The sequence below is a fragment of the Rhea pennata genome, chromosome 1 (assembly GCF_028389875.1).
Source record: "Rhea pennata isolate bPtePen1 chromosome 1, bPtePen1.pri, whole genome shotgun sequence".
In the NCBI taxonomy this organism is placed as follows: Eukaryota; Metazoa; Chordata; class Aves; order Rheiformes; family Rheidae; genus Rhea; species Rhea pennata.
In genome coordinates, this window is record NC_084663.1 from 139,759,545 (window position 1) to 139,831,633 (window position 72,089).

A 72,089-nucleotide genomic window follows, 5' to 3' on the forward strand; every position below is an offset into this window, starting at 1 on the left:
GCCATATCCTAACTATAAGTTCCTTTTTCACCTATCATCATACATATGTGATCTATGTTTCACATTAATGAAGAATATTAAGTAGGTCATTGACTGAGAAGTCTATCAGAAAGCTGGATAATGAAATTGCAATAAAACTACTTCTCTGGATTCATTACTTTGGATGAGATATTTTTATAATATGAATAGCTGTAAGGTTCAAAAATAAGGATTTTTTTCCCTCATTTCCACTTCAAGTAATACAATTAATTCCTATTTTTATGTTTTCATGCTCAAGAAATCCAGTCTGAGTTGGGACTGCCAAAATGTCTGCCTCCAGTCATCAGTAAGCTTTGACTCTTCTCTGAGGACTTCTGTCTTACTGAAAATTAGATTTGAAATATGACACCATTCATGTAAATGTATGACTGCTGAGCATCCTGTTTTTCTGAATATCCTTTGTTTAATCCATAACCGCAAACTAACTGCATTCTTCTGTAGCTGTCCCTCACCATCTGAGGAAATAGTTGCAGTTTTACTATGTAATGTCAAGTCATAGACAGGCAAACATACTTATAGTCACAACACGCCGGCCATAAGCCAGCTCCTTCCTTGTGAAAAATTAAGTTTTACCAGTTGATAGTAGCTGTCTCAATGTACAAAAAAATCTTTGAATACAAGACAAATATTATACATATTATACATATGTATATACAAATATTATACATTATGCCATTTAGTCAATTTTAAGAATGTGTTTTGGAAATGTGACCATGACTTAATTAAACCAATAAGGAACTATATATTCCAGGAAAGAGTAAAACATAATTTTTTTTTCTATGAGGTAGCTACTGATATTTTTAAGAGGAAGGACTGTATATTTCTCATAATAAAGTCTGAAATCTCCTTGCAATATATGTAACTTTCTCGCCACAAGTCAAATTTTCCTTTGCATGGGGCTGAAAGCAGGACTCATTACTATCCTGAAAAGTGATAGTGTTTTCCAAACAGCCTTTAAGATTGCCCATAAGTGCTTTGTTTACACCTGATTCTCATTCAGCCTTTTGGCCTCAAGACTTTCAAGCCTCAAGGGAATTATGGAGTCAAGTGATTGGTCCAGCACCTGACTAGTATACTTCTGAAGCATTTCAGCAGCTCTGTACCATGGAAGAAGGCCATTTCAGCAGGGAATACTCCTTCTTGGAGGAAAGAATCTTGCAGTGGAGAAGACTTACGTAGACCAAGGAATGAGTTAAAAGTGAACTGAAAAGGAGAGCAGAGAAAGGAATGAAGAGGCTTTTATGGAAAAGGTTGGAATAATCTACTTATTCTTCTTTGACAGAAGGGAAATTGTCAGAGTGCAGGGCTTGGCTGCCTAGAGACATGAGTAATCAAAGCTCTGGAATCTGGCATTATTTTCTGTTGTGGTCTAAGATATCAGGGGTTGGCTTGCCATCAACATCTATACTTCCTTCTGTCATTGGCACCTAACTACAACACAGGGCCCTTCTCCAAGAGACTTGTAGCAACTATGTGTGCGAGTCTCTTGCATGATTCACTTCCTTGATTCCACACCTGGCTTGAAGACTATGACAAAGAAAGAACTTTATTTCTCATAAAATGACATGCCTTTCAAGCCTTAGGTAATTCTCACCTTTCCTCTTGCCAGATCCTCTGGATTCATCACACACTAGTGAAACATGCTGAAGACCTCTTCTATTGCCAGCTTACAAGAGTAATGTGAAATCTTTCAGCAGAAGTACTCTCACTGTTCTAAGTTTGCTCTATTTTTAATTTATTTTCTTACCCTCTAGCCAAGACACTAGGCTACTTTGTAATACAAAATGGTGCTAGATACTAATCTTATGGCTTCTGCCACTATCTAATGCAGTATAGTTTAAGAAGGAAGTAAAAGGATCAGTTCTTTGTGTGCTGACTAGCTGAAGGCAAACAAGTTCCTGATGAGAAGGAAATCTGCCTTGAATTCTCCCCAAAATGAAGAAAAAAAAAGAAAAGTTATTAAATCCCTATCCCAAGAAGGTTATCTTTAATATGTCAAAGACTGGTAGATCTAAGGATCCAATAGGATTATGGGATTACAATTGACGTAGAGTGGTTATTTCAAAGTGCTTTGGATAACAAACTGTATAGAAAATCAGTGTTCTCCACTCTGGCTAATTGTTGGATCCTTGGCAGTAGCAATAATAAGGAAAAGCAAACATCGATGACAGTGAGAGTCACATCTCAACCTCATATGAGACAGAATAAAGGACAGGTTCTGGATTCAAGAAATTTTTCTGTGGCCTGCCACTAAAGACCCCTACTGCAAAGTACTGACAGTACTAACAGTTTTTTGGTTATTGACCAGCTAACTTAAGAAATCAAAAAATTAAGTTTAAGAGTTTAAAAGTTTAAGAGTTCAAAAATTTAACCAATTTTGTCTTCTGATATTACTATTCTAGGTACAGATTGTACTATATCAAGGAGTGACAAACTACTACTTATTGGAGAATTCCATGTACAATTGTCTTTGTGCTAAAAATACATTAGCCAAATGCAATTACCACCCAGGACTAGTGTGAAAAATGCACATTTGGCTCTGCATCAGATGACTAAGTATTTTATAGCTAACCAAGGACATTATGATTTTATAATATTAGCTTTCAGATTCCTTAAGCATTCTGTAATAAAGAAATTACTAAATTATTTATACCTTTCTGATTTGCAGCCTATCTTTTAAATAGATGTCATTCTAGCCTAAAGGATTTGAGTTTTGAAGAATCTTGTCTGTAACTTACAACTATAAGTAAACACCTTATTTTCAACAAGATGTGTATTTTCTATTTTCACTTTATTGTACTAGATTTGCCTTGGCATGCCTTTCTCTAATGGAAGGCAAAGAAGTGAGCTGAAGGCCTCCAAAGTGATACAAAATGGAAATACTCCATGACAATAAATAGACTTGTATTTGTAATATTCTATTCCATCACTCTTGTCCATAAAGGTATAAGTTTGGGGTCTCTTAACGTTCCCATGAACAAAGAAATAATTATCCTATTCACACACCACTTCTAAAGGGCTTCACATTGCAGTAAACACAGAAAATGTATTTTAAGCCAAAACTTCAAGTATGAATTCTTGGGATTCAACCTGAATGCCAGAAGCCTGACCTTTAACATCTCCTAGACCAAAAGGGAAACTATAACAAATATGTGTCAAGAGGTGATGACTCTTCCCTCTGTCATCTAAAGAAACTTAGCGGTATCTGTGCCCTCCAAGCATAAGCATTATTGCATCAATAACAAGTGAGGTCCAGATGAAGGAAGCAAATCTTTAACTAATTAGAAATCAAGCTGTTTCATATTGTTCACTATTTGGCTAGCTTTCATTCAGTGAATGCTATCAAAATCTCCCTCCTTCCTCTATTTTCACATTTTGGAAATGGTACATAGCTCAAAAATAGTCATAGAAACCTACTTTTATCATCATAATGTTTGCAGCTGAGAGACTTACCAGTTGCTCTGTTAAGCATAAACATACATACATACATATACATATTTTATATATATACATACACACACATCTGCTTTCAGTCCAGAAGGCTGTTAATGGAATACTGATGACTAAGTGGAGAGGCACTTACACATTGTGTAATGGTACAAGGTACAGCCTTGTCTGAAGAAACTGGTGAGGAAATGTGTAAAAGAACTCCACAACTAGCTTTAAAAATGTGGAAGTTAAGCCCATTAAGAAATTTGTGTACCTTAACTGCACATCTGAAATAGATAACATCACTGTATTTGAGCAGATAACATATTTTCCTTTATGTGAGTTATCTGAAGCTAGGCCATGCCTAACAGTAACACATCTCTAATACTGTTTTTTTTTTCCTTACAATAGTGTCAAAGAAAGAAGAAATTGGGTAAAAGCAAATCAATGTTTTCCTATTTACAGTGCTATAAAAAAATACTACCAAAAGCATGAAACACTAATGAAGGAAAAATATCATAAGCAAACTCTTTCAGTTTTGACAAAGCTAGAGATGTGGATTGGATGCAAGAAGAACATAAAGGTTATTGCAATATATCAAGGTATAATCACAAAATGATGAACAGTAGAGATATGGTGTCAAACCTTTGCTTTAAGATTGCAAAGAGGCAGCCAGTAAATCAATATAGTTTATAATGAATTTACAGATAAAATTAAATCCTGGAAGTAAAAATGATCTCTCTTCAGTTAAGACTCTAGTCTGTGATTATTCTCCCATCAAAATAGGTCTTTCATTTTTCCTGAGTATAATTGGATACAAACAAATTTGCAAGGAAGATTGACTCCATTTTGAAAGAATAACATCCTACTACAATAAATTACATTACAACTAGCATTTTTATGTCATTATTATTTGACTGCTAATTTGAGAAGGGAGGAGAGACAGCAGTTGGCATTTTAGGAGTGAAAGGGAGTAAAGAAAGCTGACACTGCATAGAACTACAGTCAATCATGTAGTTAGCACTATAGCTACATTACTACACCGATGGAGTATGTATAGCCTCCTCATTTTGGGTAGTTAGTGAGTCCATCTAATGATCTTTTTCCTCCCAGTGACAGCTCTCTAGTCTAGCTTTCCCTTTGTGTTGACGGTTGCAAATTTCTTGTCAGCTTCTAAGGAGTAAGATTTCCTATACGTAAGAAGATTTCCTATACTGTGAACAGAATGGTTCACATAGTGTTAATGAAACTATGAGCTCTCCAACAGGCCACTTGATCACCGTATTCAGCTTGTATACGTAATCATATGTACACATTTTAGCTATTTTAGGAGCTTCATTCTATAATCCCAATGTTTACATCTGTAATAATCCATCCCTTATCATTGAAAAGTTACATCAACTGGGTTTCACACATTATAGGTTATAATATCTCTAAAATCCTACTATAAACAATATGTAATGAAAGCTGTATTTATTGAACTCTAGAAACAGTGACAAGTTTTCCAACAGCACTCTCATGTATGTGCATAAGAATAATGCCTTACCTAACATTTTTATCTAGAACTGCTTGCCAGCTGAGATGCCATTTCTCATTTCCTCTCTCTCTCTCTAGATAACTATATATATAGTTATAGCTATAAAAGATATAGTAATAGAGACTCAATATCTACAGAATAATTAGAATAATCAAAATAGAGATGTTTGAAATGTTATTAGTAAGTCACTTACAAACTCTTTTTCTATGAAATACTACAGAAATTGTTTAATTTGTTTCTTACATCACATTTTAACAGCATCATCCCAATCACCCTCATCTATATCAGTAAGTGCAAAAGTACTGAATTTAAATCCTCTTCCTAATGGGCCTTCAAAAACAATAGAGAAAAAGTTCATTAATGTCTTCGATATAAATCTAGTGCCTTTTTGGGTGGGGAAAAAAAAAAGAGTCCAAACCTGATAGGCAAATACAATTTTTCTTCAGACAAATTGGTTGAAAAGTCTTGCCAGCTTTCATTGTTCCCTTTCTTGTACTGCAATGCCCCCTGCAGGTATAAAAGAAACTCTATTTCTCCATAATTTTTTTTTTATTATTATTATTTCTTGGAGTGGGGCATTTTATCAGAGTAATACAGCATTTCTAAAAAATCTGTTAACTGCAAAACATTGTTTGAATCACATAACAGACATATAAAATAAAAAACAGAAGATAGAGGAAAAAGAGAGTTATATAAGCTCTATCTTAGATCAAGAATATGCATAAGACAGAACAAAGGACCTCATAGGGACTAGTGAAAATTTGTGTCCCAGTCCATATTCTCAGAAGATTTAAACTGGAGGGGAATGAGATGGTACTCTAGTTAAGTTTGAAACCAACACTTCTGTCCTCAGTCTCAAATTAACTACATCTGTTTTTATTTTTCTTTAATTGATAGAAGAGAAAAAGTATATAAGGTATCTCAGCATGCTAGGTTTTGTGAACTACCTACCCCACTCAGGAGGATATCACCAATGTATGTTAAACATGAATCTAGATCACTCTCTCTCTCTAAGTGATTAGCATTATATTTCAGGACTTACTTTGTCAAATAAGGAAGGATGCTCATATCCCTCTGTTAGATTCAGATAGAGAATGGGTGATCCAAAAAATGGAGGAGACGATGTGAACCTCTGAAACTGAGGTGGAGGCTTGATGTCATCCAACATGGCATCATTACAGTGATTATATGGTCTGAGCTCACTTATCTATCCTAATCGCATTGGTAAAACTAGGTAAACAGAGATTTGTTCACAGATTATCAGCTTTATGAAGGAAGCATGTCAAAAATGAGAGAAAGCAAGGAGATATCATGATTGTTGTTTGTAGGTAATATTTGATTATAGTAGTTGAAGTGACATGTTTCCTACTGCATTAAGCTCTGGGAACACACTAAGTTGAAGTTCCATGAAGTAATTATAACATAATTAAACAAGAAAAGGCAGAGGTTGAAGTAAGGAGGAGTGTATCCAAGAGAATCTTTCTCCATTTTTGCACGACGCGCACAGTCTTCATGCATGGACAGATACAGCTTCAGCTGTATCCATTGTATGTATATGTAATAGAGGAGACAATGCCATCTCAGTCTGTAGGCATGGCCCTCTGCCCCCAAAAATGTGAAATTTGATAGCTAAAAACAACTAAATCGATGCTTTTATGCAATAAATTGTCCTACTAAAAGAAATGCTTCCATGTAGTTACTACATTAATTTAAGAGGATTTAAGAGATTATAGAAATAAAAAATAAGGCTCCAGTGTAGTTTTATATTTACAAACAGTTTCTGCTAATTTGAAATTGACTTGCTCTTTAGCAGCATTCCATTACCATTTTGGAGGAGGAGAAGAGTGCTCTAAGGCTTTGATCCTAACATTTTCTTTCAATTATATAAATAACTATTGTAGCTGGTTAATTAGTAGTGACTGATCAAGTAGGTCAAATGCCATTTACCCATTAGACATATATTCAAGGCTTCCAAGCAAATGAATCTGAAATATAGTGGGCTTATAAAATAAGACCATAGAATCTCATAAACAAACATTAGCACGCTCTGATTTAATATTCTCAGTTCTTGAAATGAGGGGCAGTAGTGCAGCAACAATGGTCAAGAAATATATCTATGGAGATATATAGATAGATACCTGTAAACACACATACATACATGCACATATATATGACAATGTCTTACAGTTCAGAACTATTTAATATATGCATTATGCTTTATTTCTACTTTGAAAAATCAAAAAAAAAAAAAAAAAAAAAAAGAAGTCCATATAGAATTTGATTTGTCTTAACACTGCCAACAATTACAGATTCATCCAGGTTTATACTTCAGCAAAAGGAGAGTATAAGACTTAGGACACGGGCAATTGCCACATGCAAGTACTTCCCTAAATTCTAGATTCTTCTAGGATATCTCATTTCATCTGCTTTTCTAATCACCTTTCTTTTACTTCTATGTTTCCTCCTTTCTTTTCAGATGTCTTGTTGAATTAGCACTTCAGACACTTTTTCTTCTTAGCATTAATGGAGAGGTGTTGTTTATTTATCAACAGATATCTACCACTATGAAGACACTGCTTGAGATTTCTGATTCCATATTTAGTTTCTAGAAGTGGTCAGTAAAAAACATTATTTATTAAAATTGAAAGACTTAAGGCCTTAACTTAAGAAGTTAATGAGGACATTATTAGATCAACATTCTTCTGTAGGCAAAATATTTTAAATATTACTATAAAGCCTGCACAAATGCTTAGTCTAACCCAATAGTTTTCTCATTGCTCTGTCCTTTCTTAAGGTACTGTATAAAGAAATGACCATTTCCTACACATTTCTAGTACCTGAGGTTTTATTGTATCTTGGGATCAAATGGCATCCCTTTTTTTTTTTTTTTTTTTTGAGGGGGAGGGTATGACTAAGTCAGTTCTCGCAAATTTAATGTCAATAAATGGCTCACTTGGACCGAGTTTTCGATGTGGGTAAATCCATCTCGTTAATTAATGTGTATCACTTAGAAAGCAATTTTTTCATTCAAATCCTAAGCAGCATGATTAAATAAAATAACATATTTAAAGCAATGAATCATTTTCTAAGCAAATGTTTAATCAGAACATTAAATCAAAATACCTTTTTTTGTTTCGACAAATATTTGGAAAGTACTGGCATATTACACTGTAGACTTGGTTTAATAATCATGTCTCATCTTATGCACGCTTGCACAAGAACATAAAACCACAATAAAGAAAACCACAAGTACATTAATTTTAGAGGAAATCTAAAGGCTGCTCAAATATTCTTTCTGTTCAGTGCTGAAGAGACAGAGCAGATTAGCAAGCAAAACCTACTTTAATGTTTGTGATTCATGCTCTAAGTGTGATTCTTCCTATTGAACTTCTTTAGATACTTTGTTCAGATGAATATCGTGCTAGGCGTCTGAAAGGAAGGTGTCTAATCTAAATTATTGCTCAAGGCTCCTTCTGTAATCAGTGGGAGAGAAATCTAGGCTGGGATGATGCAACCCATCATGTGACAGATATTCAAAGAGTAATGTTATCTATTGTCACCTGGAGATACCTCGCTTCTCCTCCAAGAAGAACATCCAGGAATTACATAATAAATAACAAGAATGAATGAAGAGAATGTATAAATGCAATTAGATATACACAGCCTTCGGTGTTAAAAGAAAAGAAAAAGATAGAAAAATCCCTGAGTAATCAGAATTAATGGATGAACAATGGATGCATGGAAGAGATTACACTGGGTTTGTAAAAGTTCCTTGAGACTAAGAGGACAATGTATCATTATTCATACACAAAACAGTTAAAATAGTTGTCTAAGAAATGACAAACATACACTTTTGCTCACAGAATTAATAATAAAGGAAATATACTAAAAACTCTTAACTCACTGAAACATACTGCACTTATATTTATTTAAAAATTACAAAAGGAATCATAATGTGTTTATCATCATTTGAGCCTCTGTCACTGAAACAGGGAACAGTTCTTTCTGATTTTTTTTTTTTTTGGGGGGGGGGAGGGGCAGAATGGTTCCCAGCTGTCACCGCAGCTGCCCAAAAGAAAGGGCCAGAATAAGACAGCTCTTGGAAATGAGTGACTGAGGAAATAAGGAGAAGGGAAAGAGGGCTACTCCTTTCAACAGCAGTGGAGATCTATGCTAGATTTAAGGAAATTTCTAATCTTTGGCTGTAGGTTGCAGGGAAATAGATCCAGAAAGCCATGAGTCTCTTCAGGTTCTCTATATTACTGAAAGTATTCAGAAACTGAGGGCAAATAACTAACAATTTATTGAAAAAAAAAAGAAGGACTGAAAGCAAAAGAATAACAAATCTACTCTAGTCAAATAATTTTCTAAATCAATAAATAAAAATGGATCAAAGGCGACATCTGAGTTCAGCACTACACAGCATTAACCACAGCACTAATATGTTGCCTTAATTCTGGAAGACTTTGAAATTAAATGCTTTGAAGTATTTGTGGGTGAAAATGAAATAGCTTCTCTGGGCAGCATTGATAATATTCAGGTAAATTGTAGCCTGAGATCATAATCACTTTTGGATCATAAACACTTGTTTAAGATTCTTGATGCTGTGAATAAAACTCTGGTAGAATTTGGTTGTGTCCAATTTTCCTAACAGTTAAAAGATGACGGCTGCATTTCAGAAAGAACTGAAGCAAACAAAATTAGTGACTTTACTCTCAGACGCTTGACTCATGGTGTGTCTGCTTTTAGATCTGTTTCTCTACTGGTATAAAAAAATATAGCCCATCTTCTCTTCACAGACAGCCAAAAGCTAGCCCTATATTCATACCTTATGCTAACCTCTTTCTACTCTGCTAAATATATTTGACTCACATGATATTTAATGCTCAAAGATGAGAGAATAAGGTGAATGGGCAGCAACAAAGGACACTTGGTGCATCCTGCACCAAGTTCTATAAAATTCTAATGCCTTTCAGAAAAAAAGATTAGAAAATATTTCATTCAAAAAAGTCATATGTGCTGATTTCTTGCTTACAAACAGCTCAAAGATTGCATTATCCCATCAGCTGATAGAGAAAACAAACTCATGTTTCTGAATTCATAATAAACCTAACAGAAAAAAATGTAGCACTTGCTGTTCTGCTTCTCATACATCTGAAGCAAATATGAAAAATATGTTAGAAATCAGTCTAAAGGCATGTCTGGATGAAAGTGCAGAAAATTAATCAACCACTTAAATTGTCAATCTGGCTTTATTAAAGTATTAGGTCTAGGCAGCATAAATAGGACTCTGGTTCTAGGATGATCAGAGCACCCTGGAATTTTGCATTGAATTAATTTCTTACAAATTATACATCTAGTGTCATAATATCATTTTCTGAGCTTAATTTAAAATTTGATCATATATTTTTATTCAAACTATGAAAGTAGACAAAACTAGAACTTCAATAAAGGTTTTACACAGATCTACACTTCTAGAATAGCCCCTTAGGGCTATAGGCCTATAGGCCGTATTTCTAAACCAAAATGGCTTTTCTTCTTACAACAGTAGAAGATTCAAGTTACTACAGTCTTATAAGTGTGTCGTATATACACGGATCAATTTCTGATAAAAAGGTGAAGTCTAACTTTTGTTATTTCTGCTGTTTGTCGGCCTAATTATTAAGGGTATATTTTTCAGATAGATACAGATTAAGTGTTAGTCACTGAATTCCAGTTCTGTTCTGCTTTGAAGTTTGATTTTGTCTTAAAAAATTACAGCATCATTAAAGACTTAATTCTAAATCAAAGAAATCAGACAGGCAGATATCAGTTGTTCAGAAAAGATAAATATTACTGGAGATATGTAAACCCACAATCGCATACATTTATCCCAAGAATATTACTGCACAGTTTGAAATTCTCTGAAAACAGCCAAAGATTATAGACTTTTTTTCCAGTTTAAGAATATTTACACCTCAGAGTTTGAGCCAAGCACCTGTACAAGTACACAATTATATCATCTTGCATGACTCCTAATTACAAAGTAAGAATGATTTCCTCCCGGATTCAGCTGATTTGAAAGCATAAGTATCCAGAAACTGTCAAAATATAATCTGTCAATCCTCGTTTGAAATACAATAAATCAGACTCTACAGGATGATATGGAAAATACTTTGTAGTAAGAATGCCAAAAGTAAAAAGTACTAAAATTACTTTTAGTAAAAAGAAAGTAATAAGGAAAAAGAAAGTAAAAAGGAGATAATTTGTGCTCTAAATAGTTTCAAGAATGTCATAGATTTTTGCCAATTGAAGTTAAGCTCTTGTAGCACAAAGTTTACATAGCCATGCTGTGGATTTACAGCGTTTTACAATCAGACAGCTTGGACTTCAAAAACTCCTAGTTGCATGCATATTATCTGAACACAGACTCAGATAATTAAAGATTCCTGAATTTAAAAAGCAAGGCAAATAAGTAAATGTGTGAGGAATACGGACCAAGACATCTATGAAATTATCAACAAACAGCAACTGAAAAATGTATTAGCTTTTAGTGTTTGCTCTACCGCCTATCACAACTTCAGTCTGTACACATACTGATTTAAACAGAGCAGCACCAGAGCCTCCATGCATGAAGGTCCCATCCAGGTAACAACCGTACAAGTGTAGTCTTCATTTCCTGTGATGACAGGTTTGCCTTGTGACATAGTGAAGTTGTAAGGATAAATAATTATTTTTTTGCCCCTGTATTCTTTTAGTTCAGTTATTGCTTCTGAAACCATTAAAACAAATTTAATGTAACTATTTTTTTATATGTTTATACATAATTCATGCCAAAGTGCATAGAATTTTACTGCATATAGTACAACTCCAAAGCCATAGTTGAATTATTTATCAAATAAACTGAGTTTTATATTGCTCTAGGAAGCAGAATGCTTCAGAGAGCCTTCAGTATATATTTGAAGGCTGAGCACCCATTAAAATATCCTAAAATGTATTTTCTCCTGCCAGCTGTATTGACTGATCAAGAGGAAGCACAGCTTTCGTCCTCCTCAGGTCCTGTGGAATCTGCAGCCAGTCAGAGAGAAGCAGAAGTAGCCCACCTTGCAGACTCAAGAGCTACTTTTTCACCTGTTTCTTACATGAAAAGGGCAAGTAAACAAAAGCTGCCTACATCTTTCCTCTAAAAATATATAAAAATATATCCTTACATTTACATCCTGTAGCCCCCATGCACAACATGTTCATCATTACTTTTAATGAGCATTCTGTAAGCCCCTTTACCTGTAACTGGGTTTTCTCATGAGGATCACAATCACGAAGATTTTCAGGTATTTTAAAACTAGTAGGGGTTATTTGCTCACAACACAATAGGGACAGAAGATGAATTTTTGTTTTGATACTAATACTTCCAGGAAAGAGAAATGCTGTCCAGTAAGGACAAAAAAAATGGTTGAAATGACATATTTCTACTTAAAGAGTTGGTTTCATGTTGATTTTACTATCTGAATTCATGATATGCTTTCTACAGTTCTCTGTTATTTCATTCAAAAAGTAATTGCCATCCATTTCTCTAATGATGATTCCAGAAACCTATCTGCACTTTTGATTCAGCATTGTTCAAGTTCAACAAATATTCAGAAAAAAATGTATTCACTGTAATTAATAGATTGCAAATGAAAGTACTTAAAAGGCAATTTTTACCAATTAATGAATTTACTGAATATTTAGGAAGTTTTTTTCTCATGATGAAAAACCAATAAAAAGTACCTTGAAATACAGTTCTGAAAAAAAAGATCAGTTCTGGAAGGTTATTATTATACCAGTGTATTCCATTTGTGGTTTCCAAAGTTGGAAAACTTGTAACAAAAATTTAATAAAAGCAATTGCTTGGGAATTATATTTGTATCAAATATGAAAACATATTAAAAAAGTGAGTGAGCACCAGTAACTTGGAGCAAAATACCACAATATTAAACCATATTCAGATACCACACACTTGTAATAAATTGATGCCAAAAGTAGTCATGCACCATTTCCAGCATTTAAAAGTTGTTACAAAATACCAAATTATACTGAAAGTACTGTGATGTTTTTAAGTGTGGTTTGTAAGGACAGAAATATTTTTAGTATGAATTTCACCTGCAAGGCTTTATGAATCCCTGCACTGTGAAATTATTCTGTTATTCCAAAAATGTATTTTCTCCCAAAGGCTTCCCAGAAGTGACAAGCCCTATCTCACAGTACGAGAAGAGTTTGGGCTGAGAAGTGAGGACTCATTGCTCACGGGCTTTCTGAGAACCCGATTTCTGAGAACTGGAGTCAAGGAATCCTTGATGGCTCTTTTTACTGTTTGCTGCTGCATCTAGCCTACATTTAGAGAAACTTGACCCTTTCCTTCCTTTACAATGGAAGACATTATAAGTTTTTTATGAAACTGAGAGGCTTGTGCAAAGGCTCCTGAGGACAAACAGTAGGAGAATGGAATCAGACAGGACTGCCGTACAAGCAGGTAGGAATTTTTCAACTTTTTTTTGTTTGTTTTTTTTTTTTTAATAAATCAAGTTACCTATAGCAGCAAAAATTGCCATTCATCAGAATACTTATTTAGAAAAAAAATCTCAGGTCCAGGATGGCATTTGTGGTAGAAAACTAGGCCTCTCCCAAAACAGCCCGTGACTTCATGCTTAGACAATGCTCTTAATTCCAAATCCTGCTCAGCCTCATCTGGAACAGATTTCAGCTCAGATGAGCTCTGCCTCAGCTAAGAACATTCGTTATTTAGCTATATGGGTATATTTCCACAGTTTCTACGAGAGCTAAGCTACTTAAACACCAATAGAATTTAATTTGTGAGTAAAGAAGAAAAATGTTAGGGAAATGGGAAGTAATGTGACTAAATAGGAATTTTTATTTCCAGTATTCACATCTTAGAAATATTTATAAAACCCCAGAACTGAAAACATAAGTTAATGGAGGTAAGAAGAGTGTGTCTTAATCCTTTTCACAAAGGTCTTATTTAAACTGTTATAGCCTCAACCTCCCTATATTCCACAGCAGTAAAATTTCTACTTGTCCTAATGATTTCTCTGACAGTGCACACGCTTGAAAACTCATCTCTTATTGTTTCAGGATAACTTAAATTAGCGGAATATAGTATTGTTGGATAGCGTTTCATAATTAAAAAGCCTGCTGTATCAGGTTAAAATCTTGATCTCTTAATAGATAATATTATCAGAATAATCTCACTCTGTTCACCTTTACCTCTCAGAAAGACTCAGTGGATCTGTCAGAAAAGGTTGCTGTAGCAGTCAGACTTCTCAAAGATAGAAACTGGCAGGTTTGATTTTCCAGTTTTTCAAGTGATCTGATAGCAGTGTTTACTAAACTGTTGATATTTCACAAATCTTCCTGTCAGGCTTCAGTTCCTCACTAAATTTCCTTGACTCTGCTAACTGGTACCATTATTTTGTAGTCATAACTGGAAAAAGGAAGTCATACACAAAATATTCAGCATGTGAACTTCATGTAGGTTGTTTTGAAGGACTGAAAAATTACATCTATTTTGTCTCCTTTTCTAACTGTTTGTTGCATTAATGTATTACATTTATACATAAGCATCTCCTACAATATCTCCAAGTCATTCAAGCCCACATTTACTGTTAAAGTGCAGTGTTTCTATCAGACTGGTGGTAGAATCCTAAGAAAAGGAAAGCTCCTGCAAATAAATCATATTTCTAGTTTCATTCAACTTCTATCTTAGATGAGAGTAGAGATTAGATCTGACTTTGATACAATACAGTAATTTAGAAAGAGTTTTAATTAGCAAATGCTTAATAGCTTTTAAGTATTGCTGCAAGGTATTTTTACAATAATGTCTTTTGTTCATTTTATAGAGTTGGAGATGATTTTAGCTTGTAAAGTAGTTTAACAAAACAAAAAAACCCTCAAGACACATATTTTTATATATAGATACATATTTTTTCCATACTATTTTGTGCCAATGTACAAATTAATACCAATGGTATTAAACTGGGAATGATGTTGACTTCTTATGATTCCACAGGAGAGCAGAATAAGACATAGCAAGATACAGTACACATTCCTATTTACCTTTTGTTATCACAAAATACACCTTATCATAAAGGATACCTTAAACATGAGCATGAGCAATTGCAGAATAAACAATGCTAATTGTTTATTTGACAATCCCTGTGCTTGGACTTTGTAATGTTCACACATCTTTTGTGAAAAACCCACCAGCGTCTCTGACCCTGAACATTTTTTAGCACCTACATTTTCCATAATTACTTCCCGATAAGCTATACTATTCCAAGAAAGTATTTGAAAATATGTTAATTTTTTTTCTTTTCTTTCTGTCCTAATTGTTGTATTGTCCAAATATCATTTAATTGCAGTTTAGGAATAAACTGTCATTTCATAATTTTAATGGTCAAAGGTATACGTTATGAACATTGTTTTTTCTTCAGAACTTAAAGGCTATACTCAAAATCTCTTTAAACAAACAACAAATTATGGAGTACAGATCTAATCATTCACTGACAGATATAGTATCACTTTAATCAAAGTGATTTAGTGTCAGGGATTTTTAGCATTGCCTAAGATTTTCATTGCATAGGTAAAAAGGGAGATTCTCCTTCTGTATTTCAAAGAGATTTGAAATTCACATTCCATTTTTATACTACAGGGTATAGAGAGCTTGTATACATAATTAAGACACTTGGTTAGCAGATGTATGAAGAATTTAAAAAAAGAAAAAAGATATCTAGGATAGCTAGATCCCATAACCAGAATGTCCATTTTTTGGAGATAAATCTGATAGCATAACTGAATGAGATTTAGATGGCATATGAGACATGAATTCCATGCCAGATTGTGACAACATTGTGAATTTTTATTCAGTGAGACCAATACCTAACTATTATTCACAGAATTAGTAAGGTTGGAAGAGACATCTGGAGGTCATCTAGTCCAACCTCCTAAAGATTTCCTGGTGCTGGTTCCACTGGGGCTTGAACTCAGGACCTTCAGCATGTAAAGCAGATATGATAACCACTATACTATCCCTCTTCTTCAATTAAAACTTTTAAATTGCTATGATGCCAGCCTAAATAAACTGGTTAGAAATCAATAGCACATCTAAACCTCCTTCATCCTTTTGAGTATATTTCTTTGGAAATAGTATAGAAGCCTTTTACTTTAGCCTGAATGTACTACTATTCTTACGTTGCAGGTCACTAGAACTAATTTACAACTCAAAAGAGACAGATGCAATATTTAAAGGAATAATCCAATATCAAACGTGGCAAATCAGATGAAATATGAACAGAAATCAAGATCATTTTGTCTTCTGTTATCTTCCGAGTGCACAATCTCCCATTCAGTCTTACCAAGCCTTTTCCTACTGCCCTGCAGTTTTCTCTTGCTTTGCGCTGAACTTGCCACAATTCCTTGCAAAATATTTACTTTTAGATAAAGAGAAGGATGTTTTGTGAGGGTAAATGAGCAAACTAATTTTGGCCTCTCAGTTGAGTATGTCTCAAGGAGTCATTGAAGTTAAACGTTAGTGATGATGCAATTATATGTATACATAATGCACAGAAATCATGTTCTTCTGAGGTATGTTACCTGGTGAAGGATAGAACAAGTCTCTCTGGTGTCTAAAGATCACCAGTGAGCACTTTGAGACCATGACGATCTGTTATATACTGCCTGAATTGAAAGAGAGCGCTATGTTTTTACAAAGAGGGGAGGCAAATAGGTCATATGGTGATCAAAAGTAGCCCCAAATAGATGAAGTGATTATTTATGTCCTTATTCACAAAGTGTGCTTTTTTTTTTCTCTCTGTCTTCTCTCTCTCTCTCTCTATATATATTTTTACAAAGATCAATATTCCTGTCCAAGTACAGGAATCAAAGTCTTAACTGTTCTTTTTACCTTTCCATTCAAAGAAATACAAAAATGAAAACTCTTTGTGGTATTCTGAGGGTTCCATTTTAACCTCCAAACACTGTTTATGTCTACAAACTCAATTATGACCACTTTAATTCTGAATCAGTAGCTACAAAGAATTAATGAGCTTTAACTAATCCACTTCATTAGTCATATTCCACCATTAACTAATTTTCCTAACTGCGCCTACATTGACAAATGCTTAACATAGACTATGAAATTGATAGAAAGCCTTTTACCAAAATATAGAGTGCCAATTTGCTTAATTAGGCACAGAGAAACAAATGCTGTTACAAGCAAGTTTCTACCAGGCAACATTATTTTTAGAAATTTCACATGCAAAATGTACTAAATATGTGGGAAGGACTTATAAATGGAGAGGATGCAAGGATGCTCATTAAGTCTTCAGCTGTACATGCTTTCACTTGGTTTAATGTGTGAAAAATAAGGAAGATGAGATAAACAATGAGAAGGTGACATAAAGCATAAAAGGAGAGCAGATGGCAAGATGGAAAAGCAAAGAAAAAGACAAATTATGGTAACTACATATCCAATTACTGATCTGCATATTATACAACTCAGGGAAGTTATCAAAAGTACAAAGACTTTAAAATCTTATTGTAATTACACAAATCCACATAAAAATTCTTTTTGCAGAGGGGCATACAGAACAAGGAATAAAAGGTAATTTCAGAGAAAATCACTAGCAAAAATTTAATGACTTATTAATCTAGTAGAGTTTAAATATTAGGGATTGTGCAGCATGCAAAGCAGTTACCTAGGCACTTGGATGTTGAGTTGGAATTCCTGTAGAGGAACGGAAGAAATCTACACAGCAAAAGAAATTATAATGAGTTGTCATTTACAAATACAGCTCTTCTCATGCTTACATTGGGACTCATTTATTCGTATTTAATAAAATAAACAACAGAACATCTACAGAAGGGTTTTCAGAGGAAGAGGTAAAGAGAAGAATATGGGTAAGTCAGCTGTGAATCTGAAAAGGGACTTCACTGACCATTAAGGCAGCTTAGAATGTCTAACTCAAATATCTCTGCCTAGAATGTAGCCTATGTGCTTTGCTCGGATGAATCCCACCCAACATACCAAGAAATAAAAAGAGGAAATACAAAAAAGTCTAGTTACATGAAAAAAACTTAGTTTTTTTAGATAAGCATTTAATAAAGATGGAACTTCTAATATCAAACTATGTGCATACCTTTGGGTTACTTTTATATTTTGGGATATATGAAAAAAAAACCCTTCATTCTTGGGAGATTAGAAACCACTGGGGATAGATACCAAGATCACTTCCAGACTTCCTGACAAAAATCTTCATTGTCACTTACGTCTTTACTTTCAGCTACAGAAAAAAAAAAAAAAAAAAAAAAAGACACTATTATGACTTCTGTTAATTTAAAAAAATATATTACTATGTTTTGTTCAACGTATCATAAGAGTGCCAGGAATTTTTTAAAGACAATTTGTAACATATAACAAATACCTGCTTTGCTTTTGTAGATTTATAATCATTTCTTGGGGGTTCCCCCCCCCCACCCCAAAATAATCCTCTAACAATAATGAACGTTTTATTTAGAAAAGATTTGCATTTCTGCTGATTTCTGGTGGACTCCTTGGCCAAACTATTAGTGCTATTGGACTGGAAACTCAAAAAAGATAAATGTATTTGTGCCATGCTGATCTGTGAAGTCAGACTAGGCAAACAGCAGCACCATCTACTGTTTAGATTGTAACCTCAGAAACTCCTAAAAGCTGGATCAAGGTACTTTGTTATGATTTGCAGTGGAAAATCCACACAAAGAATCACTTTCTCTAACTGATAGATACAATTTGCTTTAAGAAATTGTTTAAAAGCAAAATTAAAAAACAGACAGCTGTGCAAGTCTGAGACGATTGTCATCCATTTCTGCATTATTTTTTCATGCAAATTATTCCGATAATGGAAATAAGAAATCTAAAAATGTTTTAAATTAAGAGAATAAAGTGGAAAGGCAACTGCTTTTACAATCAAAAGGTTCTTTGATTTGTCACATGATTTTGGAATGAGTCAGCATAGCGTAAGCATCATATACATATGTACATGTATGTGTTCACGCACACACAATATGAAATGGACTTGCAGACTGTTTTGTACTCATTAAATTTATGACTTGATGCAGATGGGTCTTGAAAATTGTGTCATTTTTCAGATTAATAGCTAAAGAACTCCTAATATGTTAGCAGATCTTATCTGAAGGAAATGTTTGTAGTGACATTTTTAATAAGGTAGCCAGGAACAGCTCTTAGCTGGGAGGTAGTGGGTTCCACCCTATGAGAACTTTATAACCCCTTGGTAAAAGCTTTGAGTCTCATTTCATTCTTGCATTAAACAGAGAGGCATGGCACACACTAGGATGGAATATGATGCCCTGGACGTCCCAATGAGAGGTGCAGTGAGCCCTTGCACTAGCCCTAAGTGGGGATTTCCCTGGCTGTATTCCCCCTGCCCCAGGCATGTGGCAAGTCAGGCCCTTAAAGAGGAAGGTATTAGGTCCTTCAGAAAGCAATGATCTTTTGGGGGGAAGGAGGGAAAGGAGGAGGAAGGAAAGGATTTTTGTTTTTGCAATATATAACAACTCTCTTCATCTAGCATTATCTTGATAACAAATATCCTGCAGTGGTCTTGTTTTGCATGCTATTGTTCTCTTCAATCTCCATTGTGTTACACAAGTCTGTTAAACAATTTTCTGTTGAGACCACCACCAGCTCCTAAAGAGACCACTTAAAAAAGTTGCAAGTTTTAGGCTCTCCACCTCTCTTGTAAATTTGTTACAGTATTCCCAGTATTCCAGTAATACACAAGTCCATAAATGTAGGATTCATATGAATTGCTCTGGGCATCTAACTGTTAGGCTTCTAATTCAACCAACCCAGATATCTAAAGAAGAGAGACCATTCAGAGAGTGAGTCATTTCATCTTAAGATATGATGTGAATTGATTTAGCTTATTGCCAATGCATATCATAGTTCAGTTTTCTCTAAACAAATGAATAATTTTTGAATTATTCAGCCAGAATGAATAGGACAGATCTTTTCAAAATGAAAAATTCCAGTTCTCTTTTCAGAACAATGCTTTGTTTCAAAATTTACAACATTTATTTTTAATAAAATAAAGCAAATCTTGACCTGCAATTTTTGGCTTTGGACAGAAAACAGAAAATGGCTCTATTCACTATCATTCCCTTTGAACAAAATGTTTTGGTACACTTGCTGTGTGTGACAAAGAAAACAAAGATTAGCTTTACAGGATGACTGCCAGGGAAGACATATTTTTCCAGCCTGAATTCATCAGTTATATACCACAACAGACAAGCTAACTCTATCTTACTTCCAATTATCAGTGTTACTATGACAATGAGTATTGAAAATAGCTTTTTAACTAGATGATAATATATGAGCATGAACCAAACTTTCAGAGACTGCTACGACAGAGACTATAAAGTTGCTAAAAGGCTGACAATGTAGGATATCTGGAAAAAAATCAGATCAAATGCATGATTTAAATAATCCTCATCTATTCAACCTCAATAGTTGAGGCCTTAAAGAAACTGAGGAGGAATTATCTTCCTCTTTATATTTAGAAGTAACTTAAAACTGTCATCTTTGAAAATGACTCTTTGGCTGTGAATTAACCTGGGGAAAAAACTCGGTCTTATTGTTAGGTGGTCTTGCTCAGTTTTAATGAAAAATAAATCTTCCGGATAAACAGTGCATGGCAATAACAGTGAAGGGTCAAGCACACCTTGTCTATACAGCTTGATGAAAGTCAATTTAAGTGGCATCCAAGTGATAAACTGGAGGTAGGAAAGACAGGTGAACAATCAAAAATCAAAGAAAAAGACAAGCTTTATTAAATACAACTATGAAAAAAAAAAAAAAAAACTATTACATGTAATTCAGTCCTAATCATCATAAACTAGATTTTACCAAGCTATACCACTACTGTTTAAATCAAGTAGAAGCTGTTCAGTCTGTAAATTATGTCATATAAAGTAAGTACATTACACTGGATATGCCTAAACTCAATCAAATTAATTCATGCTTGGAGTGAAGTGGTAAGGTTCAACAAATGTAACCATTTTATAGTAATATACTGCACAAGTGTTAGTCAGTAATAAATCATTGTATTTTAGCACAATGCTTAAAAAATATTTTGCTTTACAGAAGTATTATTGGGAAAAGTGCCCATACATATATTTAGAAGCTTTAGCTCAATCAGCGAGCTACTTAAGAAAGTCAGAAAAGACCATAGAAATAGATAATCTGGCTGATACCTCTTTGCTCAGAGAGGTTAAGAATGTTAGCCTTCTGCCTGGAATGATTTTCTTGGCTAAAAGCAAACAAATACCAAAACTATCTCACACTATTTTTTTTTCCTGACATGGCAGACCACAAGGCTGTGTCTGGAAAATAGTTGTTCAATAGACATCTGGCAAACTATGATCCGGCTTTCCTAATTGTAACTTAGGATAGGTTCTTTGGGACAACTCCTAATTTGTTCCTTCTGTGAACTTATATATCCTGTAACCCATCTCTCTTTGTGTCCCTTTTTTTGGACACTACCTGTGCAGAGAGACTCTACAAGCAGGATATACACAACTAAAAGTATAAAGCAAATATTCATGGTCTATCATACATATGATAGCTACTGTTTAACAAGCTACTAGGCTAAGCTTTAATATGCTCACTGCTCCTTATAAGGCACCCAAAGATTCTTTGCTAGCCAGACAGGTGGTCAGGAGAAGAAGGGTCAGCTCCTGGAACAGAGCCTCAGTGTTGAATTGCCATCTTCTGACACTCTTATTTATTTATTTATTTTATTTAATTTAATTTTATACTTCTCCATGTTGGTGTTTTCCCTTGTCTTACCTCTGTCTGCAGTTTTACCTTTCTTATCTCACATGGTATGAAACCTTTCCTATCTCACCCTGCAAACTTTCTGATATTTTTCTTCAAAACTTAGCTATATTTTCTCAAAAGTATGAGACAAAGTTACGTAGCTGTGCAGTATCAGAAATCGGCCTTGGATCTTTGCAGCACAGGGTTAGAGAGAGAGGGAGTTACATTCTTTTTCAGGATGTGACATGGGATGTAAGGTCTAGGTGGCTAAGACTTAGGATAGGTAGCTACCATACAAACCCATGGGCTTGAATGCCAGCTATTCAACAGTAACTTTCTCTGTTCCCTGGCTTACCCACAAAAGAAAAGCTTATCCTTTCCCTGTGATACACCGCTAGATATTTCTGCAAATCCTGGTACATTGCAATAAGTCATTTTGAATTTTAGTTAGTTTTTAATCCATGTTTGGATCCAAGCCAATTTGAATTAATGTTGCAAAATGCTGCACTAAATCCTTTAATGACATCCATCCAAGATCAGGATCTTATATCCTGTCCATGAAAATAGAGAGCTTATAAGAAGGAGACATTCTGTAGCAGACATATTTTTAAAATATGTACACTTCTGAATAATATGCATCACATTTCTGTCAGCAAGAGAAGGCTTTCAAGCTAAGTTTTACTCTTAATTGTTTTTCCTTATATGCCTTCTCATTTTCTATATAAAGATCAATCTGTGAAGTAAGAATTCAGTCTTTCTGGCAGTAGCCCATCACAGTAATCACATCACTAACCAACTTAATCATCCTGACCAAAACTGTAACAAAGATAAGAGTCATATTACCAAAAGCTCCTTTTGCTTTTGTAACTTAGCCTGTTCAAGCAACTGATTTTAGATAGCTCCAATTAAGTTGTACCTTAACTATTCCCGTGCTCCAAAATACCTGTTCTGATAAACACCATATTGCAAAACTATTTAAATTGTTACATAATCTATGTCAGTGTTGTTTTTGGGGGGAAAAAGGAGGGGTGCATTTTATTCTTAAGAAATTGGCAACTATGACTATAAATGAACAAAGACTAAAAGGTTTGTCATGCTATAAAATGCTGAATATGGACAAATTTATCTAAATATTAGCACACAGCAGGTAAAAGCTTTGAAATTTTAAGGATAAGGGTCTGATCTACCCTGATCTTTAGGAAAAGATAAGAGATGGGCAAGAGATATGGTGTTGAAGAATTAGGCTTATTTGCACTTGCTGCTAAAGAGACGAGTGCAGCTGCAGAGACAGACAGACTCCCCCTCTGTAACAGTATTCTGTCCTTAACAATTACTTACTTTGCCTATACTTGGATCTAGCCCTAATTACGTTTTGTTATCATCAAAACAGAAACCTTAATCTACATTACTAATTTTCCAGTGCATGAATAGACCAGACACAGTGCAGAAGGAACAAGAGGTTACTTCTACACTTTAACAGGTATCTGGAAGGATTTAAAGGTTCCTCTTGACATTTTTCTACCTGCCAAAGCTGTCAACTAAATTATCAATTTAGACAGAAGTGTGGTCTTTACAATATCAGTGCATACTACACATCAGAACAGGAATCCTTGATCTACAATTAAAGCAAGAGTCTTTTCCACAGTTAAGGCTTATCTGGCTTTCTCGTCTACAAGCTCATTCTGTAAGCATGGGGAGACCAGTGCAGGATGATAGAAACTGGGATAGTGAGAGGTCTGGCTACTGTGTGCACTTCAGTAGCCAGAAGATAATACCAGGTTTCCATGTTTTGCAACTCCTTTTCCTTGCAGCTCCATTTGCGCTGCAAGCCAATTAGTTGTTGCTGTTGCTGCTGCTTCCTCTTTCTGCTCCCACAAAATATCTGCAGTGAATCTCAGTGTGAATAAATCCTCAACCAACAAAATTTCCTCTCCTTTTGTAAAGTATTAGAGGACTATTTATGAATATACAGAAAATTCAAAGAAAATAGAACTTTATACACAATCATTTTAGTTAAATTTCCATCAGTTCCATGAAAACTGTTCTTCTGTTTCATGATAAACTGAAATTTACTTCCAGTGGTGAGTCAGACTGCTTTCCTCACTTCTGTAAGAAAGCTGGATGCAGAACTTTCTAATTTTGCAGAGATATATAGGCAGCCCTGCATGCAGGCAATGCAATACAGCAATTTTTGTTTGGGGATGAGCTTATTTTCTAACTACATGTATATCACAAGCAGGTTTAATAAAAGTTAAGAAAAGACTGTGGCAAACAATGACTTCAAGGAAATCAGCGCTTATCTATGATTACATAGTAAAATAAGAAGTTCCTTTGTTTCTGAAACGCTTGCCATTTAAAATTTTCCTTCCTAAGCCAGGAGAGAAACAAAATATTTTATTGAATCAGCTGAAGTGACAACTTCTATTGCTAATCATGGTAATCATTTAAATTAACATACGAATGGGATAAAAAGACAGTAGTAACAGCCCCATGAAAAGGGTGGAGAGAAGAGAAAAAAGGAGTCTGTTAGTGGATGGTATACTCAGATCCACTTTCTTCTCTTGTGTCTAGTTTTCACAGATTACCATTTGTGAGAAAGTGTCAGAGAGCCACTCTTTATGTTCCTGTGAAAATTGGGCCTGAACTCGCAGATATTCCTGCATTGCTCTAACGAGAGGCATACCTTAGGATTATGCCCTTCCTTAAAAATAAGATTTTAACTTGTGAGCTAGATTTAGCACTAGCTATCCTATAGAAAAAAAAATCCAAGGCAACTGGTAAAGACTCAAAATAAGCAATTTCAAAGTCATATTAAATAAAAAAGATGCCTATAACATTTCCGTATTTTGTAAACATACATATTCTTATCTTTCTAGTGAGTCATTTAATATTTTTCCTCACACTGATAAGAAATACGTACATCAGTGTCTTCCAGTGCTAAAACTTGCAGAAGTACATTTGTTGTTCTCATTTCTAATCAAATTACTGATAGCATACACATATACATATAAAAATGAATTTTCTTGTGATTTACTTTTTAAATATTGCATTTATGGCTTCAAAATTCTGATTCATAATAGGATAGCAGGTGCAGTTCCAGCTTATGCTACAATAGGCTTTGTAGTCTCTATACAATGAAACATGTTTTGCATGATTCCATGTAGAAATTATCCTACAAATTTTTATTCACATACTTTCTACCTTAGGATACCACCATTACAAATCAATGAATAGTTGTAAGATGTTAGGGGTAAATTAATTACTGAAAAAACATGCATAATTTTTATTTACATATTCCATTTCTCACAGGCATGTTTGATAAGCAGTAAGTTAAAAGTCAAAGACCCTGCAAATGTTCAAATCTCTGAAGGTGGATATTCTTTAATCACACACTATCTGAAACATTAATTTGAAGCACAGATTAATACTTTATCATTATTTATTAAGCAAGTACTTTAATGAAAGAATAGGAAATGTAACAGTTGAAAAAAGGGCCAAATTAAACTGGATACAAGTTTCTCAACTTGTTTTCAGCATTCCCCTCCAACAGGCATTTGCCTTGTTTCAAGATACTTGTTCACCTTAAACTGTGTGTAATTTCAAGTGTACCCCAGCACTTCAAATGTTTTAGGTCTAAATTGTTAAAAAAGCAGCTCCTTTGAGGACACAGAGTATTTTATAACGAAAATGCATGTATTTATAACTTTCAGAAAATAACAAGACACTACATGTGTTTTAATTGTGTTTTATTGCATTTTTCTGTAAGTAACAATAAAACTAAGATTTCTATCCATTAAGCCATTTTTTAAAAAATTGCCAAAATTAATCAATTCCACTTTGCATGCTAGAAACTAAAATCCATTAACCCCATTTTGCGAACTGAAAACCAAATTCCAGAAAGACAGAGGTCAAAGATAGCAGCTTTACAAGTATAGCTTTCATAAACTATTATTGTATTTTACTGGACCCATTTTCAGTTCATTGCAATAAACACAACCCCGGTTCCCCTAAGGCATCCCTGAAATGACATAGCTCCTTATCTTATATTGACATTTTAGTACTTTAGAACTGAACTGGAAAGCCAAAAGTACACTAGAAGGATCACGTCTCGCAGGGACTTTTCAACTCTGTATTACTGGCTCTGACTTAGCTCAGATCAGCAATGGTTGAAAAGTGATTCTGCACAGTGAGCTGTTGCAATTTATCTTCATTGCTAGACATCCAACAGGGGCATCTACCACTGAGTGTCACAGCTGGGATTGATCTGGCCTACTTTCAGTGTCTGCAAGCTAGGTGTCCCTAGCTAAGCTAGCTACCTTGAAATCCTTCTTGATCTCTGGACAAAGACAACTACAGAAAGCAGTTCATTCCAGGAAAGATGCCTAATGTCACAGCTGCACACCCACTTTAAAACAACCCGAAGCTATCCAGCAGGTTTTCCTCACAAAAATAGCTGCACCTCCGCGTATCCCGAAGCAGTGCCAGCCCCCTCCCACGCACCAAGCACAGAGGTCACGCAGGCCAAAGAGGCTCATAAGCTACCACGACTATTTCCGTCCCGAGGTCGCTCTTCCAGCCACAAACCCCTTGGCAGCGCTAGGTGCCGTGAGAAACGCCCCTCCGCGGCCAGGCCGAACAGCGGAACGGGGCCGCCCGCAACCCACTCCGCGACCAGCCGCCGCGCCCGCCGAGGCAGCGCCCGGCGCGTCCTAACGGCCGTCGCGGTTACCCGTTGTCCCCCTCCCCCGGCCAGCAGGGCCGCGCGAGCTGCAGCGTCACGGCAGAGGGGCGCAGGGGCGGCTCCCGGCGCTGCCAGCGCCCGCCGCTACCGGGCCGCCTCGGGAGCGCTTCCCGCCACCCCCGCGGTGGGGCAGCGCCTGCAGCGCACAGGGCGGGGTTCATTTTCCGACAGTCTCGCGAGCTTTCGGGCGGGGAACGAACGTCCCCGGGGGCGGGCAAGAAGGAGGAAGTGCAGGAGGAGGAAGAAGAAGAAGAAGAAGAAGGGGAGGGAGCGAGGGAGGCCGCGCGCCGCCGTCAGGTGCGTCAGGGCGCGGCGCGGCGCGGCGCGGCCTGCGCGCGCAGGGGTCGGCGGCGCTGTGGGGCGCGCGGGTGGCCGTTAACGAGCGCGGCGGAGCGGCCCGCGGGAGCGCGGCTCCCGCCGGGTCGCTCGGAGGAGCAGGGCGCTGCTGTTGTCTCCTAGGCCGCGTAAAACTCCCGTGCGGGTCTGAGGCAGGAATACACCGCTAAGGGAAACTGAAATGATTTGGGCAGTGAGGTTAAAACCGGAATGGATGTGGCCAGCTTTAAAAATTGCCTTTCTGTTACTTTTTTAAAAGAAGCAGTTTCTTTAACGTTTCTTTATTTTACGATCACTTAAATTGTCACTTGGCTTCTCGTCTTTACTGTTCAAAGAAGTTGTGATTCATAGTTTTGGCTCTGTTTTGCTTGTTAATATTGGTTGTTTACAAAAAAAGGGAGAGAAAAAATCAAGTTGTAGGCCATGTCTTGTGGCAGACACGATGAAGTCATGAAGTCATATATTTTCTTGGGAGAATTATAGGAATGCAGCCAGAGTATGTAGAGATGCAGCGAGGAAGGCTAAGGCCATGTTGGAATTGAGTTTGGCAAGGGATGTCAAGGACAACAGGAAGGGCTTCTTCAAATACATCAGCAGCAAGAGGAGGACTAGCAAAAATGTGGGCCTGCTGCTGAATGGGGCGGGGGCCCAGGTGACGAGGAATACAGAGAAGGCAGAATTACTGAATGCCTTCTTTGCGTCCATCTTCACTGCTAAGGGCAGCCCCCAAGAATCCTGTAGCCTGGACGTGAGGGAGAAGGTCCGGAGAAGGGAAGACTTTCCTTTGGTTGAGGAGGAGAGGATTAGAGACCTTCTGGGCAGGCTAGACATCCACCAATCCATGGGCCCAGTTGGGATGCACCCACGGGTACTGAGAGAGCTGGCGGATGTTATTGCTAAGTCGCTCTCCATCATCTTTGGAAGATCCTGGAGAACTGGAGAGGTGCCTGAGGACTGGAGGAAAACCAATGTCACTCCAGTCTTCAAGAAGGAGGACTCAGGCAACTCTGGGCCAGTCAGCCTCACCTCTGTCACGGGAAAGGTGATGGAACAGCTCCTTCTGGATGTCATCTCCAGACATATGGAGGAAAAGAAGGTGATCAGGAGTAGCCAGCATGGATTCACCAGGGGGAAGTCCTGTTTAACCAATCTGATAGCCTTCTGTGATGGAGTGACTGGCTGGGTAGATGAGGGGAGAGCAGTGGACGTTGTGTACCTTGACTTCAGCAAGGCTTTTGACACTGTCTGCCATCACATCCTCCTAGATAAGCTCAGGAAGTGTGTATTAGACGAGTGGACAATGAGATGGATTGAGAGTTGGCTGAAAGGCAGAGCTCAGAGGGTTGTGATCAATGGCGTGGAGTCTAGTTGAGGCTTGTGGCTAGTGGCGTCCCCCAGGACTCAGTGCTGGGTCCCATCCTGTTCAACTTCTCCATCAATGACCTGGATGAAGGGGTAGAGTGCCTCCTCAGCAAGTTTGCTGATGATCCCAAGCTGGGAGGAGTGGCTGATGCACCTGAGGGCTGTGCTGCCATTCAGAGAGACCTGGAGAGGCTGGAGAGCTGGGCAGAGAGGAACCTCATGAGGTTCAACAAGGGCAAGTGCAGAGTCCTGCACCTAGGGAGAAATAACCCTAGGCACCAGGACAAGCTGGGGGCTGACCTTCTGGAGAGCATCTCTGCAGAGAAGGACCTGGGAGTGCTGGTGGATGACAAGTTGACCATGAGCCAGCAATGTGTCCTTGTGTCCAAGAAGGCCAATGCTTCCCTGGAGTGCACTAGCAAAAGTGTTGCCAGCAGGTCGAGTGAGGTGATCCTGCCCCTCGACTCAGCCCTGGGGAGGCCTCATCTTGAGTACTGTGTCCAGTTCTGGGCTCCCCAGGACAAGAGAGACATGGAGCTACTGGAGAGAGTCCAGCGTAGGGCTATGAGGATGATCAGAGGGCTGGAGCACCTGCCCTCTGAGGAGCAGCTGTGAGAGCTGAGCTGTTTAGCCTGGGGAAGAGAAGGCTGGCGGGGGAGGAAATCTTATCAATGTGTAGAAGTACCTGAAGGGAGGGTGTCAGGGAGACAGGGACAAACTCTTTTCATTTGTCCCATGTGACAGGACAAGAGGCAATGGGCAGAAATTGAACCACAGGAAGTTCTGCCTGAAGGTGCGGGGGAATTTCTTCCCTGTGAGAGTGAGGGAGCACTGGCACAGATTGCCCAGAAAGGTTGTGGAGTCTGCTTCTCTGGAGATCTTCCAGGCCTGCCTGGATGCAACCCTGTCTACCATGCTGAGGTTGGACTATATGATCTCTAGAGGTCCCTTCCAACCTTACAGATTCTATGATTCTAAGTGGAAAATCTGAAACCCACTTATTTGGTTGGGATTAAATTTGAAATTCATTTCAAATTAAGTTCATTTTTGTCTATCAAACTTCACTGTCAAAGCCTTGCGAGGTGTAAATCAGTCTTACAGTTTGATTTGTGTGTCACACCAAGGCAATCACCTTGTAGTGTAGAAAATTACAAGGTTTACCTCCTGCCAGCCGGTCTGCCTGACTCTTCTTTGTTAAGCTCTGTCATTGCAACTTTGTGAACCCTTGGTTTGAAAACAGAGAGATGCATATTTTTCAGCTGAGATAGAAGTAACATCATGTTCATGTTGTTAATTTTAAGGATTTTTCTCCTTTGTTCTTTTAATTAATTAACAATTTTAGTGCTTGTTTTTTACAATATAACAATTTTATGGAGGTGAGTAGCATATTGCAAGGTCATTGGTTGCTGGTGAGAGAGAGAAGTGTATACTAAGTGCTTCAAACTGATGAGTTTTTTTCAGTTTGAATGTCATATCAACTGTTAATCTCAAACCATCAGTGCTTTAAATTGTGATTCCTTGAAAGCTAACTGTGTTGTGAAGAGGGTTCTGTTACAGAATCAAGGCCTTAGTGTGCAACTGTTCAACTAGTTGTTTTTTTTTTTTTCATGTTTTTAAACAGGCTCATGTTTAGAAGAGGAGAAGTCTCTGTTTTGTACTTCTGTGGTGTCCGGCAGCTCATCTGTTGATACTTGTACTTTTGTACATGTACTTTTATAATTCCATGGTAGAACGACATCCAAGAGTGTCTGCTTGATTACTACAGCATCTGGATCCAGTGGTTATTTTTAAGAAAATGTGGACTGCTAAAAATCTTTGTAGTGCTCAGATACAGTTGCTTCAATTGACAGAAGGCAGATTATGTAATTGTATTTTTCCAAAAACTCAGCAGTTCTGGACTGGTATTCTAAACTGCTGTACCATACAGACACCACACAACAGAGTTAAATACCAGGTAAGTATTTATTTTTGTGGTGATCTATGTGGTACAGATCGATCCAGAGATAATAACATTTCTTTTCGAATCTACAGGATTGAGCTTTTGCCCTTGCATCTTTACTCATGAAGATGCCTTTCGTAAGTAAAGTTAAGGGACAGGCAGCAGGAAATTGCAGATGATCTGGTGTTGCAGTATAAACTGTTTTGTGTCTCACAGTTAATCTTTAATTAAAATACTATTTGATTTATTATGTGTATGTATGTATTTGTTATCTGTTAATAATTTTTTAACTTATGCTGTAGAGAATATACAATGATAACTGACAGACTTAACTCAGTTAAAGTGACAACCCTCTAGTGAAGAGTAAGATCATAGTTTTCTGGAAAGCCATTTGTACTAATACAATATTGCAGAGAGGACAAAAAAAGTTTCTACTGGATTGGTAAGAAAGAATAAAAACATAAAGAGTCTGTTTATAAATTGTCAAAATACTAACTTTTTCATACAAAAAAAATACAAAATATACAAAAAAACAAGATTAATCTTAGAGACTGACAGTTCCAAGTTGGAGTGTTTGTCCTTTCCTGTTAGCATGTAGCTGTATATAGTTGAGTGAACCTTTAAAAATATAAATAGCTGCATGCAATTTTTAAATAATAGAATATTATGTTTTCCAGTTAGTTTAGTGGGGGCTACGCAATTGTGAGAAAATATTTTAGATCATTTTATAACTATTTTAAGTTAATTAACAAAGTCCATTAAGGATATTTTTTCTTTATGTGCTTGCTGCTTCTCTTCTAAATAATAATATTTGACTGTATAATTGTAGGTTTCCAAGATAAACAATGAAGAAGCAGTGGTAGATACAACACCTGCTGTTAGTGCACAGGGAACTAAAATAGCTGCTGGAAAAAGTCTCAGTGGAATATGCAATGTAAAACACCGTTCATTAGAAGGTATTTAACCTTTCCTTACTGTCATCTTACAAAGCTCCATCTTCTCTTGATATCTTATATTAATGATCAGATGGTCTAAACTATTAACTTTCGTTCTACATCATGTTGTTTTTTTGTTTTTTTTTTTTTGTTTGTGTCTTAATGACTGGATTGTGCACTGATTTATTATTGCTGTTGTTGTTATTTAACTCCAACTTCATTCAGCACTTAAAATACTTATTCAGCCTGACTGGACAGATGCAAACCTTGTAGCTTTCCCACCTTCCCCCTTGCAACTGTGGTGACTTAAGAAAGCAGAACACAGTCTTGTTGGATGGGTGATTGTTTTGTGTGAGCCTATTTCATTTTGGACTGGGAAAGTTCTTTGAATATTCACTGAAGCCTGTAAATGATCTTTGATGTCAGTGAACTTTTTGACTGGTTCTTGAGGCTTAAAACAGAAACTCATTCCTATGCGAGTGGAGATTTCTGGCTTGGGGGAACTTCATGATTATTGTGTGATTTAAATATGACCTTTATTTTAGCAATACTTCCTTGCTAAACAGTTCTTTTCTTCCCATGACATTGCTTGTTTTGTCATTCCTAGCTAATAACTAATCCTCAAATGTAGCATTTTGCATCATACATCTTTTATCTTAAGCCACTTTAAAGTAGTTTTTAGCTCTTGTGCTTCAGGGTGTTTGGTCATTCTCATTCTATGTGTATTTAATTCTTGTTTGTAATGATTTTCTAGTCAGTTGCTTTGGGCATTTTCAGCTTTTTGTTTACAAACTAGATGACACTGAGTGTAATTATAACTGGTTAAGACACTGAGATTATATACTGTTTATGTAATTACATTGTCCAGAAAACAGAATTATGAGAAACTTGTGCTATTTGTTGTATATGACAATTAAGATGACAGCACCTATCCTGAAAAAAACTATTTTGTAATATGTTCTAATTCTGCAGTACAGACTTGTTTCTTTATTTATACTCTGTTGATGTTTGCATTGTGAATGGATGAGATGCTATTAAGTATACAAAAACTAATCCCTCCACACTGCTTGAAGTATAATATATTTTTTAAACACCTTTGAATCCTTCTGACAGATGTGACAATCTTAAATATAACTGTTATGACTGTGCTTATTCTTGAATAGTCTTGCATTATCCATAGAATAATGTGATCGAACAGCCCCAGTGTCCTTGTTTGGTTCTTGCTGCATGTAGCTTTTCTTGCACTTTTAGTTTTTTTGGTATACCACAAAAACATACCTATCCTATTAGCCAGTTGATTTTTCAAATTTGCCAGTCATGAAATTAACAATGTCTTTGCAAAGCAGCAAATGTATTTGTTAGGTCTTGTAGGAGCTGTAACTCTACAGAGTATGCACAGTCTATTTCTTACTGAAATATATTTGTGCATCTTGTAAAGTGCTTTAAAAATTGTTCTTTGACATGTCAATATCATAACGTTTAAGTTACTAGATGATATCTTTAAAGATATCTTTAACTTAAAATTAATTCTCTAACATTTTTTTGTGCTGAAGCCTTGTGGAGCAGATATTTTGTACCAAGAAAGCAAAATTTCTGCTATTTGATCAGTCAGCTGGGGGAAAAAAAAAAAAAAAAAAAAAAAAAGACATCTCGTTCTATGTCCTGATGTCACTGCATTTCCATTTTTGGTACTCTGTAAGAAATTGGCAGGGAATAGTTATACTGTACTTTGATTTTTCTTTAAGTCTTGAGAATTCTTACAACCCTGCTAATCTTTTTGGTGAAAAAAGCAGTGATCTATCAGATCATCAGAGAAAAAAAAGTTTTTAAGACATACTGTCTCTGAGCTATGCCATTCTAACTTGCAAATCAAGTGTTGCCATGACATTTCCAAGCTTCAAAAGAAATGGGAAGCTTTATCTTCTTGCAAAACAGAGTATTGTGGTTCCTATCTCTTCGTTTTCTGATTTTGCAGGGCGTTCACTGATTAAATGAATGCTTTCTCATCTTCCCCTCTTACTCAGAGAATTCTCTGAAAGGTGAGACAGAACTGCTTAACTGTCAGTGAGAAGCCTGTTTGCTGGATCCGCATCTGTTAAGCCAGATAGTTCCTTACAGAACCATGATTTTTGTTCTTCATCTATATCTCTCTTATTTGTAGGTCATCTACCTTTTTACAGACTGCTTTGGTTGGTTATTGTTTTTTTTTTTTTTTTTTTTCTTTTCTCCCTCATTTTAGTCAGTGTGCAGAACGTCCCTGCAGGTAGATACATAGCACTGAATGAAAATGTCTCTCTTCTGTTGTTCTCTTTTCTATAATGATAGTGATTTGTAATACTCCTCTCGTTGTCTGAACAAAAGAATTTTCAGTAAAAAAATCACTCAGTACAGTAACTGGCTATCACTTACGAAGTTGAACATTATACAGTTTTTCAAGATCCAGCTGGATAAAGCCAGTAGCAACCTTGTCTGATTGGTTTGATCTAAAGCTGATCCTGCTTTGAGCAGAAGGTTGGACTAGAGACCTCGTGAGGTCTATGATGCAATGATTTTTTGTATGCACCATTTACCCACTTAAAGGGTTGTTGCATGTATGTGCAAAACTCATTCTTCAGTCTTGCAGCTAGATATAACCACTGGATCTGTTGTTTGAACATGATTGCCATCTGCCTATTCAGATTTTTACTGAACTATTTTTTGATACAGTTTATATGTAACAATATGTATCCTAGACCTGGAAGGTGGCACTAGCTAATCAAAATGTAGTGCCCTGATAACAGAGATATGCTGTTAACTTTGATTTGAAATCTACCTGGGGAATTTGTAAAACAATGTTGCATTGTATAAGATACACAGTGGATCAAATTCTTGTGCAAAAAAAGATTTCTTCAGCTGTATTTTGGGTTGCATTAAAATAATACGTTCACCTTTTTAATCTCATAGTCTACTATCAAAGCTCAAGTGAATCTAGCAGCATTCTTTAACAGTATTCCTTTAATTGAAGTCTGCGTGATCTTTTCTCTTGTTACTTATCTCTTACTGAATTGTTCTGTCAGTCAGAACCATGTGATTATGCCATGTGGTCAGAAAACAGTGGTTACTCACAATAGCTGATTCTTAGATAGGTTACATGAGAAAATAAAATTTCCTCAAGAAGCATTATAACAGAAAGGAAGGACTTTTGACTTCAATATTTTTTTAGCAGCTTGTAATCTTAGATTAAAGTTTGACCTCTTGTTTCCCGTTCTTCTTGCTTTTAAGAAAATGTACCGGCCATTTCTGTACACACTGTGGTATGATATCTACAAATGCAGAAGCATTTGTAGAGCTTTTTTATTCTTTTTTTAGAAAAACTTTTAATCTAAAATGTCTAACTGTGCTTTATATATTCTTCTAAGTTTTCATCCTTCTTTGATTTGTGGACCTCTAAATATTTTCCAGCAGTGAGAGAGACCTTTTAGAATCATTTGTAGATGAACCTTGTAGAAACATTGAAAGATGTATATATGCATGTACAGAAGAATACATAAGCTTGTTTAAATAAACTTGTGTTGCTTAGTTACCTTTCATAGGTCCCTGAGAAGTAATCCTTAGAATTAGTGAACTTTTACTTATGTATCTTCTGACCAAATAGCTATATAAACATAGTCCTTATTTTATATAATATTTCATAGTAACAGTGTGTTTTCTTGAAATCTTTCTGGACTAAAATAGGAGTTAATGCTCTATGGAAAAAATAAATATCCTAATCAAAATAGCATTGAAAGAAGAAGGAAGCAAATCACTCTGAGTTTCAAAGTCTATTTTAGTTGTGGTTTTTTTTCCTGCTCTGTATGTTACATATTAAAATCTTGAAAGTGTAATTGTGTTTGTTGTTTCCAGGAAATTTCCAGCAAACTCTTATTTTTTCAGTAGTATGATGATTTTATTTATTTATTTATTTAAAATAGCCTTTCTTTTTGAGAGCAGTGTGACTGCTTATCATCTGCTTCATTCCCCAGACCAAAAATGAACCTGAAACCTATTCTGTCTGTACAAAATATCTTAGATTTAAGCTGCAAGTATTCTTATTTACTAATGGATACACAATCATTTGCCTGTGTAAAGGCAATAAAGGTGATAAGCTACCTTGTGATAATGTAAGGTTTTAGCAGAATGACTGCCCTTTTAATGCAACAAACGATATGCCCTGGCACTATGAGATTTACTGTCTTTTTCTTCTTTTCTTTTCTTTTTTTTTTTTTTTTTCTCCTCTGGATAGATAAATTGAGTTTTTAAGCTGTTCTGAGATTATAAACGTTTGCACTAGTCCTGGTTTTGATTTGGTTTAGTAGAATTTCAGCCTTATAAGTCTGTTGAAGAGGTTTGGCTTGCATTTCCAATGTTTAATGTTAAATGTTACCTACAAAAATTGGTAAAATCCTCTAGTTCCTTGAATTTGTTTCATGAGCCCTGTTCAGTTTTCTCTTTCATACTGCTAGTTGCTCCTTCCATGTGTCATGACTTGTCATCAGAAACCTAACAGTCTCAAGATAACTTCGTTTTTGTGTTTTTTACTATTTTCACTTCCATCCCTGAGACCTTCACTCTGTGTGTGTGTAGATGCGGTGTGTATTTTACATAAGTCTTTTTCCTTTCTTGTTCCTATTAAGGGTAGCAGTGACATCTGTTTTCCTTTTTTGAAATGAGAAATTACTTCTATATGAATTATTGAATATATTATTGAATGCTAATAGTACTTGGTAAGTAAATGAGTTCCAGTGATGAAGGAAAAAATGGTTCTCTAGGGAAGTATATTAGGTTCAAAGCAGCACATCATGTGAGTATGACACAGTACTCTTACAGCAATTTTATAATTAAATTTGATTTTGATTGGAGGTAGATAACAGTATTAGCTCTCCTCTTTTTAAAATAATAATGCAAAATTTCCAACATTTTTAACATCTTTGAATAGCTACTTTTATTTTGCATTTCTTTGACAGATAACTTGAAATATGCAATTATATTGTATATGAAGGTTTATTTTCTGATGGAACAAGAGATATGAAACATCATTGTGCTAAGAAGTATTTCAGAGCAGTTGTTTTCAATTTTGGAGATGCTAAAATTTTAACAGCTGCTTGTGTGACGCATTTGGTAATCAAAAGTGCTCACTATTCTTAACTAGGCTGCTTTTTGTTATTTTATGCTATATTATATATTATATGCCAGAAACTAAATGTATTTTTATAAGATCTAATTAACTGATCCTTTTCCTGATTGCAAAACTTTTATTCCCACAGCAAAAATGAAACATCTCAACCTGTCATTTGCAGCTTGTGGGTTTCTGGGTATTTACCACTTGGGGGCAGCAGCTGCTCTTTACAGGCATGGTAAGAAGTTACTGAAAGTTGTGAAAGCTTTTGCGGGAGCTTCTGCGGGATCGCTGGCCGCCACTGTCTTATTAGCAGTACCAGAAAATATAGAGGTAAATTAATAAACTTGTAGGTATAGGACATGATCATTTTCAAAGGATATTTTTTATTCATCTACTATAAAGTTTTTTAAATTAAATATTTCAGTTGTTGTTTTTCTTGTTGCTTCTTATAAAGGAGCAGGACTCGCATGCCTTTTCCTCAAAGAAAATTGTGAAACCTGGGCAGAAAAATATTTAACAAGCAAATATTTCTTTAAAATCTGTGTTCTGTTTATAGTAGAAAATCACTTGAACTGTCTATTTACATAACTTAAAGTCCATATTTGTGTGAATATTGACTTATATGCAACCAGATGCACTTAGTATTTGCACTTTCCTTATTCATTGTATATTACAGAGGGTTAGTCATTGTTGTCTTGGCTAGAGGCTTTCTTAAGCAAATGTATGGTGCCATCCTGTTGTAAAGGGAAATAAGAATGATGGACTGTATTTTACAAGTAGGAAAGCAATGCACAAAAACTCTTCTGAATGTTAGTGAAGGATTAACCCTAACAAAGTTCTATTCTGATATTCCTTATGCATGTTTTCTTTTCAGAGGTGTCACCCTTTTCTTGCCATGGAAATAGTGTCATAATCTGTAACATGCCACAGCAAAGCAATTTTCAGCACTTTTGTTCAAGATTCTCTGGGAGGGCAGTAGCTTTCCTTCCCCCCCCCCCCTTAGGTTGAGGCTGCTTTGCCCTCCTGAAGTGCACTTAGAAGATCAGGGGTCTTAATCCATTGTGTAGTATATGACACACAACAACTATTTAGAAGATTTATGTATTTATATACTATTTTTAAGAGTCCATGGTTTACTTTTTTAATTTAAAAAATACAGGAGCCACTAAGTGGTTTGTTTTTATACTATGACTTTACCTTAATAAAGGTAGAAGCTAGGCCTTGCTAAATGTTAAGGTGAAATGTTTCTTTAATATTTAGAATTATAAGATGCAGCATTACTTGGGGAATTGGAGCTATTAGATAAATTATCATTCTAAGTACACTTAGGTTTCAGCTTTCAGTATTCCTCAGGTAAACTTTACCAAGCCTCACTGTTAGAACTTTGACCATTTTTCATTTGAACAGTAGTCATAGTCAAGAGCACATTTTGCCACTGACATATTTTTCTTGTAGAAAATATGAAAACTGGATGTTTATTCTTGGCTTCTGGGCCTGAGCTTTTATTCCCAGCTTGGTCCTATTTACAAAATAAAAATTCTAAGTTAAAAAAATTGTAAGTTAAAAATGCTTTTTATATTTGTGAAAATTAAGTCTATATTACCTTCAGTCTGTTTTTCTTGAAAATGTCATCATGTTAATACGAACTGAAGAATGTATCATGAACTTTTTAGCACTTTTTTTTAATAACTTTTTACTCATTCTATTGTTTAAATTGAGAATGATGAGAACTCTGTAGAGGTCAGGAAAATACTTATCGGTTCTCATGGAATTTAAGTAAAGGCAATGCTGTCTACAAAATAGAAAATACTTCATTCTATATTTTAATTTCTTTGAAATTTATATAAACTTTTCCTGTCAGTATAATCATAACATCAATTTTTACCCTCCCCCCCACAAAGAAAAACACATTGATATATAAGGAACATCTCTAACCGTTGAAATATTTGATATCCACAGACATAATGTTCATACTAGTTAGGGTTTTTTCCAGAGATGATTAGACAAGCTATAATTAGGGCTTTCTCCATGTTCCAGTCTCAAAATTCACCAAAGGATGTATTGTAGTTTTGAGTCTAACACCAAAAATGCCTTATTTTGACTATTGCTTTTCTGTCACAACAACTTGCAAATCTCATTCAGTAGTATCTTGGATTTTTGTTGTTGAAAAGGCAAGGGAGTTGAGAATCCTAGCAACAGATTTTAAAATGTACGGAAGCCTATAAAGTTATAGGTAAGTACCTATTCCATTCAGAAGTACCTGATCAGATGAGATATCAGAGTTTATGTAAATCAGTGCAAATAATTGCCATTCCTAAACATGTCATCAGTCACTGTTTAAAATTTTGATGCTTTGTTTAAAGCTTTTAGCACTAACAATTATAAACAGTTCATAGCAGTAAGTAGAAGTTGTCCTTTTAGGAGCAATAATTGAAAGTCAAGATATGATTTGTTCATAACCTTTGTGATAAGGAAAGTAGTTTTCTTCCAGATTTGGATTCATCCAGCTTTCACTATAATTCTGTAATTTTTAGGAGTTTGTGGGTTTCGTCTCTGTTTAGAGAGAGAGAGAGGTTTTGAAGATTTGAATCATAGTCTGAATGTGCCTCTTCTCCTCCTGGCTGACCTTGAAGAAGCCTAACATCAAAGCGGAATGAACTCAAGACCTATTGTATACTGCTAGTTTTATGTATTTGAAGTGAGAAGTTGGCTTGGAATTGTCAATGACGAGTAAAGCACGTGCTTCCCTAGGGTAAAAGTACAAATCTAACTTGGAATCTGATGGCCGCTTGACCTATGTGAAATGAATTAACGTATCACTATAGTAGTCATTGCTTTAAGGGGTACGTACCTCTTATCCCTGACTAGTGTTTTGTAATGTTTGTTAGAAGGCTGTATAGGGAAAGTGAATGCAGGGGCCACTTCTGTCTGTCACTTAGATGAGTGCTCTGACATACCACTGATAGGAGGAAGTTAAGCTGATCCAACCATGATAAAATTTATCTTGTAATACACCCCACCCCGATCTCTTTCCTATTTCTTTTCCCATTATGTCTGTGACCTCCCTCCTGGATAGGGCACAATAGCTTGTCTTTTTTTTTCCTGTTTTCTTCATGCCCCCCCCCCACCATGATTTCAATCTTTTATTTAGTTAAAAGAGTATGTTTAGTGTGTCTTCATGCTACAAACTAACAAGCCAGGAATCCAAAACTAGCTATATGCAGCTCTTATATTTTGTAAATATGTGGTTGCTAGGTGCATGTGAGTACAGTATGTTTATTGAATAAACTACTTTCAGAAAGTCAAATAAGATTGGGTTGTAGGTTCTTTTTCCTCAAGTCATTAAAATTGGAACAGAAATATTCATGAAGGGTAGAAAAATGTATGTGAATACTGAATAGTGAGCCTTAAGCATTCAGAAACACAATTCATGAGTTCAAAATCTTTTTATTAAAAAGTAAACACTACATATTCTTTTACTTTCCTTTCGGAGTTATTTTGGCTCCCCTTTCAAGCTATTTTTCTACAGTCATTAAAGTAAGCTGCTTCAGCTTGCTTAGAAGTTCTTTGTGCAGTAGAATTGGTAGCCTGGTTTCCTGTAGTTGTCTTTTGTTCTTTTATTTTTTTATCAGTTTTAGTTATGTAGTATATTCATGAAATACGTATATTTGAGTGGTGTGTTTTTTGCATTAGTACAAACCTTTTTAAAATTTGTAGTCATTTTGAAGTAACTATGTCTATATTTAGTACTAAGGTAATGTGGCTGAAGACTTGAAATACAAATTGTCATTCCTGTAAAGACATGGTTCAGAGAATTGATTATAAAGCAGTGGTCATACACAGCAAAATTACCTTTAACTTTCCTTAATTGTTAATAAGGGATATTCTTTTTTAATTATTGCTAGTTTTTAATTTAATTAAGGATCTTACTTATGTATTCTTGCAAATTGGTTCTTTTAGATGGATCAACAGTTACAAACCAAGCACATATAGGATATCTTAGTCTGCTCTTGTAGTTCTCTCTTAATTAAAAGTTAGTATGTTTTAAGTACTATAGTTGGATATGCTTTCTGTAACTAAAACATTCTTATTAATGAATATTTTAATTTCCAGGAATGTAAACAGTTTGCCTATGAGTTTGCAGAGGAAATTAGAAAATTGGACTTTGGTGCGGTAACGCCTGGTTATGATTTCATGAAAAGACTTAGGTACTTATCTTAATATATCTATTAAATACATCTATTAGATAGATCTATTAAAATACACTTTTATATGAAGGTCTCTAAATTAAAATGAAGAGTGCAGGTGCTTTTTGCATATTCTGGGGAGCTGATGATATGATTTTTCTCCCCTAAAATATTTACAAGCTTTTTAATTATTGATGATGAATAACGTTTTTTATTTTCTTTACTTTAGGGGAGGCATAGAGTCTATTCTTCCTTCTAATGCTCATGAGATAGCTGATAAGCGGCTCTATGTGTCAGTCACTAACACCAAGAATGGGGAGAATTATTTGGTTTCAAGTTTTGCTTCCCGGGAGGATCTCATTAAGGTAATGAAGTGCATGTTGCTTTTTTAAATAAAAATGCATGAGTGTCTTCAAGGCGTAGGAGTATGTTATTGGCCATGGAGTAAGTCATCGTTTTACTCAAGTAATCACTTAAATTACAGTGGTGCTACCTGCATAAACAACAGAAGCAATTTGGTCCTACTACTTTTAAAATATTACAAAAGCGAATTTTTATTCAAAAAAAACAAAGAAGAAATAACAAGGTGCCTAATGGTTGTGTAGATCAGAATCTCCAAACCTCAACACTTCTATAAATCTTTTTGTATCATTTACATGATTTTAATATGTTACATCAGAAAAGAAAGTAAACAAAAGGAAGTTCCTGTCTTTACAAAAATAATAATAAAAAAAGCCTTTCCAGTGCTTTCTACAAATCCTTTGGAGGAAAGGGTGTATTGTAATGGTAAGTCTTGTATATAAACTGTGTATACAACTGGAAAGCGTATCTTTTACTACCCATCCTTTTTTCTTTTAAGTACTACTTTTTAGATTTGGATCAGGATTGTAAACTTATATTGATGTTAAACGGTAGGCGAAATACAGATGTATGTATCTAGAGAAAATGTTCTTTCCTTTGTGAAACCTCTTAATTTTAATAATTGATTATATTTTAGTAGAGGGCAAGCGGCGATGTAGCACAAAAGAAAGAGGAAGTGGAATAAACAGGGAGCTTTGAAGAGGAATTCCTTGTTTTCTTATCTTTATGGATACATAGAATTACTGGGAAGTGCTTGATAATTAACACTTCTTAAAGAGAGGGAAAAAAAGGAAAGAATATTCATTACCAAAATCTGAAGTATACATTAAAAGGAGAAAGGTATTTAAAAAAAGTACTTCTAATCTTGACTCTATTATGTTCTGCTTAATCATCATTTTTCAAAATTGGTGAATTTAATCATGCAAAGATAATTATGCAAACAGTTCATTTCAAACTATGACTTTGTGGTATTTCTAGTTAGAATAGCCAGCAGTGACAAACGTAGAGATGATTCTGTAAATTCATGTTTCTTTCCAGTGAAATCTAAGCTGAAGATGGTTATAATCTTCAAAACAATCATGTGAATATATATATATATATATATATATATATATATATATTTATATGAATTTATGTGGTGTATGTGCATATATTTATTTTTTCAATAGTTCTTTTGTCGATTTAAATATTTCTGTACCATTTTGTTCCATATGCTGGAGTGGAATGGGTTGGAATAATAATAATAAAAGTTCTAAACAATTGCTTATTGGAATACATTCACCCTCTTGCTTGTCTTTTCATTTACTGTGTCTCATAATACAGGGTTTTGTAGATGCCTTCAGAAGTGCATGTATTGTTTTTACATCAGATTGAATGTTAGTTTGCTGCCTTGGTTCCATAGAGAACAGAGCTGGAGAGGGCCTTGTTAGTTTATATAATCCTATTATTTTTTTCCCAAAGTCTAATCAACTGTATCCAAATTATGCTGGACAGACAGTGTTTTATAACAGCAAAACTCCTACATACTCTGCCAGACATCTTTCAGCCTCCATATGTAATTGGTTTCAATGCATAACAAGTCTTACGATTCCAGATTTTTTTTCTAATGGCTGAAGTGAGTATCTGCTCTTGCAATTTTAAACTCGTCTTATCTTAATTCCCGATGGACCTGAAAAGCAGTTAATCTGCTTTTGATATAGGCTTTACATGTATGAAAAGCATTATCATGTACCAGTATTCCTACACCTGTAGTTCTTAAGCTGGATGTGAAAGAGAGGCGTGTTACGTGTTCATGTGTGAACAGCACACAGAGCTCTATTGTATTTAATCTGGAATGGAGGAAGCACTGAATGAGAGTTCACATTGGTCTGTTAGGATTAAGAAAATGCTGAAACAGTTAGTTCTTCAAACTTGCACTTTGTCTCCTCATGCCTGAGGCCTAAGTGACTTTATAAGGTGGTCCAACTGCTTTCTTCAGACTTCGTGAAAAGAATTAACAGTCCTTATTCCTCATAGTACAGGTGAGCCAAATTTAGTGAGATAGAACTGAAAGAGGAGAAAGGAGGTTGGGCAGCAGAAGACACTGGGCTCTTAGGAACCCTGCTTATGAAGGTCTGAAGAGGAATAGGTTTGAAGTGGACATTTTCTTACGGTTATGTAAGGCCTATCTTAGATGTGAAACTATAGCTTTTTCTCTGAAAAATGAGAACCGCCTTTCTGTTTGAGCCCAGTCAAAGCCCTGGGGCTTCAGGTCATTGGGTAGAGGAGTAGGCAAGAGGAGCTCTCAAACTTTGTTAACTTAACAAAAGTTAAGTTTTCATGTAGAGCCTTAACTGGAACTTGTTTGAGAGGAGAGATGTTTAATACTGAAAGTAACTTATTTTTTTCTAAAAAGAAGTACAATTACACCTACAAAGAGTAAACATTATCTTTCATAATCTCCATATTTCTTTTGTACTTGATTGCCTTGCACACTGTATATACTCCCTATCTGTGACCTGCTTGTTTCCCAAATTTGTCTCATACCTGAAAACAAGCTTGTGTGTACATATATGTGCAGCATAGTCATATATATGAAAATTTCTGACATATTGCAGTGCATATGCACATCTCCCCATACTCTTTGAAACTGTATATACCAACTGTGTGTGTGTGTATATATATATATATGTTTATGCATGCATACTATATATATGTACATATTCACAAGCGCATACAAAGAGAGGAATTGTTATGATTGGATAGAAGAGGTGTGTGTATGTGCATCCATATGTAACAGCAGAGATGCTCCAGTCTGAAAATTCTGAGAACTGCTGTAGACAGTAGTCTAGACTTACAGTAGAGCAAACAGTAATTTGTTGATATTTGAGCATATTAAATGTAAAATGTTGATACTGATGAAGGTACATGCATGAATTTTCAGGCTGTTTATAGTGTTCTGGGCATGTTGTATTACTTACAAAATCTGATTTATTAGAAGAGAAAGCACTGTATTTATGTACTAGTGAGGTATTTAGTTCAACTTCTTTATTTTGACAGTATTCTATATTATATGTTTTCTGGTATGTGCATATTTGATTTTTATAAAATTGTAGATTTCTTTCATGTTGTGTGACACCAAGCTGATGGTCTTTTTAGCACTTTATTCAATAATAAGATAATTGATTCATGGTATTTCATATTCTGAGAGTTGTTATTGTCAAGTGATTAAAAAATATAATAGTTTTAATCACATTTTGACATAGCGCAACAGTAGGATGCCAGTAAGATGACCATGGTTTTATATGAAATTAATATATTGATTGATTACTGCTACTCATCAAATAGAAATAAATATATATGAAATCTATGAATTTGAACCAATATCTGTTGGTTCAAAAATATTTTACTGCCTTTTCTTCACTCCTCTACTCCTTCCTCTTTCTTCTCCCTAGGTCCTGCTAGCAAGTAGTTTTGTGCCAGTATATGCAGGAATTAAGCCAGTGGAGTATAAAGGAGAGGTAATTTTTCACTATGTTAATGTACTTACTTTTTTTTTTTTTTTCCAGGAGGATTCTTTGTTTGTGAGGTAACTTTGATCTTAGGAAGGGTAAATGGGAATTATGGTACTGTATTCAGTAGAATAGTTATTGCTTCTACTAATGCTATAGGTAAACACATATTGATATCATTCATATTGATTGTTGTTACAAAATTGTAGGTGCTGGAATAGAAGTGGTCTTTTGTAACATGAAGCTGTTTCCTAAAGATAAACATAGGAAGAAACTTTTCTACTTTTCTTGATAGAGACACTTCTCATAAATTGAGAACAGCTGTGTTACCAACTGTAAAATGATCTTTGTAACTTAAAGATTAATTGTTCTGCATTTTTTTTTTTTTTTTTTGGGGGGGGGGGGGGGGAATGATAAAGAAGACCTTGGCTGGTCCTGCTGGAGTAAATTAGTGTGTCTTATGTATGCAGTGTAGTTCTGTTAAGGTCATAAGAACTGTTGTTTATCAGCCACCTTCAAATCTGTTACCTTTGGACAAAGATTATTTTCGTGTCTCACAAGGTCACGAGATTTTGAGATGTGTACATTAATAGAATAAAACCTTCTCATAATTGTCTGTACTTGAATTAGCTTCAAGAACTTTTTTATCTTATCTAAATCTATTAACAATTAACATTTTAAGAATTCTTTCAACTGTTCAGTCCATTTGCAATCATTAGGGGCACAAAAATCTTGTTGTTTCCCCTTCTAAAATTTTTTACTGGATACTTTGTTCTTTCCTGAGAGGCATCAAAATTATACGTTTAATAATCTTTCATCCTAGCAGAATTCCCATCACCATCCTACTCAAAACCTTTTTTCCTAGTATTCATGTATGTCTCTAGCAATTATATTTCTAACTAGCAAGAGGGAGTTATGTCAAAAAGCTTGTTACCTTTATAATTATATGCAGTGGTACATAACAACTAGAAGGTCTGAAGGGTTCTTATCACCATGCCTTGCATGTTCCCAAGGTTTGTTGATATTTTGTTGATTGGCATGTTTACTATGTTCCTTGTGTAATTCATGTGGTATATGTATGTGGATGTTTGAAATTCATTCTGCTATTACTTAAAGGGAACATAGTGTCTTTGTTAAACTTTTTGTGCTGTTTTTTTCAATTAACAATTTGAAGGTTTGGGTCAGAAATTAGTCATCCTAAATGTCCTGGTGGACCAAAAGTTGACTGTGAGCCAGCAATGTACCCCTGTGGCAAAGCAGGCAAAAGGTATCCTGGGTTGCGTTAGGCAGAGCATTGCCAGCAGGTCAAAGGAGGGGATCCTTTCCCTCACTTCAGGTCTGCTGAGGCCACGCCTTGAGTACTGTGTCCAGTTCTGGGCTCCCGCATAGAGACATGCAACTACTGGAGCGAGTCCAGTGAAGGCCACTAAAATGATTAAGGAACTAGAGCATCTCTCATATGAAGAAAGTCTGAAAGAACTGGAACTGTTTAGCCTGGAGAAAAGAAGACTGAAGGGGAATCTTATCAATATGTATAAATATCTGAAGTGAAAGTGTAAAGAAGATGTGGCCAGTTTTCTTTCAGGGGTGCCTAGCGATAGGATAAAAGCAACAAGCACCAACTGAAACACAAGAAGTTCTGTCTGAACATAAGGAGAAACTTATTTCTTGTGAGAGCGACTGAACACTGGAACAGGTTGCCCTGAGAGGTGATAGAGCCCTTGCAGATATTCAGAAGCCATCTGGACATGTTCCTAGGCAATGGGCTCTAGGTGCATCTGCTTGAACAGGGGGCTAAATGATCTCCAGAGGTCCCTTTCAACCTCAACTATTGGCTTATACTAAAATTAGCTAGCATACCTGTAGTGTGCACAGCTGGAAACTAGACTTCTGAGATGAACCAGTTAAATTTCATGGTAATGCAGACACAACATCAACCTGTTTGCAGTATGTTTTCTTGTGTTTTGATAAGCCTGAAAACAGTCTAAAGGAAAAGGGAGTGTACAATCAAGATAACATCCAAGAACTCAGGCAGTTTGCTAATGATGTTACATGACTGGGCTATCTCTGCACTTGCATTGACTGTGTAGGTGCCTTGGACTTGGTTTCCAGTAACAGGCGCAGTGTTGAGCTATGCATAGAATTGGCTCTGTGCATACCATCTTGTACTGAAACAATCTTCTCCTGGATGTAGTACTACATTCATGTGGAATGGTCTTGATGAACAGAATTTGTTCCATGCAAAATTACCTTTCTTTCAGTTGGCTTGATATCTCCTGAATCTGTGGCAACATTAGTCTTTGACCTAGATATATCATCCCTAGAATAATGGAGTTGACTATATCTGATGATAATAGTTCATGGTGCTGTTGTTCTTACAAGGTGGCTGTGTAAATGTTATCTAAAATTACTGGTAAATGTAGATTCCATAAGGTCCAGCCTGCATCCTCAACTTCAGTGCCTGGCTTGGTTTTCACTGCACATTATTTCAAAACTTTCTCTGTCTTGTACTATGCTTACGAAATGGAACTAATTCAGAAGTTACCAGGAATTTGCCCCCTCAGCCAAGAAGCATTTTTCAGGGATTGGTTAATAGAATTATAAGAAGCTAGGACATTAGGTCTTTTTGTTTGAAGTATATAAATATTTCTTTTATTTTAACTGTGTACCACAATGAATTCTGGAGCCAAAATATTTTTAAATTAAAGGCAGCTTCCTCCAGGTGCTTGAAAAACAAAAACAAAAAAAAAAAAAACAAGGGCATCAGACAGGAAGAAAAGAATCTACGAAAGGTAGTACTTAATAAAGAAAATAATGCCCTTGCCTTGGTAACATTAAATGTTTTGATTTTTTTAAAAAAAACATTGAAGATATGTAAGAGAAGAAAAAAGCGTAAAAAGCTAAACAATCAGAACAAAAAGCTAATTTTTACTGCAAGAAATGTTGCATCTAAATCAATAATAAATAGCTATTCATAGACAAGAAACAATAAAGAATAGATTGATCAACGTGATAGGCATTATTGTTAGCAGTGTTGCAGCTTTACTCATAGAAGTCACAGGATTGATGTGTTGGATTGATGAGTTTGAAAGATAGGTTTATGAATTTTTGCAAGTTTTTGGTTTGTTTTGCTTTCCTTAAGATGAAATATTCTCAATGCTAAGCATTCAGAAATATGATTTTTGTAGAAAATGAATGTGATTTTTGTAGGAAGTGAAGGAATTTGGTGGTGGTGGATAGTGGTTATGGATATTGGGAGCTTTTGTCATGAGTCATCGCTCAAAACATACCGTGAAAAAAAGAGGATGAGAAGAACCATGAGGAGTATTGAGTGTAAAAATAATAGCTTGAAATTGAAGAGTAATAGCTTATATTTTAATTTCAGGAGCGTAAAAGAAGTGGAAAACAGCAAATTTCGTCTGAGTGCATGTGTTGTGGGCCTCTGGCAGGTAGAAAAGCAAGAAAGTGGGGGTGGTAATAATAATAAAAAATACAATATATCCATATGAAAAACATTAAGTCCATGTTTCTGCAGCTATGGATGTTGTAGGTGGAAGGAAGGGTAAGTGATAAAAAAAAAGTCATATGGTTACATGAACTCAGAAATGTAGCACTGACGGAAAATCTATACCTATAGAATTAAAAGAAGACTGTTTTTTTAAGCTGAGTAGAGAACTGAGTTGAGAGATACTGTACAGTCGAGTGACAGACCTCCGGGTCTTGGGGGCTTCTGTAAAACAAGTATTTTACCCTGAGATAATGCTTGTTGTGTGTTGATCGCTACACAGAATACTAGTGTCTTGCCAATAGATGAAGATCTAATTTAGAGGCCATAAACAATTTCTAGATAGTATGCTTTTTCAGGGGGTGATTTCTTACTATTTTTGTGATTAAATCCCTGTGGCATTTTCTGTAAGAATTTTGCATGGAAACTTGCACTGTTTTGCCCTTTCATAATGGTCACTTAGAATAATACATCAGGCAGAAGATTGCTTTTCTGCTTTATTGGTGCTGGAGAGTACTAGTGAAACTTGCCTTTTTTTATGATGCTCTGTAATAAATAATGAAGCTTGAAGATTTCCTGGAGTCTTCCTGGAGTTTCCTGGAATATTCAGCCCACCTTTGGGGAGAATAGACCCTTAAGTGTGTTTCATCACGTGTAGCTTCAGGTATCTGCAGTAGTCTATATCTATCCATTGTCAGCATGTTTCCTTTAGTTAATGCAGAGGTTAATTAACAGAGGTGGCACCTTTTCAGCATAAATCAGATATAAATACCTACTTTAGGATATGGTGAATCATATACTGGAAGTGTTTCTGTATCCTTGACTGTAGAGAGAGTGTCAGATAACTAATTTGGCTGTAAATATGTAAAGATCGATGACATTCATCTGATCACCGGACTGCGTGTACAATATCAGCAGATATATCTAGTCAAAAGACTGCTGTTGAGTTTTGATTTATGCATCTAAGTATAAAAAAAAATGAAGTGTACTGGAGAGAAGATAAGAGAATCATATTTAATATAATGTTAAAATAATGGTTATCTTAATAAATATTATAAATGATGGTTATAAAAATGTTTATTTAAAGAAGAAACTATGAAAAGAACTATGCAAACATATTTAAAGAAGCAGTTTAGTTGTAATTTTTAACTTTCTTCATTTGTGTTTTTATACTGGAAAAATGAGGTAAATATTTTTGGCAGGTTTTTTACTTTCTGTAAATATCCTATTGAGGTAGAAGACTGAGTTGAGAGATATCTGTACAGTCGAGTGATGGACCTCAGGGAATCTTGGGGGCTTCTGTAAAACAAGTGCTCTATCCTGAGTTAGTGTTTGTTGTATGTTAATTGCTGCATCGCTAATTGTACAAAGCCTCTACATTACTAATACAATATTTCAAGTGTGTAACTCTTAGCCTATCAGCCAAAAATTACATAACCAATAAAATCAATATGATACGTATACATATGAAAACTCAAGGGAAGTTTACAGTTATCCCTGGTTATGAGTAGAAGAAACTTGGCTGTGGTCCCTATTAAGATCAGGCCTGTGCCTCTGGACAGTCTGTAGATCGAAGGAATAGAAAGGACTCTGAAAGAACTTTACAGTTTTTTGTTTGTTTGTTTTCCCTTCCCTCTTCTGTACTACAGTCCTGTAGCAAACTTGATGTCTGCTCCCTCCCAAGTGTCATAGGTGTCAAAGTCTTCCTCCCTTTATCCTCTTCTCTTTTCAGCTATTGCTGTCTTTCATTGTAGTTGATGGCTTATGTGTGCAAGAAAGAAGTTCTGGGAGATTTGATGAAGGTTTGTTTTAGCTTGTTCAGTTAGTTTACCTGCACGTACAGATTGTCTGCAGCTCCTAGTCTGCAGAAAAGTAATATTTTATAGGGGTACACATTATCTAGTGTGTGTAATATGCTGTGTAATATTAACAATCTTGTCCTTTCATACATATGTTCAGAAATAAAATCTGTGTTTTTAAGCTGAAAAAGATCAGTATTTTTTTAAAGCTCTGTAGGGCTATTTTGTTAATAGATTGAACAAGCTGTAACAGTGAACTGGTAAAAAATGTTTAAGGGTCTGGGAAGCTTGTAAATATGTTTGTAGAATATATCAAACACTCATTGATTACATACAGTATATATAAACTATAAGTTAATTGCTTTTTATGCCTCTTATGCTCAAGCTGCTTATTCATGGTATTCTGAGAAGGAAACTTGTAAGGTTTCTTGAGGGTAGGGTGAAGGAGGGAGGGACAGGAAGGATGAACTATTCAGTTACGATCATATTATACTAAGGTTACCTTGAAAATGCCTTTATTTTCTGATAGAAATGGGTTGACGGTGGCCTTACCAATGGCCTTCCTATCTTGCCTGAAGGACGAACAGTGACAATTTCTCCCTTCAGTGGTCGATTAGATATCTGTCCACAAGATAAAGGACATGTGGATCTTTATGTTAAATTTGCAAAACAAGATATAATGGTGAGTTCCTTGTTCATTAAATAATTTTAGATGAAGAAAAGATAGTTGAGCAGCTAACTTTGTACTTAAATTTTAAGGGTTTATTTTCTGTTTATGTATCGTGTTTAAGTAATGTGATATCTTGGGGCTTTGTGTTGTGCATATGGAATGTAACTTGCCCTTAAATGCAGGAGAAGGGAAAATGTAGTATAAATTTTATAAGAAAGATTGAAAAGCTTTGATCTGGTACAAAATTGAGGAGACATATTACAGACTATTATATTTAATCTTATTAAATAATGTAGACTTGATTAAAATGTCAGCTGTCTTTTGCTAGGCAGGATATTTCTGGAAAAATAAGACTTCTGTAGAAAACTTCAGGAAAAGAAAACTCCAGAACATCTCTTCATGCTTATTTGCTGAAATAAACTGCTATAACTGAATTTAAAAGGTGAATTTAAGCTTCACATATGAAATGGTGTACAAAGACTTGTCACCTTATTGCTCAAGCGAGTTCATATTAAATTTTTGAATATTGTGACCACAACACTTTCAGAAATTTTGTTAGATGTTTGAGAATATTTCTGTGTATTGAAACATAGGCTAAGACTGATTTTTATGACCACCTTTTCATCATTGATATTTCTGTGTTAGCAAGCTTTTTCCTGCAAAGTTTCACACATATTGTTTCCTTTCACATAATGAAAGAAAATATTGAATAACGGTTGATCTAGCAGTAATCTCAAAAAGATTTTTTTTTTTCCAAGAGAAAGGGGGGAGGGAAGAAAAAGTCCTGCCTAGCAACAGTCCCTCATTATTTGCTACATTTTTTGAAGTTTCATTTAGATGGTTCTTACTTTGTTTTATTAATTCTAAGTAAAATTAATGTTATATAATGTCATTCTAAATTGAACAAGTTTCTGAGTTTTTGTAGTTTCACATGGATTTAGGTGTGATAATACTTGATAAATGGTCATTAATTTCATGGTGTGAAATTAATTTACTGAAATACATGCATGTCTTGCTATGTATTTCTTGGTTGTGGTTTGCATCAAATATCCATCTTGAGAGGAAAAAATGAATTGATAAATAGATTAATTCTGAGGTAGAAAATTAATTTCAGAATTGCCTTCTGTGATATGCAGAATCTCAGGCATCATTTTAAATAATTCTGTTTGAAACATCCTTAGGTTTTAGAGCTGTAAAAATGCAAAATATGAATAATCTTTTGTAGCAATATCTAAATATGCACAGCATGGAGAGGGGTGTGTGTGTGTGTATATCTATATATAAAAAACTATATAACTTATATATATTTATGTATCACTATTTATCTAGATTGGCTTGTCAACAGTCTTTTGTCTCTGGTCCTCCTCCATTCATTAGTGTCAGAATTTGAATAATTGCTTAGTTCAAATAATGGAGGTGATTTTGATATTATGTTGCAAAATTACATATAATCAAGTATGTGGCTTAAATATATATTTAAGTTAATCATGTAAATGAAGTGTCGATCTTTTTAAATTATATTTGTATTTTAATATATGTCTCTATTAAAGAACAAACTTTGAAGTCTTTTCACTCCATCAAAGTGACTAGTTGAGAACCTGAATAGTTCTTAATTTGTTGGAAACACAAGCTACATTTATACTCATATGTTAAACATCTCCTGGGAATATTCTTGAGACTTTAGTTATTTGCACTAGTAAACTGTCAAAACATTTCCTGGGATAAGTTTAGCATGTGGCAGCTACCACTTCCCTAAAGAGTTCTGGTAATATTTCTATAGTAAAAATGTTTCAGAAACTACGAGAAGTTTTATAGGCAGTGTGTATTTGAGGCTGCATGTTTATGAGTGTAGATGCAGACTGTTTGTGCCAGTTCATCTCAATGCTCAGTAGTTCTCCTGGGCATGATTAATTTACTACTGTAGACACAGCCACTCTGGCATTTTTTTGCATATGCTATATGAAGCATGATAGGACTGATAGCAACACAGTCAAGTGTTACATAGTTTTCTTTAACAAACTAATTCACTCACTCTCTGTTGCAGCTGTCTTTGGCCAACCTGGTAAGACTTAATCAAGCTTTATTCCCACCAAACCATGAGAAAATGGAATTGCTGTACCAAAATGGATTTGATGATGCTGTACACTTTTTACTAAAAGAAAACTGGTTTGAGTAGACTGTACACAGAAAATTTAATTAAGCTTCATAGCTATCAAAACACAGCTACAGGCATCCTGCAAAATTGAAGTGATTGCTGTCAAAATTTCTGTATATTGACAATGGAATTGCATCTGCTTTTGTGAAGAAAAATACAAGTATTCTGGATAGAATTCAAAAACACACCAAATGGGAATTGTGTGGTAAAACATAGCTGTCCTGTTTTGGAGAGGTTCAGTTTTAGACCTATTTTGCTTCTAAGGAGGACGTTATTGTAAGATTTGTGGAAGCTTATGTTGTCATGCAGAAATTTGAAAACATCTTTTTTTTCATGTTACTTATTTGAGAGACAAATTCAGTTTGTACCAAAAAATTACAGTCTGTGTTGTTCACTTAGTAGTTGCACACACTAATTGAATACTTGCAGTATTGCTAGTCTTAAGATTCTAATGCATCTCTCCTGCAGTGTTCTACAGGACTTGAACTCTTAACACTAGTCACAATAAATAAAACATTTGCACTATTTACTGTGATACTATATTTTTCCGATTAAAAGTTCTTGTCTTTCTTAGTGAATGTAATATTTTTAAATTTGAAATACTATTCTGGAACTTGCAATAGTGTATTTTTGGCCATGAAAGTGTCTTGTAAAGGAGACGGTAAGAAATATTTATATTACTTATATTTATTATGTTTTCTTCCTCAACTAAAATTGAATAAATATATGTTCTTGAAGCTTTGCCAAGAACTTGTTTATAAATTTCTCAGAATGCTATAACAACTTGATTATTTACACAGTTCAGTCTGTTGGAGGGGAACTGAAGTAAGTTAACATAGAGTTAGTTCAGACTCTTGTGTCTTAGTCTTTTACCATCCCCCTTGCTTTGACTTACAAGTTCAAGATTTTCAATCTTACTACCTAAGTTCTAAAAGGTGCAACTGTTTGTTATAACTTTTATGGCTTTTAAGTTGAATTCTTATAAAAATCTGAAGTTGAATTATATATTTATGTATGAAAGTAAAGCATTCTCCAAAAACAATGCTAAATGTCTGTATATTCTGGAGGGTGAAGAAAGGAAAAGAGTCTATAAAAAGGAAGGAGTTTAAAGTATCTGCTATAGAAATTTCAATACAGACCTCATCAGATTAGCATTTAAGCAGTAGGGATTGAGTTATTTTAGTACTTTATATGCTAATAAAAGAAATACTAAAAAAAAATGGTTCTTTGTATAAGCTTTTTTATTTTTAGCTGCATGAGGTTCTGTAAACAGTGAAAATAGGATGTATATGTTATTCCCACATCTGTAGAACAGCATTTCTGCACATACAACTTAAGAACATTGCCTTTGTGCTATCAACAACATCTATGCCTGGCTTGCTTGCATACTTTTTTATATAGAGGAAAGCTTGGCATGAACTACTGTGACCTGTAAGTCTCTAATTCAAGGATAATACCTATTTTGGCAGTATGGCATTCTGAGGGCTTGGAGCTACTCTCCTGCTTTCAGAAACCTACATGCACTAATCCGTACCTTTCTGAGCCATAATAGAACCATGTATTTTAGCAAAATTGTATAAAGCTTGTTTACCTGGATGCCAGTTCATAAAAGTTACCTTAAATGAGAGGATTGTTAAATGCAAAATTAATAGATAATATGTGTTGCTTTTGAGCGTCAGCACTCTCACAGTTCACTATGCTACTTAATCCATAAAAACTTGAGTTAAAAAATTTGAGTTCTTCTTGCATATATTAATGCCACCCACAGGAGCATATGCAGTATCATCTTTACTGAGGTAAGACTTTCCAGAAAGAAAAAAAAAAATCAAACTCATGCAGAGATTAGACGTGGAAGTGTTACAATACATAGCTCATTTGGTTAGAGCGTGGTGCTGCTAATGCCAAGATCGCAGGTTCAATCCCTGTATGGGCCATGCTGAGGGTTGGACCAGATGATCTCCAGAGGTCCCTTCCAATCTTACCATTCCATGATTCTATGATTAGATGAATGTATATGTTGTATATACATATATAATATATATATAATATATAATATATAAAAAATAAATAAATGTTGGAGCATAACAGAATAAGAACAGAAATCTGTTCAAGTCATAACACTTGTTCATAGTGAGTACTGCTGCATTAATAGCAAGATTTAGATTTTTTTTTCTGTTACCACCATTTTATAAATGCTTTTTGATTGCAGATGATTTACAGAAAGCTGAAAGAAGCAAGTGATAGTGGCTGTGTTCTTCAAGTTCTGTGTTCGGGTTTTCAACTGATCCTAATGAAGCATTGTATAATAAAGAAATACTTTAGAAATACTTCAGAAGTACTTTATTCTCAGCCAACAGTATTTTAATCCATTTTGTTCATGTGAAAAAATGAAATCTATTTTAAAAAATTGACCTCTCATGGTCATTAACATCTTTGGAAAGTATTTGCAAAAGCTAATTTTAAATCAGGAGGATCGTTGCATTCTTTGTTTTATGGAGGAAGCCAAGGGTGATTCTAATTAGTCAGATTTTGTTTGTATTGCTAATCTTATTTCCTCCTTCCCCACTGCATGGAAATAAATATATAACCTTGACAATATAAGATATCAAATTTTTAAGAGAATCTCTCCCCTCACTCCCCAAAGTAGTGGGTTTTTTTCAATATATAACTTTATTGAAGATAAAACTATATTCTTTCTGGTTTAGTTTCAAAAAAAAGTTTGTGAATAGGTGACAATTATTTTCTGTTTATAAGCTTCAGAATTCCATAACTGAATTGTGTTTAAGTCTGTATTTACTACTGTGGATTTATTTATTAATTTACTGTACAAATACTTGTTTCAGTCTAGACAAAACATTTCTCTAATTTTAGTCTCTGTATCTAATGAAATAATGTGTTCATTACTGAAAATGATCTAGGATAGAGTAATCCATGTGAATGGAGGGAATATTCTAGTTTGTTTTTGCACAGTATAGATGTCATTCAATTTTGCTACAAAAATGAGGAGTACCATAAGGATGCTTGCAAAAGTTAGTTGTAGTTTAGGAAGGCTAACAAGTACCTTTATTTATGTCCGTCTGTTTCATGGCAAAGGATCTAATCCGTTTTAGCCAGTCACATGTATCTTCGTCTGTAGTTGGACTAATCCTCTTTCTACCCCACACATGCCCTTCTGATTGGAATATATATGGCACCTTGTGTTTCTAACTTTTTTCTTTTTTATACATTTTTTTTTTAAATCAAGAGATTTGAAAGTGCGTGGTCAAAATGGGCAATTGCATTATACGGTTTTAGAGGCTAAATATATTTAAAAGGGGAGCAGCGAGAAATCTAAGATAATCAATGTTCAGAATGTTACTTTGTATATGCACACGTACTCATACGTACGCATATTTGTACATACTCATGAAGTATGCCATTTTCTACTGCAGCCTACTTACCAGCTCTGCTGTTTGTGTTGTCTGAGGAACCATTATTTTTTTAAGTTCACACGCCACAAGTTGTTTTTAAAATATTCAGTACAGGTACATTCAAATGTAGAAAATGAGTCAAGATAATGCAATATTTTATCTAATGATGAACCTAGCTTTATGATAAAGCACAATGGTAATATGTCTGTTTTGAGAGTGCTACTTCAGGTCATGAAATACAAGGATGCTGCAGTATTTATTCTTTGAATATTTGATGCAGAAGTATGCTTAAACAGGCAAGCCAAATCCTGAGAGATTATTGAGAATGGTTTATATTTGTAAAGTATCTATCTCTTTCTGTCTTGGTCTATAACTAGTAAAGAATGTTCTCGGCAGCAGTGATTAATTTATACTGAAATATTTTTACCGATTTTTAGAAAACTAGTCTGAGATCCTTTTCTACTCCAGAGATCTGCTCTACAGGATATTTTTGTCTCACATGATTTAGGTATCATCAGGTCAGGGATAATTTTTTTTATCAAATCATTTCATATTATATACAATGATTAAACTTTCACTTGAGAATGTAAACTGAACGTAAGATATCATTCCTCCTCTAGTCAGATCAAGTATTGCATTTTTTTTGTATATGCCCCAAAGTAATGGCAAATTTGCCTTTATTTTAATGAAACGTAAGTAATTACAGGGGAGAGAAACTGTGTAGCTCTAAGTGTACTAGGGACAGTAAAGCATTAAACTATATTTTCCATATTTATGAATCAGGCAACTCTATAGTAGCTAATGCCTCCCATTTTAATTATAAGCTTTATAAGAAAATACAACATGACACCTAGTGAGATTAGAAAATTAGAGCTCCAGAGGGAGAACAGAAAATGTAGTAAATTTCCAGCTTTCCTCATTAACTACAAATAAATTCTAGAAACAGAATGTAGACTCTCGAAACAAAAATATGGAATTATTTGGGAGAAGTCCTCCTTCAAGCATTAGTATCCTCCATAATTAATAAACTTACAAATAATCCATTGCTGGTTCTGTCTTTCCAACCCCTGTTCAGATATATCTGTGTACCTCATTTTTTTTAGACAACAGAGATGTTAGTCCTGAGTCAGTTTCCTTAGCTTGAACTGGTGGCAGTAGCTCAGCTTTTCTCATGAGAACACAGTTAGTATGAGGGTTCATTCCACAGGGAGAAAGAGCTGCTCACCTCCGGTAACAAAAGGCTGTAAAACTGGGACCAAGACACACGTAAATGCCCTGTTATTTACTGAGTGACTTGTGGAATGAGGGAGATGCAGAAAAGAGGTGTTCTTAATGACGTCCCTTTCTAAGGAGGTTACTATTACATTTTGAATGGACTGAAGATCCTAGTAATTTTGATCCAAAATGCATTTGTAGTGCAGCTGTAGTGCAGCCTGGGAGTCCCACAATGTTAGGAGAATTACAGGAATGCAGTCAGAGTATGTAGAGATGCTGCGAGGATAAGGCCATGTTGGAATTGAGTTTGGCAAGGGATGTCAAGGACAACAGGAAGGGCTTCTTCAAATACATCAGCAGCCAAAGAGGAGGACTAGGGAAAATGTGGGCCCGCTACTGAATGGGGCAGGGGCCCTGGTGACAAGGGATACAGAGAAGGCAGAATTACTGAATGCCTTCTCTGCTTCAGTCTTCACTGCTAAGGGCAGCCCCCAGGAATCCTGTAGGCTGGACATGAGGGAGAAGGTCCGGAGAAGGGAAGACTTTCCTTTGGTTGAGGAGGAGAGGATTAGACACCTTCTGGGCAGGCTAGACATCCACCAATCCATGGGCGCAGATGGGATGCACCCACGGGTACTGAGAGAGCTGGCGGATGTTATTGCTAAGTCGCTCTCCATCATCTTTGGAAGATCCTGGAGAACTGGAGAGGTGCCTGAGGACTGGAGGAAAACCAATGTCACTCCAGTCTTCAAGAAGGAGGACCCAGGCAACTCTAGGCCAGTCAGCCTCACCTCTGTCACGGGAAAGGTGATGGAACAGCTCCTTCTGGATGTCATCTCCAGACATATGGAGGAAAAGAAGGTGATCAGGAGTAGCCAGCCTGGGTTCACCAAGGGGAAGTCCTGTTTAACCAATCTGATAGCCTTCTGTGATGGAGTGACTGGCTGGGTAGATGAGGGGAGAGCAGTGGACGTTGTGTACCTTGACTTCAGCAAGGCTTTTGACACTGCCATCACATCCTCCTAGATAAGCTCAGGAAATATGTGTTAGACGAGTGGACAGTGAGGTGGATTGAGAGCTGGCTGAAAGGCAGAGCTCACAGAGTTGTGATCAATGGCGTGGAGTCCAGTTGGAGGCCTGTGGGTAGATACATCCCCCGGGGCTCAGTGCTGGGTCCCATCCTGTTCAACTTCTTCATCAATGACCTGGATGAGAGGACAGAGTGCCTCCTCAGCAAGTTTGCTGATGATCCCAAGCTGGGAGGAGTGGCTGATGCACCTGAGGGCTGTGCTGCCATTCAGAGAGACCTGGAGAGGCTGGAGAGCTGGGCAGAGAGGAACCTCGTGAGGTTCAACAAAGGCAAGTGCAGAGTCCTGCACCTAGGGAGGAATAACCCTAGGCACCAGGACAAGCTGGGGGCTGACCTTCTGGAGAGCAGCTCTGCAGAGAAGGACGTGGTGGATGATGGACTGACCATGAACCAGCAATGTGCCCTTGCGGCCAAGAAGGCCAATGATCTCCCGGGGTGCACTAGGGAGAGTGTTGCCAGCAGGTCGAGTGAGGTGATCCTGCCCCTCAACTCAGCCCTGGGGAGGCCTCATCTTGAGTACTGTGTCCAGTTCTGGGCTCCCCAGTCCAAGAGAGACATGGAGCTACTGGAGACAGTGCAGCTCAGGGCTACAAAGATGATCAGAGGGCTGGAGCACCTGCCCTCTGAGGAACAGCTGTGAGAGCTGGGCCTGTTTAGCCTGGGGAAGAGAAGGCTGAGGGGGGATCTGATCAATGTGTGTAAGTACCTGAAGGGAGGGTGTCAAGGGGACAGGGACAAACTCTTTTCAGTTGTCCCATGTGACAAGACAAGAGGCAATGGGCAGAAACTGAAGCACAGGAAGTTCTGCCTGAAGGTGAGGGGGAATTTCCTCACTGTGAGAGTGACAGAGCCCTCACCTGGCACAGGCTGCCCAGAGAGGTTGTGGAGTCTCCTTCTCTGGAGATCTTCCAGTCCCGCCTGGATGCAACTCTGTCTACCATGCTGTAGGTGGTCCTGCTGAGCAGGGAGGTTGGACTAGATGGTCTCCAGAGGTCCCTTCCAACCTTACTGGTTCTGTGATTCTGTGATTTAAGCTTTTGTTCATAGAAGTGTGAACTACAGTTCTGAGTTTCCTACCTTGACATACTTGGCAGGGTAGCAATCCAACTGTGTTTTGTTGCTGTTTAACAACATTCATTCTAATCTAATGTAAATTTATTGTTTGAGATACTCTAAAGAAATCATTATTTCCTTTTTGAGGTCTTGAATACGCACATATATAATGCTGTAGATATTTGAGAAGGAAACACTACAGCTTTGGGGGTTTTTTTGGTATAGATGTGCTCTCTTTCCCTAATGTCATGCAACTGAGCCTAAAAAGGCAGTTTACACCAAGTGTTTGGTTAAAACAGTTTCTTCACATATTCAGGCCAACAGGAATACTTGCATCTTTTTGTTCCTATTAAGGATCACTTCAGTTATTGAAATAGAAGAATCTTGGAGCTTATTCCTGTGTGGAAATCTCTGAATCAGTTGGTGGTTGGAAGACTGCTTTAAATTAATGCCTTCATGAATTCTGTCACCTTTCTTTTTTTGTGAGTGTGATGAATTTCTATCTGTTCGCTACTCTGAATCTGTGTATATCCTGTCTGAGATAATCAGGAATAATATGACCTTTACTTAGAGCCACTATTTTCCCCCAAAAGATTTTGAACCTACTCTTCAACCTACTTTTGAACCTTCAAATATTTGGTCAATATTGTGTGTGTGTGTACAGACCTAGAGTGAAGATCATTATGAGTAGGCAACAATTATTTTTTTGCCTAATACAAACAGTCATTGGCAGGGACTAATATGCTACTAGGCTAAGCAGTAATGCTTCACCATCACCATGATGCAGATACTGTATGCGCCCCTGATGCCTAAGCAGTAACTTTATTTCTTCAAAATCAGCTCTTCATATTAACATCAATGCCCATGCTTTTTCTCATCTCTTTCTTTAAATTTTCACTTTTGAGTACTTCTAATGTTTAAAAGAGCGAAGGAATATCTGTAATTACTGTTAAACAAACTCTTAGGTAAGCATATTTTAAATAATCTTTAGTATTGGATAAAGGAAGTTACTGTTTCTGTTAGTATTTTCCTTTAGCTTAGCTATACATTTCCTTTCATAGTACATATTTAACAAATTTGAAGTTAAAGTTGAGTCTTTCTAAAATTAGCGGGAGTTTTGTCTCCATTTTTCCTTAGGGCTAAAACTCCATCCTTCATATACTGGACCATGAACTTGAGGATCTTGTTTAAAGTCATTTGGAGTTGAAAATGTTAACCTTCATTGTAGGATCAGACTTTCATTTAAATATTAAAATACTTAAGACTACAACATACATTTTATAAAAAAGCATAAATTGAGAGAAATAATATTTTACATGTTAAATATTACAAAGTACTTGTGCTATAGGTTCATTCTGAGTCCAGTCCTGGTGTTTCATTCTATGCTGGGATGCTGTGGTAATTCCATGACCTTACTACCTACACCAGAATAGACTATTTCTTTCTACTATACAAGTGCTGTTGGGTTGAGGTGGTAACGTGTAGTAACTATTACTCATTTTCAGTACCCCAGAACTTTCTGAATATTTAAGTTTTCAGTCTGGAAGTTTATAGGTTTACTGTCTGTCCTAAAGATGAATTTCTTGAAAACATAGTAAATAACTGAGCTGTTTCTGAGAAGCATGCAAAAAAGTACTGAAAACATGCTGACCTTAATTCGAAGGGCCATTTCTCTGAAGTGGATAGAGGCAGTGTTACAATGAGGAAATAAAACAGCCCCATTTGGTGTATGAATTACCTGAATGAGATCCCTTTTAAATCCATCCTCTAGTTATATCTAGTAGATTAGGTATGAATTCTTATCTCTTTTTCCAAAATACCAGGTCAGGAAGGTATCACAGTATGCACTGACCTCACTGTGCTCCTTCTACTTGAAGGTGACTTTGGGTCAGTAACTTCTACCGTCAATTCATTTTTCTGTAGAACTGCATCATTTTAAAGGATGGAATGGCTCTTTCTCCCTACTCTAAAGATACACTTTTAAATGTATAAAAATTCCCTGTATTTAACCCAATTTATAATTAAACTTTACAGTGAAGAGTTAAACATGTATTATATAAAACTAGGATTTTATTTTTAATTTGTATATAATTTAAAAAATTCCAAACATAGGAAAATTGTGCTTCTGATGTCCTTGCTGCAGAGCAAGTTTCTCTAGAAAATAAATAACTTGCATATTTATATCCACAATTATAGGTTATTTACTGACTCTGGAAATCTGAATATGTACAACTACAATGTACAACAGGACCCAGTTTGGGTAGATGAGGAGAAAAGGCCATTACTTCATTCCTGTTATCCAAATTAAAAAAAAAAAAAAAAAAAAAAAAAAAAAAAAAAAAAAGTGGTTCTTCCAGACCTGATTATCCTTCACATAGTCTGTCTGTCCCCTTGAAGGTAACAAATCACTTTTTCTTTGTGTATCAGCCAGCAGTTTCACTAAAACAAAGTTGAATACTTAGCTTCTTAATGAAGATGGTTTTTATTGGCATCTTTATTCACAGAATGCTTAAAGAGAATATAAATGTATAGTAACCTGGGAAAGTTCTACAGAGAGCCTTACTAAGCTGACAATAAGTTTAACGCTATCAAATATCACACAATCATTAGGCTTTCTAGGAGGGGAAGGTTTATCTTTAATTCACAGCAGAAAACATGGTGCTTTGGGAGCATTCAATTTCTTTTTCATATCCTCTTCCTTCCAATGTCAGTGAAAGTCCTTATTAGCGACATGTCTTCATATTCTTGATTAAGTTCATTGTTAGCTGGTCTGGACGGCTTGTCGTAAATCCAGTCGCAAGGCAAGGAAGCACTGCTCTCTGTGTTTCTTGACCTATTCTTGCACTTTTTGCAGCCCTGGTGAATCTGTTGCAATATTTCACAAATAAATTGTTAAGCAGTAAAAATCTGTTTTCATCAGATATGCCAGCTTTTTAAAGAATGCGTAGCTAGCTTAACTGACATAGCAATCTCATTTTTTATTATGAATTGTTTGTAATGTTGTTATGGATATCACAGTCAAAATGAAACATGCGAATACTAATTTTAACCACACTTTCATAAATTGACAAGCTATTCATTATTCTTCTGAATAAATTTTAGTAATACGTTAGCTAAGACACTATACTTAAGTAGTTAATGTTTTCTGCCTTATCAGGTTCCAACTTTACAAATAGGTGGAATATAATCAAATGTAGTACCGTTATATTAGGACCGTTATAGTATATATTTTATTTATATAATTTGTGTAAAATGATCGTAATAACTAATATTAAACAGTGTTAAACTAGTGTATTTATTTTGGTGAATTAGCTTCTTAATGCTGAATTCTAAGCCTTTGCAGGTAACAGGAGAAAAGTAAATCATATGGTACTGGTATGCTTGAGAAATAGGCAGATAGAAAATCTGTCCAATTGTAAGCCAATGACTCCATTAAACATTTCTCCAATCCTCAAAACTCTCTCCTGAAATGTATGTATGCTGTTTCTTTGGAAAAAAAAATAGAGCATTGTCAGGGAGGACTTTTTTCATTCATTCTTTATTCTTAAGTAGTTTAAACAAATTTTTGAAGAGCGGATGAGATGAACGTCTTCTCTAAGGGAAAATCCACAATTGAAAGCTATAATTTTTTTCTCTACAAAATAAATATAATTATCATGGAGCTTTCATTAGAATATCACATTGCTGTGCCTCAGTCTTGACTTGGAAGCTGAATAAGCACAGAAAAAGTTTGATAGAAGCAAGAATCCCACCTCTAGAAGGGCTTTGCGGCTGTAAATCCGTAAGAGTTATATTCTTTGCTGAGATCTGAGTACTTCAGTCTTTGAGTACTTCCTAGGATGAGCTCTTGCTATGCTAGCTTTTGCAGGAGGAAATTGGGATTGAAAACTCCTTAAGGCTGTAGGATGCCTTATAATTTAATATTAGAACATGGGGCAGGGTATAACACCCCACTCTGTAACTATCTGGGCATATGCTAATAATACTAACAGGTGGGAACAGCTGAGAGTATTTTAGACTATTTAAGAAAAAGCAAATCTGGCCTCTCTTTGGAAAGATGAACTCCTCACAGAAGCTACCAGAAGGTCTTAGCCAGCCATCACATATCAGGTTTAAGCCATGACCTACATGGGCCAAAGTGCCTTTGAGTAATATAGTCCCCCTTTCATTACATTGCACTCTTATTTTGACAAAATATATATTTGCACGACACGAAGCATCTGTCATTTAATAACAAAATGACTTTAAAGAAGTTATAAATGTCCTAACTTTATAAACTTTGTTGTCCTTTTTTAAATCTGCTACTGCTAATCATGCTCACAGTGACTCATTTTAGGAAAGTTTAAATGGGCTCGTTCTGTGTGTTCAGTTGTGAAGCTGCTTTTGGCAGGCTTCTGCTGCTATGGTACCTTAGCAAAGTTTGACTGTTTACCACTTCTCTCACTGGCTTGAGTTTATTCTGTCTCACTAAGTATACATCCCTTGTTCTTCTACTGCCAGAACTACAGGAACACATCTGGTTTTGAAGTCGCTTTGAGGTAACAGCACTTAACAACTAGCTTTTAAAGAAAACAAAACCCAAACCTTACTTGACCCAGAAGAACAATCAGATACCATAAATGTCTTTGTAAGTCTTGTGACTTATTAGTCATTGGTGCTGTGTCTTTTAATAATGAAAATTTGGGCTGTGCAGCAGTATCAGCAGAGAGGGACCTGTTGCCAAATTCAGTAATGCTTATGTAACCTCCTTAGACTGTGCAGGCTGAGAAAGATAAGACAGGATGAAGGAAGTCCTGCCTCTGAGCCAGGGGCCAGGTACCTGAAAAAGCCTTCTCTCTGGACTTGACATAGCCACAGTGGAGATGCTGTGGAGTCCCCAAGAACCAAAATTGTCTTCCTGTGAGCCTGTTTGGTTTGGTACCTATTCCCTCTTGGTCCAACTTAGGCAACATTTACTAACTTTTCAGGCATTTTACAAAGTTGGTTTTTGAGGGGCGAGGTTGTTGGTGAAGCATGAGGAAGTCTAAGGTCTATTTCAAATTATAATCTTCGAATTTTGTTTGAAAGTAGGGAACTTGGAAATATGGAATAGGTGTAACTAATGTACTCTACATTAGAGAGTACATTGTACTTTTCAGGGTTAGGAATGAGGGTAGCACAGCCCAATGTGTGTATTCAAAGATTGTTTGATGCTAACTGTACAGTTGAATCAGTTTATCAGTGTTAGGAAAAGAGAAGCAACACTAAAATAAAAATCTTCTTGTGTCGTGATCAGCAGCACACACCAGATAATGTTCACAGACTGCCAGTAGGTAAGATTATTCAAAAATAGTTGATTAGGATCCAATATGAAAAACTCAAATAATTTGACAAAACTTGCTGGGAAGAAGGTCATGAGCATGTGTAAACTGAGGCTGAGATGTAAGTGAAACAGAAGTTTTTAAAATATTATGGCATGCTTTCATCTTTAGTCTATAAAGCCTTGAGTAGAAGAAAAGCCAACTAGAGGCTTTGGAGAAAATTGTGTCAATGAAAAGCATTTTTCAGCCTATCATGAGGCAGATAAAAAGTGTTCATATCATAAGCCACCACTGGCACTGGTGGCTTGGTTTAGAGGCTGTTTGATCTATGGATACTTGAGAAAAATGACTACTTTAATTAATTCAGGGGGGCAAAAGGGAGATGGGAAACTGTCTTAATGAAACAAGAACAGATCAAGAGAACTGAGATGTGATGACCTAACATTCAGTAGGAGGGGGTGAGCCTACCAACAGGAATACTCCTGTGGTGGCTGGTCACTAATAGGAAATGTGTTGTTTACTGTACCTCAGACTTCTTCAGCTTAAGTTAATTTCATTTGAAAAGGCTTCATTTACATAAAGAAGATTCCCACATAGGATCAAAATACAGCTATTGGTTAATAACTGGCTTTTTAGTTTTTGGTTTCATAAAAGATATTTGAGAAAAAAGAAAATTGGAATACAGATAGAAATAAAATGATTGTGATTTTTTTTTTTCTGAAACTAGGGAACAGAACACACTGTATGCGAAGAGGAAAGGATTTTTAAAGTGTTATAGGAAATATAAAAAAAATCCTGAATTTGGACTGAGTTGTTTTAGTTAAAAAAAAAATTTTCTCCTCTTCCAATATATGTCAACATTTTCAGTTTGTCCCTAATCAGAAGTTGCCAGTGCGCTTCACTGCTGGCCAGATAAATGCCAGGCCTTGCCTGGAGAATAGGACATATGGATTAGTATGTGGGAGTGGGCATAAAACCCTGGCATGGTTGGTTTGTTGGAAGATAAGCAAGATGAAACATGAGCAGACATTCATGTATCTCCAGAGGCACTCATGAAATTAGGAGCAGGAGCCTGGAAGTATGGAGGGAGCAGGATGTGTTGCAAACTGCTGATCATTTAAGCATTTTTTTTCTCGTTCTCTCGTTTCCAGGTAGAAATAACAGCTTTAGATCAGCTGGCAACATGGAACATAACTTCCCAGTTGTCAAAAAGCTCAGAGAAAACAAATACCGTAATTTCTCTAGGTATCTCCATTGCCACAGCTTGCGCTTTTCTTTCATGATCATTCCCTCAAAACATTCACAGGCAGGGAGTTCTACCCTTAAATCTTTAGTTAACAGAAAGTAGAGCAACTTTTTACTTTGCCACAAGTGCATATTGAGGCCACCCATTCATTTCTTTCTGTCAGAAGATGCCACCCATATTTAAGTTTGTAATATGTATTTTTGAAATTATTACTTACACTGAAAGCTATGATAACTGTGGTGACAAAGATGGTGTATCCAAGAAGAAACCAGCCCCACCAGGTCTTGTCTGATCTTATACAGGCTTTGCATTTTAAGTCTGAAATAAAGAGAAAGTAAGTTAAATATTTGAGGATCAAAAAGTTGTTTTACAAATTGAGGATTGACCAGGTATCAAGATTGCCCTTGTATTCATTTTTATCACTTTTTTTTCACTCTTTTTTTCAGGCTGAAAGATTAAACTACTCTTGAGAGAACTATTATCTTCTTTTATTCAAGAGAAATTTGTGAACCAGTTTTAAACTACTTATTACATGGAGAGCAAACAAAATTCTCAGTTTATTAGAAGCACAGCATGTGCAAAGAACTTTGTTATGTAGTACAAACTTAAGTAATGATGAAAAAGCCAGTTTAAATGACAGTTATCTTGCTAAGTTTCAGAAAACTTTTTTTTTTCTCTTTTTTTTCTGGACTGAACCAAAGCTATGCTTATGGTGTGATACTGGCTGACTTGTATTTTTAAGTCTACAGAAGATTGTATCAGAAAATTGCAAAATACAAGGTGAAATCAAGAGTTAGGGAGATACTTCACAGTTTAACATATATGTAGCCAGATTTGCCTGGACAGTCTACATGGGGAAAACCTAGATCATCTAAAATAGTGCATCTCAGTCACTGGAGTCATAATCCCTATCAGGATTACAGAATTTATTTTCATAATATGAGGATGGAGAAGAGTTTTAAATTATTGAAAATGATTTTACAATTAGAGGGAAAGAGTCTTTCACTCCCACATATTCCTACTTTCGTATACTTTCCTTAAAACCCTTGCACTGCTTAATTTACTGTTAATTTTTTAGTAAGTGGAAAGTCAAACTGCTTACTCCAGTCAAGATCATTGGCTTACAAAGACTGATAAAAATGATAAAAAGGATATGAAAGGTTGTCAAGGATTTGTGGATTTTGTATGGAGTAAATATCCAGTAAGAGTTTGTGGAGAACTTTAAGAAAATATCTTGCATAATATTGTTGAAAGAATCATTCTTCTACTGCTTAGCGAACTTCTGACCTAAAGAATTGTCCCTGTCCCTGAGAAGTCTGTCTGCCTAGTTGTATAAATTGTTCGAGCAAAAGATTGACTTCTTTTTATTAACCTTCTCTTTCTTACTCATATGACTGTAGGCTGCTTTTTCCAAACCTTCTCCTAATCGAGGTGAGCAGTAGGAGAGATTTAAATTGAATAAAAATTTAATTCACCTTACATGCATCAAATCCATTTCTGTGACTCTCAAGTGCTCCTTACCGTGTACGGTCAGTCTGGTGCCACCTCCACGTTTGCTCTGGACGTTCTGAGTTAGCATCACATCACAGAAATACGAATTAGTGGCACTGTGATCAACATCGCTCAGTTTCAAGATGGAGAATCCCTTGAGGGTGTTCTTTGTAATGTATACGTGTGGCCTAGCGGTTCCTGTGCTCGGCTGAAGACTCTGCAGATTATTGTAGTCAGGGCCTTTCCTCCAGTACACGACTGGCTCCTCGTTCTCCTCCTGCGGGTACTCAAATACGCACAGCATCCACACCGTCGAGTTCAGAAGCGCGCTGGCATCTTCAGGGTATTGCACAACTGAAAGCTCTGGCCCAGTGCTAGCTGCAAGGTAAAAATAAAGTACACGTAAATAAGCAAAGATACGCTCTTTTAGGAGGGCTTGTCTTCACCAGCTACATGGGCATAGCAGATACCTGCACACCCAGGAAAGCCCCAGCTGTGCGCGTATACAGCGAAAGGCGCACCCAAGTGAGGCAAACGACAGTTTTGCCATTGTCTTCAGAGGAACCAATGCTTCATTCAGCACTCAAATACAGATTAGCGGAGCTTTAGAGAAGCAGTTCATTAGCTTTGCCTGAGGAGCACATACATACCCAATAAGTGCTGTGGAACGCTTACAGGTTCCAGGGTCAGGAAGTAATCAAGGAGAGAGGTTTGTGAGCAGAAGCTTTGGAACTGAAAACTGGAGTAACTTTGCATACAACTCATATTATTCTTAAACTTTAGGGATGTCCAATATCAAAGCTTTGGTCTGGGAAATTTCATACAGTAAATGTATGTATATGACAGTTCATATGAAAGTGAAGGATGACATTAAAACCCATTTTGGCAATAGTTTGGTAAAAAAGCTCTGAGGAATACTTTTATTCTGATCAATGTGCAAAATTTATTTGCTCTTTTCATAACTGCTGTGTATGTAAGTGCAATATTTCTAATGAAGGAGTTTTACCTCAAAATGCATATTGCCAATGGCACAGATATGATTTACGATATAAGGCAGTTATGTCATTATTAAATTAATAAAGAGGTATGGAAAGAAGTATGAAAAGTCTATTTCCAAATGTGGAAACTGACACATATCTGTGAAAATACAGTAGTTAAAATCACCCTTATAGTGAATATCACAAAAAAAGCCAGGGTCGTATTAAAATGGAGTGAGATCAATGGAAAATAAAGATCATTATTATTTTTATTAAGACCGTTTTCAATACACCATTCTATTATGTCAAGATGTCATTATTTAAGTATTTTTGTATAGTCAGATTTTGTAGCACTTTGTTATGGGCAGTAATCCTGGAAGACAAGAAAACACAATGATAACTGCATAGCATAAAAAATAAATATTAAATAAACATAACAGTAATAAATATTTTAGGGATAAGAAATTCTATGCTTGTATTGAAATAACTAAAAGGATTATTCAAGCTTACTCAGACTCACTGTTTTTCATATTTTCTACATAATCTTAGTAACGGATACAATTTCCATTCTTCAATTTCTGTCATTTTTCAGCATTAGTAATTCCTTATATCATATCCTAGAGCTTTGGGGGAATTTTTTGACTGTCATAGGTTTGCATGCAGTATCACTTTGGACATTATGTGCACATAAGCTAACTGTACACAACACAAAAGGATAATGCATCCATAAATCACGGATATTTTGAGAGAGATCTCTTGTGTATGTGCAGGCTGCAATGTGCAAAATGACAGGGAGAGTTCAGGCCTGAAATAAGTCCATTAATTACTGTGCCTTGAACAGCTAAAATGCAGAGAATATCAGTTAAAACAACATTGCTGTGAGCAACACAATATGTCTCAAAAAACAAATTTTGTACCAAACACAAAGAATCCAGAAAGCTAAACTGGCAATGCATTTAGAGATTTTTTTTTTTTTTTTTCTGCCAAAGGCAGTCACTAGCCAGTTTAAAAGTCAACAGTCTGTCCACACTTCCTCCGTCGCTGTAGACACGACGGTACGAGCCGAATGTTGGAGGTCATTCGCGTGCACTTTAGTTGGGCAACCCTAAACTGGCAAACAGCTTTCAAAGGCTTTTCCCAGCAGCGTAATGGCGAACTGCTAGAATTTCTTCTGAGTGATAGGGTGATCCCTTAGGTAACAGCCATCTCAGGGCCACCAGCAACCATGTTTCTCTCTTTTAAGCAAAACGCTTTACATGACTAAACTTCGTCTGCATTTGAGTCTCATCCTAAGTGCTTTGGAATTTTAACTAAAAAAATTTATGTGAGATTATTGTTCTCAGAACTGAAGTATTTACGCTTTAAATATTGACATTTAAGCTCCTACTATAATAGTCTCTGCAGGCTCAGTAGTCAATAAACAGAAATAGTAACTTAAGGGCAAGATTCATTTCATCCCATAATAAAGTTTAAATAGATAAAATGATTTTATTTTACCCGAAAAGCACCTGTTTATCACCTAGAGTAATAAGTCCAGATAGAGGCATTATATATCTTTCCTATTCCATCTGAGAAGCTGAAAATAGATTTCCATCATGAATGATCCTCTATTCATGGAATCATTTTCAAATGAAACGTCGTTTGTCTTTAAATTTACATATGCAGTTTGTACTAAGTATTAAAAAAATTGCAAAGCATTTATAAGCACAGAGAAAACATGCTTTTAAAAGTATCAGAACAAATTCGAGTGTCTTTCTAAAATGGCTAGTTGTCCTTATTTTTATATATCATTTTTAATATTTTTTTAATCACCTGAACATTTATACTAAGAAATATATATTCAAAAATTACTGTGCTCTACTTAAAAGAGATTCAGTTTCATCTGGTAAAAGATAACATGGAATACATCTTAAAATGGAAATAACCCAGGGGAGTATAGGAAGTTTCAGGCCTACTTCCATCATTTACATTAAAAATAAATACCTTTGAAAATCAATACACCACATTGATATATACAGGTATGTATATTCCAAAACCCACTCACAAGCCAGTCTCAATTTAATGCACGTAGAATGATGGCTAGCTTAGTGAAGAGAAATTGATGGCTTGTGTCAGGAATATCTTTGGCACTTTCATGATACTATACAATAAAAAAAAAAAAAAAAAAAGAAAAAAAAAGTCACCTAGTCCTAAATAACATTTATGTTTTTCTTTTAAGTTTGTTGATATAAGTGAATATGTATAAGTCTAAAAATGTTTCAAAATCACATAAGACGTAGTAATATAAAAATCCTGGAATAAAGATAATATACTGTCTGATTTACCTAAATATAATGTGTTAATACAGACTCGTAACATCCAAAATATTAACATTTTTCTTCTTTCTCAATTTGCATCTGTCAGATAGAATCTAAATTTTTATCTACTGTTGAAAATACTTTTATATTTCCTTCCTTATTTTGTTTTCTTCCATAAAACAGCAATTGTAGAGTTCATGAAGTAAAAATAAAATTAAAACTGAGCAAGTGGCACTTTTATCTTTGATTAAAAATTAGCCCTGCTTTTCTTGATCAGTTAAAGTTTGGAAACTTCCATGGTAAAAAGAAAATCTGCTTACCTGTAAAATGAACAAAGTAAGATGTCATAATTAATATACCAAGCTGCATCATTTTCTTTGGATTGCTAATGCAGAGATTTTACAACCTCAGCCAAAACTATTGATACCACACTCAGCAACTAGTGCAAAAGTAAACTAAAGCTCTCCTAAAAATATGTTTTTAATCTTGTTTCTAGGGGGAGGTTCTTGTGGTTTTACTCAGTGTAGCTATTTCCCTTTCTACCATCATATATCAAATTGAACTCTGCGGGGACTATTTTTCCATTCTGAGGACTTTTTTCAGGCACACTAGAAGGAGGATCAGTTTAATATGGCAAATATATCCAAAGCTCACAGAGCTGCCCATCTAAAAAGAAAATTTATTGAAAGCAGTGGTTACAAACTTGCGATAGGCACCTGGCTCTGAAGCTCTTGGCCAAAGTCCTGTCAATACCTTCAGCACCAGGTAAATGAGGATGACTTTGCTCCACTCAGTACTGGTCCCGTTAGACAAATAAAACATACCAGGGAAATACTTCAGAAGTAATATCAATTCTCTGTGCAGAAAAGATACTGAATATGTAATTATCAACCTGCAATCCAAGATGCATAAAAATTAGCTGTGAAAATTAGGTGCAGCAAAGAGGGTAATGTAATCATGCTCCTGGTAAATACCTTATAAACTTACCAGAGATTGTTAGCTCAGCTATTCTGACCCCTTGTAGAGACCATTAGACTTCATTCAGCAAAGTTACCTCCGGGTTTAGCTAAAACTTGATTTCATCCAGCTAAACTGCCTACAGATTTGAATGTCTGGGTTTGACTAAGACATAACTTCCTGACTGAGAAATACCCAGTTCTGGTTTGAAGGCTTTGAGAAGTAGCTAGTCAATCACTTTAATGGTTAGTAGTTGCAATGACTAATCACTCTCACTGAGAAGGATTGTCTCTTCATTTTGATTTTTGTGTTCAGCTTCTAGTTACTGAAACAGCTTTTATATCTCTGCTGAAGCACCTTTTAGCACCACATATGTTTTCTTTTGTGATGATATACATTACATAAGATATTCACTTGATATTCTTTTTCAAAAAACAAAATACCTGGAAGTTGCAAGCTGTAAGACTTTTTCTCCAGTCCTGGAGTAAGGTATGATTCTTTTTCTTGTGACCTTCATCTTTTACAGCTAGATATCCTAGAGCCCATTTACACAAAGTTAAAATAAAATTCTTGTTCTTC

The 72,089-nt window shown here is 35.8% G+C and overlaps 1 protein-coding gene across 5 annotated transcripts; it reads left to right on the forward strand.

Moving 5' to 3' along the window:
* The first annotated feature begins 26,810 nt into the window (after window positions 1-26,810).
* On the forward strand, window positions 26,811-54,779 carry PNPLA4 (patatin like phospholipase domain containing 4). Of its 5 annotated transcripts, none has more exons than XM_062601315.1 (9): window positions 26,811-26,895; window positions 29,918-30,250; window positions 31,065-31,191; window positions 36,453-36,637; window positions 40,421-40,515; window positions 40,724-40,859; window positions 44,289-44,354; window positions 50,179-50,331; window positions 52,364-54,779. In XM_062601315.1, the coding sequence occupies exons 2-9, from the start codon at window positions 30,092-30,094 to the stop codon at window positions 52,493-52,495; spliced, it is 1,053 nt and encodes a 350-aa protein (XP_062457299.1). In that variant the 5' UTR covers window positions 26,811-26,895; window positions 29,918-30,091; the 3' UTR covers window positions 52,496-54,779. The 5 variants fall into 5 exon arrangements, with proteins under 5 accessions (XP_062457299.1, XP_062457308.1, XP_062457312.1 ...); XM_062601324.1 differs by lacking the exon at window positions 52,364-54,779 and adding an exon at window positions 49,583-49,652 and having other exon boundaries at window positions 50,179-50,271; XM_062601328.1 differs by lacking the exons at window positions 26,811-26,895; window positions 29,918-30,250; window positions 40,421-40,515 and having other exon boundaries at window positions 31,073-31,191; window positions 36,453-36,542.
* The last annotated feature ends 17,310 nt before the right edge of the window (window positions 54,780-72,089 follow it).

What these genes read in the sequence shown, in the direction of transcription:
- PNPLA4 (XM_062601315.1), top strand. Translation starts at nt 30,092, where the DNA reads ATGTGGACTGCTAAAAATCTTTGTAGTGCTCAGATACAGTTGCTTCAA. An exon ending in AAAACACCGTTCATTAGAAG is followed by an intron (nt 31,192 to 36,452) that starts GTATTTAACCTT and finishes TTATTCCCACAG; the next exon opens with CAAAAATGAAACATCTCAAC. An exon ending in CCCGGGAGGATCTCATTAAG is followed by an intron (nt 40,860 to 44,288) that starts GTAATGAAGTGC and finishes TCTTCTCCCTAG; the next exon opens with GTCCTGCTAGCAAGTAGTTT.